Source organism: Lepisma saccharinum, chromosome 11 (assembly GCF_977018435.1).
Source record: "Lepisma saccharinum chromosome 11, izLepSacc3.1, whole genome shotgun sequence".
NCBI lineage: Eukaryota > Metazoa > Arthropoda > Insecta > Zygentoma > Lepismatidae > Lepisma > Lepisma saccharinum.
The window spans coordinates 31,797,134-31,869,222 of NC_139239.1; the positions used below are offsets into that span (position 1 = coordinate 31,797,134).

The 72,089-nt window shown below is 37.0% G+C and overlaps 2 protein-coding genes and 1 pseudogene across 3 annotated transcripts; 1 reads left to right on the forward strand and 2 right to left on the reverse strand.

Moving 5' to 3' along the window:
• The first annotated feature begins 507 nt into the window (after positions 1–507).
• LOC145994988 (long-chain-fatty-acid--CoA ligase ACSBG2-like) lies at positions 508–36,637 on the forward strand. The gene is made up of 14 exons (XM_083131522.1): positions 508–631; positions 791–1,002; positions 1,574–1,910; positions 3,953–4,145; positions 4,652–4,753; positions 8,311–8,457; positions 9,912–9,968; positions 16,002–16,186; positions 18,497–18,662; positions 19,402–19,530; positions 22,595–22,744; positions 27,377–27,517; positions 35,477–35,602; positions 36,464–36,637. Exons 2-14 carry the CDS (start codon positions 852–854, stop codon positions 36,635–36,637), a joined length of 2,058 nt encoding a protein of 685 aa, XP_082987648.1. The 5' UTR covers positions 508–631; positions 791–851.
• A 185-nt stretch (positions 36,638–36,822) lies between these two features.
• On the reverse strand, positions 36,823–40,340 carry LOC145994990 (T-complex protein 1 subunit beta pseudogene; annotated as a pseudogene).
• An 11,688-nt stretch (positions 40,341–52,028) lies between these two features.
• endos (endosulfine alpha) lies at positions 52,029–67,988 on the reverse strand. 2 transcript variants are annotated; one of them, XM_083130872.1, is made up of 3 exons: positions 67,652–67,988; positions 56,607–56,723; positions 52,029–54,230 (listed from the first exon to the last, which is right to left on the reverse strand). In XM_083130872.1, exons 1-3 carry the CDS (start codon positions 67,760–67,762, stop codon positions 54,051–54,053), a joined length of 408 nt encoding a protein of 135 aa, XP_082986998.1. In that variant the 5' UTR covers positions 67,763–67,988; the 3' UTR covers positions 52,029–54,050. The 2 variants fall into 2 exon arrangements, with proteins under 2 accessions (XP_082986998.1, XP_082986997.1); XM_083130871.1 differs by having other exon boundaries at positions 52,029–54,233.
• Between the last annotated feature and the right edge of the window lie 4,101 nt (positions 67,989–72,089).

Below are 72,089 nucleotides of genomic sequence, written 5' to 3' on the forward strand. Positions count from 1 at the left end.
ATGCAAACTATTTGCCACTCGAGCAAAAAATGCTCTTTGCAGCACACTAGTGTGTATATTACTAATCAACACAGCTTAATCTCCCATTATTAGAGGAGAAATTCAGACTAGGCTTGCTTTAAAAAGCAGAATTGCTACTTAGTGATATCTGATATTTTGTTGGAAAATCACTAGTTAGATAAAATGAAATATTGTTAAAAAAAAATCATAATCGGAATTTCATGTTTTCTGAACTAAGAAGATTCATACAGCAAATAGATGTTATAACTTCCATTTAGCATCAAATTTTATAGTTGATTTGTCCATTTTAACATTTATCGCATTAGAAAGACTTAGCATTCTTCAAAAGTAAATATTGTCTTCATGATTCAATAGGAAACTGTAGTCAATATTTATTTTAGCCACTTTAAAGTTTGTTTAGAAGAATGGTTACAGGTCATGGATGGCCAACAATTAGTTATAAGGAAGCAGCCTTTTCTGTGTTTGAAACTGTGCTTATTTAACTTGTTTGAAATGAGTATTTAAGTTCAACTAACACTTTTAAGTGTAGTCTTATGCAATATGTATGCAAATTTTATTCAAACATATTTACTTTAATGCAAAGTTTGATAGTTTTTCAAGAATTAGATGGGTTTGTAAAATAATTTTCTTGTGCTCAAAGAACAAAATTTGGATAATTTTCATTACTAATTTAAATTTTGATCCATCAACTAGTTAATTTACTTTTATCTTTTATTTGCACTTGATTTATTTTGATATACACACATAACACTCTTGATCTCTATTGCAGATAACAAACACATTTGAAGAGTGTAGAGTGCCATAATAGAACAACAAGCAGATGTTTTGATATGGAACATAGTGAAGAACAATTACAAGAAGAGCCACTTACTGAAGACTTAGAAACTGTTGAAGAATGTCCAAGCATAGAGGAAACTGAAGATATTTCAGATGAAAGTTCAGAAATATTAAATCTTGTGAAATCTGAACCAGTAATAATAGGTAATATTAACTTTCATTTACACATCATTAATTAATTCAAGCATGTTTACATTGTGTGTAACAAAAAATAACAAATAGAAAAATAGACTAATCTGTTATAAAAAATAAGACTAGCAAAATTACATATCTTCTCTTTTAAAGCAAAGATGATTTCTATTAATTCTATGCATAACAATACATTTTTATATTCTTCAACTAAGGTACAATCTTTGCTCAAACAGTTTTCAAGTTTTACTTAGTTGTTAAGTTAGGAAGTAGCTGAAGTTAAATTATTAGATGTGGAATAATTGTAATATTATTCACTGTCCATATCTTTCTGTCTGAGACAGCCCTCTTTATATATTTTGTGAGATACATTTAAAAAGTAAGGGCAAATTGGTGATTAAAAAAATGCAACGTATATTAGTGGTTACAAACACATATATATATCTATTTCATTTTTCTACATGGGCTCACCATTATTTACCAATCTCTTTTGGTACCATGGAATTAGTTTCTGTATAACCGTAGCACAAAAATCTCCTGCCTGGAAGTCCATCCAATTCATTAGTACCGTTTTCATGAATTTCAGGTCCAGATCAAATAATTTTCACTACAGCTTCCTACAGTTTGAAACCAGAAGATCCTGTGAAACTGAGATGCGGAGGAGACAATGATGTGGATGTGGCTGTTATGTCTATACCTACACTACTTCAAAATGCAGCAAGCAATTTTTCTTCTAGTATTGCTTTGGCATGGAAGAGATGCTATGAATGGAATTTTAGTACCTATCGGGCATATTATGCTAATATTTGCACTTATGCAAAAGCTTTCATAAAACTTGGTCTTCAAAGATACCATTCAGTTTGCATTCTGGGATATAATTCTCCTGAATGGTTCATATCTTATTTTGCGGCTATTTTGGCTGGGTAAGTGCAACGTCAACAAAAAAATATCAATATGTTTTGATTGATTGAATTATGTTATTTTACATTGATTTTCTGCCACTTTTGGTTAATCACAATGAGGATGAGTGATGATTTGATGAAAGTGATGAAGGAACATTCACAAAGAATAACCATGCCTAGGCTGGGATTTGAATTTGAGATCCCTGGCATTGTAGTGCACTGTGTTAACCACTCTGGCATAGAGGTTGGCAAATATCAATATGCAGGCTTGTAGCAAGGGGCTCATCACTTATCAGCAGGTAAAAAAAATTGGGGGGTAGAACTGAAGATGAATTTCTCAATATATTACAACTTGTTATACAAGATGTTTAATCTTGCTAATGAAGTAAAATTAATTGCCACTGTACATTGTTTAAATTTGATATTTGAAGGATTTTGGGAGGGAGGGGTAAAGGTTCCAGCACCCTGAGCCCTCCCCCTGGCTACGTGGCTGTCAATATGTATGAGTTACCATAAATCTTTTTTTTTTCTCAGACATATTCTCTTTTTTCTTCTAAATTCTCTATCCATGTAAATTTTTGTTAATTTGAATAGATTTTTTTTTTAAAAAAATGCAAAATATGTCATGTCGTTTAGAACTTTTGAAAAGTCGACAGTTTTTCTTTGTCATTCCATCCCATAATGCAGATATGAACTTCTCTCTTCGGTGCACAACCAGAGGAATGAAAAGAGATGAACAGCTTAGTTGTAGAATCATTTTAAGTATACTACCAGTCCAGTAAAATGGATTACTGGTGACTGGTGCTTTCAAATTGAGTCCTAAGATTTCCAATTTTTTCAAAGTCCTTCAACTTTCTGATCAGTTTTTATGGTAATGTCCCACACATCCCACACAGCATGCAGGAGACAGATACATCACAATTATGTACACATACTATAACTGCAACTGAGACATTGTGACATTGAAGAAATATGAATGGAATTGTGTGTGCTGTATGCATACCATGCTCACCTCCATGGCAGAGTTGTTAGCAAAGCACACTATGTTGCCAGGAGTACCAGGTTTGAATCGAGCCTGGACATCGGTGTTCTTTATGAGTGTCCCTTCGTGAATTTCATCATATCACTCTTCCTCAATTTTGTGATTAGCCAAAGTTGCAGAAAAGCAAAATGAAATAAACCAAGTGAATCAAACAAATCAATGTATGGGTACCTAGAGCCGACTTTAGATTATCATATTATACTTATATATGTACAGTAAAACTTCTCAATAACGGACAGGCCTGGGGAAAAAATATATGTTTGTTATTAAGAAGTGTCCACTATTCAGAAAAAAGTGTAGGATGTTACACAATAGGATAAGCATATTACACTACGTACTTTATGAACATAATGTTGATGACTCCAACTTTTTCCTTTAAAGTCAGTGGTTTGCGTTTCTGCGACATCGTAGCAGAAGTAACACACACTTCTCAAGATAACCACAAAGAATACTGTCTACTGTCTGCACTTTTAAAAAGAAACACGTTTGGTGTAACATGAAACAATGCAGGCTAGTTCGAAATACTGGCCATTGTTGTGTCGAATTCCAGGAATTGTGACCATTTTCTTTCAGGCTGTCCGTTATTAAGAAGTTTTATTTGTGTTGGGAAGGTAGTTTCCAGTGTCCCCGTCCGTTATTAAGAATGTCCGTTATTGAGAAGTAGTATTGACATTAAACCCCATGTATTTCTGCCAAGGGAATTTAATAATGTCCATAATTTAGAGGTGTCCGCTATTCAGAGGTGTCCGTTGGAAGAAGTTTTATTGTATAAGAAGAAAAGTTTAGACAATGCAAGAACAAAGGAAATAGGGGTATTTTGAAGGAGACATTATTGCCACTAACTAGTATCAAGAAATAGATGACATATATTCATTAACTTCGTGTTGTTTGACTCTGCATACAGCTAAAAGCTACTATCACAAAAGGATAGAAAAGTTGTCTTTATGTTTATAATTATAATGCTCTGTTTATTTTATTTTAAAGTCACTATTGTAACAAATGTCTTCTCTTTTTTTATCAGGGGAATTTCTGCAGCAATACCTACAAAATATTCTACTACAGTTTGTTTGCAATGTGCTAGAAACAGTAGGGCAAATATAATTGTAGTTCACAATGAGCTTCTAGAAAAGGTGTTGCAGTTTAAGGATATGTTACCCAAGTTGAAAGCTATTGTGCAGTATGGAAGAAAATCTGAAGAACCTGGCATTTACAATGTAAGCATTATTAGTTATTTATTTTTGTATTAATTAGTGCTCAAAGGAAAATTGTTGTGAGGGTACGCTCGCATGGTACAAAAATGTGAATAGTGAAACAGGAAACGGATGCTTTATGCAAATTTGTAAGGTGGAGGATGGTATTGTGCCATATCTTCCCAGTTCAAGCAATGATATGAATATAATGCAGTGAGATGAGATGGGGGGAGGGAGGGAGGGAGAGAGAGAGAGAGAGAGAGAGAGAGAGAGAGAGAGAGAGAGAGAGAGAGAGAGAGAGAGAAAGAGTGAGTGAGTGAGTGACCACATTGGTGGTTGAGTTCTTTGAGCAGTCCACTTACAATTTCACTACTAGAAGTTCCAGGTTTGGACGTGAGTGTTCTTTTTGAGACTACTTGTTCATCAAATTCAAGTAATCATCACTTCATCCTCATTCTCACAGTTAGAGGTGAAAGAAACAATGACGTAAATAAGAAAATATATACATTCATATCTTTTTTTCATTTCAGTGGAATGAACTAAGAACAATTGTGGAGGAAGAAACAGATGATGAACTAAACAGAAGGATAGAATCAATTGCCATAAATCAGTGCTGTTCCATAGTTTTTACAGTAAGTCCATATGTATTTTGTTTGCTCTAATATTGCACATTAAATGTAATCAAATCTTTTTTGAAATTTCTTCAATCGTAAACTAGAGCATATTTAATAATATGCAAAATAGCATAAAAAAAACAATATATTGCCAAAAGTTTATTATTTACTTTTCGAATACAATTTTATGTACTGAAATAATTTGAAATCTATTCAAGAAACATTACTATTTCATTTGTATGCATATGTATCAGGGGCGGCACCCCCTTCTGCACCCCCTATTCAAATCAAAACCAGCACCCGAAAGTTAGGTATTGTAGTGAGACTGCTGTTATTGTATACAACAGCCAAGAATTGAAAGAGAAGCCGCACATATTTTCCTGTACTGTCGGCAGTCTCTACAAACATAAGAGGCCATTGCCTATTCTTTTGTCAGTATTGTTGTTAAATGGTTATATTGTCCACCTACTTGTTGTTCGTCTTTTCTCCAATTTGCACTGAAACAAAAATTTCAGGTGCTTTCAAGATATCATCAGGCCATGTTCGGGAAATTATTTAATGCGACTTGTATCATGACAGGTAATTTACCTGTTAGTACGTTCTAGATGTTCCACGTAACATGTTTAGTCAAGTACCATTTCAGACTTTGCTGAGGAGCCCAAAGTTTGCGAAGAAATGTTACAGTTCATTAGGGATAGTGTGGCAGAAGGGGATTTTAACAAAGATGAAGTTGCCGTGCACTACACGTTTTGTCCTGGCACCGCAGCATCTGTGGCAGACAAAAGTTGCGTGACCACAGGGGGGGGGGGGCATTACTCCCCCATCCTTGGTCGGAAATCAATTCTTTGGGGAGCAAGTAAACATTGACGTAAAAATAAAAGGAAGGCTAGCAGAATCTAAGAGTAGCATGACAATATGATACTCAAGATGGAATTAGTTTTCAAGTATTTCTTTAATTTTTCTTCCAGATGACCAGGGGCACCTGTAGGGGGTGGGGGAGGGGCACAGAGAGGCAATTGCCATCCTCGATTTCAAATTTTATGCAAATAAAAATACATTTCATAATTTTTTCATAACTTTGCAAAATTTCAGAGCAGTAGCTAAATTAAATCTAAATTAAAATTTTATAAAAGAGAGAATGCAGTGCCCTATTAAATTAATATTTTTTTCAGTTTGCAATAATTTGAAGCCAAACATTTTCTTACTAGCGAAGCAAGCAATATCATTGTTTTCTGTATAAAAGGTAAAAGGTAAAGTGCTCCCCTCTGCATAGCACCACGCCATGAAGGTGTATAGGGGGTGTGGGGGTAACGCCCCACACTTTCTTGATCCTGTCGTGAGTGAGGGTGATGTGATCAGCATCACACCCCTGACACCTTTACCCCCCAGGGTACCCATGTAATTCAACGCTGGGTGGGCGCCGGGGCCACTTCCATCGTTAGAAAAGTTCCCGGATTTGAACCGGCCGGGGATCGAACCCAGGACCTTTAGCATGGTAGTCAGATGCGTTACCGACTGAGCCACCGCGGAGAGAGAAGTAAGACCAACTATGTACTTCAGACTGTTACTACTAAGCAGTTTGGCCTTAAAGGCATGAACAATTGTTTGGATGAAGAGGAGCCCGCAAATTTGAGAGATTTATATCATTTTTGCTGTAGGTTTGTTATGAGGCGGATGAGAAACTGAATGTGTACACAAATTAGTGTTAACATGTTGCATATGTATTTTCTTATTTTTTTTACGTTGCTGCATGTTGCATATTGAAGATGTTACATTTGAAAAATATACGTATTTCTACATCAAAGTATGATGTCAAGGTTTTCAACTGGAGGAGGAGGCTATTCTTTAATTCAAATACATTTTTTGCAATTATATTTTGTTATTTAGTTTTGAGAATAATCTGAAAAGAATGAAGAAAATTCTGTTGTGCTACTCTATTCAATGTTGATGTTATTTTGTTTGTTATTCGTTACTATAGTGACTGTAGAAATTGGTTAATATACTAATGTGTTCATTAACATTTGAAAAGTTATTTTATTTAAAATATTGCAACTAACTGCTCCACACTGGGGACAGTTGCAATATATGTAAAACATATGTTCTACTTGAAAGTTATACATGTCATATGTACAAGAGAATTATATTCGTCATGCATTTTCTGTCTTTCAAAAATACAGCTTGTGTGCTTGTTTTCAATTATTAGCTAATGTGAAATTGAAGGTGTTGATAAAATATTTCAAATCGTTTGTCCAACACAAATGCTTTAGCACCGACTTCTACCCTTTTTACGTGATTTGCGACGATAATAACGTCTTTGATACTACTACTACTACTACTACTACTACTACTACTACTACTACTACTACTAACAATAATAAAATGTCATTATTATTATTATTGGCACGTTTATCATGGTACTTGCCCCCCACCCAGACAAAAAATTCGTGGTTGCGCCTCTGATAAAACATGTATGCATATTTCATGCTCTTTTTTAAATTTTCAACATCGCACCCTCTAAATTTTATTTCACAACCCCTCAGCACCCCCAGATGATTAATCCTGGAGTCGCCACTGATATGTATTATTGTTAAACCGGACAATGAACAATGTAGTACTTATCAGGGATGGATTTATATATGTGGTAGCTTAATGGGTCTAACATTGTAAGACTGCCATATTAGTTATAACTGTCAGGCCATGCAGTCATGTTAGATGGTTATATCATTTTGTGTTCCTTTACTAAACATTTTTACCTACTGCAGGCCTGAGGCAGTACTTCTCTGATCCTGGTTATTCTGTATTTGGCAAAAGTGAAAACTTTCTGTTCTCGGGATATTGCATGATGTAATTTCATCCCATATCTACTGTTTTTGTGTACTGAAAATCTGAAACTCTACACTGCTTAGAAAAGCTACCTTTTATATCATATATTTACGATACTACAGAAACCAGCATTTACAATAATAGGTGCTGCAATTAGCTAGTTGAGGGATAAACAGACAGTTACATTTCTTTTCAGAAAATGAAAAAGTTGAGCCAAAAAAGTGAATGGGTGGAGGGGTTATAAATCACATTATATCCTTCCCACAGCATGTAATTGATTGTGGACTCATATTTCAAATCTTATTACGTATGATCAGAACTTTATTCTGGTTCTATTCAGCTTTCTTGGGCTTTGTATCATTTGTCAAAAATGTCATGCAAGATAATTTCAATGTCTTCAACAGTTCATGATTCATAATTTTTCTTGTATGTACACATTGCTTGCATTATAGAATTATTTTCCTGTAGTTTAAGGTTATTACAAGCATAAGAAAACAATTTTTCTTTGTGACGTTGAAATGAAAATAAATGTCTGATGAAAGGAGCGTGTGTTCTCCTGAAACGTCACAAAGAAAAACTGTTTTCTTATGCTTGTAATAACCGTAAACTATAGGAAAATAGTTCATGATTCATCCTCGAATCCTTTATCATTGTTCACAACCACTAGAAATATATTTATAGGAAATTACTATGTTAAGTGTCATTATTTTTTACCACCAAACCACTTTGGTATATGTCTTTTATCTTTCCAGCCTAGTGCATTTGGTTCACCAACTGGCATAATGCTCAGCCATGACAATTTGATTTTTGCTGCTAAAATTGTTGCAGAATATTTTGAAACTAGAGAGCAAAATGAGGTTTTCATAAGTTATCTTCCTCTGAGTAGTGTTTCTGCACAGGTATTGATCTTTTTTCTTTAGTTACAATTTAAATAGCAATTATAATCAATTCCTTCACATTATATGCAGTAAAATACTTTTGGGGAATAATTGTAAATTTGAGTATTAAGGAATGTAGACTAATTCTAAGATTTTAATTTCAGGTCTTTAGCTTCAATGCAAATGTTCAATTTTTATCTAACACAGGGGTTCCCAAAGTTTTTCATTTCATGGCACCCTTAGTGTTTCAAGATTTCTATGTGGTGCCCTAGTCAGAGTGTAGGCCTTGCAACGCTCTGTTAGTGTGGTTAGGTTGCTTGCCTTAAATTAAAAAATAAACATATATATTTCAAATTCAGATACATTTTATATGTAAAAAGTAATAAATATAAGCACATATTTGGATTGATGTGATGATCCGATTCTAAAACCATGTATAGACTAACAAGTAACTAAGTAAGTGTCATTTTAGTGAAAATATTGGAACATTTCGCGGCGCCCCTGTAAGCCAGCTAATGATTATGTGTTATTTCTAAGAATGTTTTGACCAGAAATTTTGTTATGTTTTATTGTGATTTTCAGAATAAGTTTAACATGTTTCTTCAAAAAGTATAATAAATAACAACATTTACATGTTGATACAAGGAGAGGGATGGGGGAAGGGGGAAGTAAGTCAAGAAATACTTTTTGCATTTCTGTAGACATTTATATACATCCACACTTTATGTGTGTTACATTTCCTTTGATAAACAGTTACTTTTAGGAATAAAATACATAAAACTTTTTGAGTTTATCTATCTATTATTACTACCAGTTTATTTGTTTCATTAGTTTCTAATTTATTAATAATTAAAATGTGTCAAACCCTTTGTGTACACGGTGTACTTAATAGTCATTGCACTTGTTACTGCTTCATTAATCAGTATGCTAACAGTATCTACCAACATAGTACACATCTGATATATCTATAAATAGCATGTAATTTAGCACAATATTCTGACATTTAGTTATTATTTTTATGAATATAAATGTATAATTTATGTATCCTCTTTGTGTAAAGTTAATGTTCAAATACGCAGTATTTTTCAGTATGATTACAGCTATTTATTAATTCTAGGAAATTATATAAAGGTGACCTTCCCAATGGTGAAGTGGATGCTGTTACCCTGCAAATCAAGGCATGCTAGGTTTGATCCCCATTGCACAGTGGTTTGGAGCTCACTTTAAACTTTAGGTCCAGTCCTGATTAAGCTTTATGAATATAAAGTGGACTTAAATCAAACTCTGACTTTATGAAACCTTCATGTAAAGGCAGTGTAGTAAAGTTAGTGATAAAGTGAAGTGTGCTAAGAGATTTGAAAATTTCAGTTTCTTTTTCATCTAGTCAAACATATATTTGCATGAAAGAAGTTGCTGATGAAAATTATAGTATTTGATATATTTTATATTATAAGAATTTTCTTGCATTTTTCCAGATTTCAGACATTTATTTACCCACCACAATTGGGGCAACTGTTTATTTCTCCGAAGAGGTAAATTCTTCAGTTTTTCTGTTTTAGATCATAAATTTCATACATATATACAGGGTGTTTCTAAAGGTCGTTTACAACGCTTGGGAGGTGATTCCTCACACGAAAACAAGCAAAAAGTCTAAGTTCCATTTTTACGACTGAGGCTTCGTTTCCAAGATAGGAGCCTCGCAAAAGGTGACAAAGTGAACGTCACACCTGACTGGGACGAATACTATAACAGATAGAGAGGCGGTTCCAAGGGAATCATAAAGGAATCGTATGTGCACAGTCCGGAAGTCACCATGAAAAGTTCACTGCACGCATGCGCAATGGAGTCCTCAAAGGAATTGGGGATTTCCAGCAAGAACAATGCATGGAAAAGGTATGTAACGCAGAAAGAAGGACCGTGACAATGAGAAATGCGTTCAAGACAACACATCCCGACCTCAAACATCAAAACATGAGCACCGAACACAAAATCCGAAAAGTTGAGCACGGTTGCATACCCCAGTTACACGCGAGGAATGAACGAATCATGTCATGTGGCATACGAGAGACACATTACTCCACCAGGAGGAGGGAAAGAAAAATACAATATCAGATGATTGCGACAACGTGTATTTTTACACACGACAACTACGTAATATCCCCCCCCCCACACACACACAACAAACAACAAATGCTACAATATCTTACGCACAGACAATCCGTGTCACTGTACACCAACCGAAGATGTCACTTTCACCACACTAAGGGGGTGGGGAGCAATACCAAAAGTGTTCGCACGCGATCATTGTGACGCAAAAAAGACCAGTTTTGGAAGCGCTGCACAGGCAAGTCTGGCTCTCGTAGTCTACGTTTGACCTTCATGACTGCTGTACCCGCAAGAGGAGCTCGAAGGGTTGGTTCTCTCCGGCAGTCGTCCCAGTCGTGTTGCAGGTGCTGGGATATGATCAGCAGTTCGCTCTAGGTTGTCATACGCATTGAAGAGTACTAGTATGTTGTATAGAAAGAAGTTGACGTGGTGGAGTGGCCAAGTCAAGTATCGCAACAATTGGTCTGTGGTGTTCGTACGGTGATACGGCCAATTTGTGCAGTGTGCCAGTGTTAAACAAAAACGATACTTTGCAGTTCCAGCTCCCTATTACACAGATGGCTGCGTATACGACCCAGCAGCTAGCAGACATGCATCTCATGTATGGGGAGGCACGTGGTAATAGCCGCGAGGCAAGGCGTCTTTATGGAGAACGCTTTCCACATAGACGTTTACCGTCTCACACCTTCTTTCAGGTAGTGGACAGTCGACTGCGTGAAACAGGGTCAGTGTTACCACCGCGGCAAGAAGTTGGAAGACCCCGAAGTGTATGCACACATCAGTTTGCAGAAGATGTGTTAACAGCGGTCGCAGAACATCCTGGCACCAGCACGCGAGTGCTCGCTCGGGCACGAAACACGTCTCATGTGAATGTTTGGTGAGTGTTGTCAGAGGAAGGAATGCACCCTTTTAAACTGCAGAAAGTACAAGAACTGTTACCTCGTGACTTTCGCCCTCGTATGGAGTTTTGCCAATGGTTGTTGCATCAGCTGGACACAAACCCTCACTTCGGGGCAAACGTATTGTGGACAGATGAAGCCATTTTCACCAGGAAGGATGTCTTCAATAGTAGAAACAGTCATGTATGGGACTTTGACAACCCACATGCACTTTTTGTGGCCATGCTCAACCGTGCTCAACTTTTCGGATTTTGTGTTCGGTGCTCATGTTTTGATGTTTGAGGTCGGGATGTGTTGTCTTGAACGCATTTCTCATTGTCACGGTCCTTCTTGCTGCGTTACATACCCTTTCCATGCATTGTTCTTGCTGGAAATCCCCAATTCCTTTGAGGACTCCATTGCGCATGCGTGCAGTGAACTTTTCATGGTGACTTCCGGACTGTGCACATACGATTCCTTTATGATTCCCTTGGAACCGCCTCTCTATCTGTTATAGTATTCGTCCCAGTCAGGTGTGACGTTCACTTTGTCACCTTTTGCGAGGCTCCTATCTCGGAAACGAAGCCTCAGTCGTAAAAATGGAACTTAGACTTTTTGCTTGTTTTCGTGTGAGGAATCACCTCCCAAGCGTTGTAAACGACCTTTAGAAACACCCTGTATATACACACTCTTTATTGTAGAAATAAATTATTATTATTATTTAGTATTATTCTTCTACTGAGAAGGAGGACTTACTTTTTAAATTGAAAGGAATGGATTAAAATTTTGCCTGTACTTCCTAATGCCACATTGAATCGATTCTGATATCAATTGTGATACTCTTATTGATTTCCATTGACACTGATCTCCCCACAACGTTGTTGCAAAAATAAGGAAAACTATTCATTTTGCATAATTTCGAGGATATATAAACTCCATGAATATTCTGTGCAACATTTTTGCAGACTCCATGAGAGAGCTGGACTCTGGAAAAGTATCAGTGATTAAATTTAAATTGATATCCCTGACATCAGCAGATACAGTGTTGGTATCAGCTCAGTCTTACTTTTGATATATCATTCAAAATGAGAAGCCTACAAAAATAGTTGTAAGTACTTTCTGCAATGTGCTAAAATAAAATAAACTATATGCTGCACCAACTCTTTGAGGGTCAAGGCCTGCCTAGTGGCTTTTCCTTTGAGTGACAATTGGTCAACACATCTAGTTTCATTACCAGTTTTCTGGCTTTCTAGAATGGGGTTCCTGACATTTGCTTACAAATAGCTTCCCAATTATCCAACCAGGAATCGAACCCAGAACCGCTCATACCAAGCTGATAGAATTAACCATTCAACTACATGGGAATATCTTGAAATATGTTTATAATATTTCAGTCCTTGCATATGTGATTGGTGGTAATGTAAATAATGTAATCTGACCAAATATAATCCAATTTCTTTTAGTTAAATCAAATTACAGTAGGCGCCCTTTAGTTCGGCCACCTCAGGACCGAACCGTAGGCCGAATGAACCGAAGTAATGCAAAAAAGACCAATGAATCCTATAAACGGTATGGTCATACATTAAAATTAGTTATATGGTAGTTTAAACCATGTTTAAGTGTATTTTAATGTACAAAAAAACTACATCTGGCCTACTTAGTACTTACTGACAACATGATGTTTTTCTCGTTGTCAGGTGTCATCTACTTTCTTTACCTTCACTCACAAATGCAACTGCTGATATCTGCTTCATTAAGTATGAAAATGAAATGAAAAACACAAAACACAACAGTATAAACACTGTCACTAATTTATATGAGACAATAAAAAAAAGTAAATGCTGTACAGTATTCCTTTTACTGAGTAGAAAACACGTAGGCCTAAAGTAAAATCGAACTGTTAAAATATATTATTCGCCTACAAAACTAAAAAAAATCTTAAAAGAAATCAGTAATTTTTTCTGCACTTTTTCGTCAATTGACTTTTTATTAGCAAAGTCACGCCATTTCTTAACAACCATAATATCAACTGCTGTGGTCTCTGCCTACTGTTCAATGTAAGTAGCAGCCAGTTCCCTCAGCAAGGCTCATTTTTCCCTCATCGTTCTCCTCCTCTTTGGGAGATTCATCTTCTTCTTCTTAAGTCTGCACAATAGGAAGAGCTGTAGACGACTGATCTGCACAGCACAATACTTTCCAGTGCTAGACAAACAAGTGGTGACTTGTTGCCAGCAAGGTGGGGGGGGGGGGGGGCAGACTGAACCATCCGGCGGCCGAACCAACCGAAGCCGAACTAGAGGGTGCCTAAAGTACTGAAGAAAAGTATAATTAAACCAATACTCAAAAAAGGAATGGAGACAGAAATAAAAAACTATAGACCAATAACGATCACATCATCTTTCTCAAAACTGTTAGAGAAAATCATTTGTAACAAAATATACGAATTCTGTGCCAAATATAACATAGTTAGTCCACTACAACATGGTTTCCAAAAGGGTAAATCGACAAGTACAGCTACTTCTCAATTTATTGAGATAATTATAGATGCATTAGAAGATAATGAGATACCGTGTGCTATTTTCCTGGATCTGTCCAAAGCCTTTGACTGCTTAGACTACTCTATGCTCATGCAAAAAATATACAATCTTGGCATTAGAGGAAATACATACAAACTGATAAAATCTTTTCTCACGGATAGACCACAGTACACTCCGTGGTTCACAAAATTATATCTGACACTGAATATGCAAAAACAGGAGTCCCTCAAGGCTCTATACTAGGCCCGCTACTGTTCATACTATATACCAACAACTTACCCGCTCCAGACAATACAAATATTTTAACATACGCAGATGACACATCCATAACATGCAGTGCAAATACACAAGAACAATTAGAAATACAAACCTACATATCAGTAAATATAATAACTCAGCACTTAAATTCATATAACTTGAATGTAAACTATCAAAAAACAATGTATATGGCTTTCAATCCTGGAAATAAACCCAATTTTGATAATATAAACTTACAAATAGATTGTAATCAAATCAATTATGAAAATCCAGTTACATTTTTAGGTTTAGTTATTGATGACAAATTAAGATGGACATATCATATTGACCATGTATGCAAAAAAGTAGGGAAAACTTATATCTCCTAAAACTCCTAACACAATATAATGTGTCTGAAATAAACACAAATCTATACTATGGACTTGTATATCCATACCTAGAATATTGCATAATAGCATGGGGAGGAGCTGCGCAGGAATACACTCAAAGATTGCTTACTCTACAGAAAAGAGCAATAAGGTATATGTTCAAAATACCAATTAGAAACTCATGTAGAGAATTATTTAGAGAAAATAAAATTATAACCATATATTCCTTATATATTTACAAAGTAATTGAATATGTACTAAAACACCGTAAATTAGATAAGAATTCGACCGTCCATCAGCACAACCCACGTCAAAAAGAGAACTTCCACATGCAAGCACACAGACTTGTTCTCTCAGACAAATCACCTCATGTTGCAGGAATAAAATACCATAACAAACTTCCCACATACATCAAAGAAATTACAGAAACTCACAAGAAACTGAAATCAATTAAACAGTATACCTCTATATAATCTCAATGAATTTCAATAGTTAAACTGGATTAGTAAATTGAAGCATTTAAATTCTTTTGATATTGTATGTCTCCTATATTTGGATTATCTGTTTTACAAGTTTAGTATGTGACACTTATAACTGTTTATGTTTAACCCATATGATTTATTTGTATTTTTGTGTTTGCATTTTGTTCTTTTTATTGTAATCTTACTCCATTTGTAATATTTAGTATTGTATGACGTTTTCCACACCCATGGATATGGGTCTACGGAAATAAAGAATTTATTATTATTATTATTATTACTTACTTTTGCTTCTGATGAAGTCTCAAGTAAAGAACATCTCTTAGAATCCAGCATTGTGATTGATATATCTGAATTTTATAGTTGATTTGAGTTACTTTATTACATCGTCTGTGTGGCTTACTTTCATTTAAACACAGCTTACATTACAAAAGCATTTAACTAGACTGTTTTATTCAAAGCCAGAGTTTAGTCAACGGCAAACATGTGAAATATTCTGAAATAAAAATCCAACAAATGGGCTATAAATCTTTATAAACCATTTAAAATTAAAAAAAATATGTTTAATTTAAGGGATTAATTGTGTGAATCATTTATTACTTTTTGCTCACTTTGAAATTGAAAGTTCTTACTGAATAATGAAAATAGCATAATTTGTATATGTTGTTTAATTCATTAAATAACATACATGTAGGCAACTGCTACTGTCTTTATATGTACATTCCATACAGGTCCTGAATTTATTCTAATGTCTCCCAATAAAAATTATGAAATCTGTGATGAATTTCTTTACAAAGCTTTTCTCAAAAAAATAATTTCCAACATTGATTAAGGGTAATACGAATTTGTTATAAACAACTCTGCTGTAGTATATTAAAACAATTGTAGACATTATTGTTAAAATGTACTTTGTTTCCAACAATTCATTGTACTTTCCAGAATTCAGTTCTGCAAACACTGGCAGAAGTACACCCAACTAGATTTGTAGGAATAGCATCAGTATGGGAAAAGCTTCAAGAGAAGATAATAAATCTTAAGAAACAGAATTCACAAATAAAAAAAAGTATTGTACATTGGGCTCAACCTTTCGAAGTTCAGTGCCCAGATTATAATGATAAACAGAGGTTCGTATTGTTATCTTCAAACAGTTTAAGGTATTCCTTGCTTTGGTAATGTTTGGCATAAAAATGCTGTGAATTTGCTACTTCAATAACAGTATTGTAAATGTTTCTCGCATTACAGAAATGGTTGGTTCACTTGATCATCACTTAGCGTTTATTTCTTTCTAATGCTGACCTCCGCGGCGGATTGGTTATAATAGCGGCTACGACAAGGGCCTCAGGTTCGAATCCCCACCTAGACATAGGTGTTCTTTGTGAGTGTCCCTTTGTCAATGTCATCATATCATCGCTCATCTTCATCTTCCCAATTAGCCAAAAATGGCAGAAAGCCAAGTAAAAGAAACTAAATCTATCAATCAATTATTTCTTTTTAACTGTTTTATGCATATAATTCTTCTTCAACAGGTGACTTTTTTTAAAAAAATATAATATGATTTAGAAAATGATGAAATGCTAAATGAGAACACGGGACACCTTTCTGTGTAACACACTGACCAGAAAATTTCAGTAACATGGATTTTCTCTATACGTTTGCATTGTACGTATTTTGCCCCATTTAAAAAGTAGCGCGTTCGAGATTGGTGTGGGACACATCCAGCAGCTAACACTTCGCGAAAAGCTGTTCCTCAAAAGAACTGAAAGCACCAAACTTAACACTGGTAACCAACTTGCATGCATTATTTGCAGTTAGAATTCTAATGCCTACTTTGATAGGTTAGGAGGCCAGGCTTAGAGGTCTTAGCAACACATTTTCGCTACATGTTAGCAGCTGGGTGTGCTCCGCTCCCGGCACAGCTCTTGAATCTTCCATGGAGATGCTGGTTCTCAACAAGCTCTGTAAGTCCACTGCCTGCTTCGTTGCACTCGTACACGATCGGCATTCTTCAGAAGTCAGGGAGAGAGAAAGAGGCCGGCCTCTCAGTTTACATTACAGGCGAACGCGCCCCTGAAATTATGCTTTCCCGCACGAATCACATAGGTTGTTATGGGACCAGCTGAGGCACTCTCAGGCAGGCCTCGCTGAATGCGCAGATACGGTTGCAAACTTGCAGGCAGGGTTGCAAACTTGCGGTAATTATCGGAAAACCTAGAATTTCAGTTTTCTTTTATTAAGCGTCGTTTAATGAAATTTATAAGTAATAAAATAATCCGTAATAGACAAATACGGCCTGGCCTCCGGGCCTCATAGGACACTTCGCCACTGGCAGCATTCTCAGGTAGCGCCATTCATGGTGTCATGCAGGACCTACAACCATATCGGCTATCATGTTGTGAAATTTGTAGGCACATACTAACTCTCTAGCCTTCTTAAACCCGAAGGTTTATGGCTGCAGCAACACAAGCCTTCCATTTGTCCCTCTCCTGGGCAAGATCAATCCAATCTTTTCCATCCTTACCAATTTCCTTTAGGTCCATCACAACATTATCTCTCCATTTTTGTCTTGGCCTTCCTACAGGTTTCTTACCATCAGGTTTTCCAGCAAGAACCCTGTAAACTCTTCTTTCCTCTCCCATTTGTGCCACATGCCCTGTCCACCTAAGTCTTTTTGATTTAATCATTCTAATAATATCTGTAGATGAATACAAATTATGTACTTCTGAATTATGTAACCTTCTCCACTCACCTGTCTCCTCATTCCTTTTAGGTCCAATTCCATAATGTATATGTACAGAAAGCTATCATTGAGATTGCTTAAATATTACAAAAACTACAGTAAATTTTCAATGCCTAGTTACTTCTCACCCACATTTGGTCCCATAAAACACTTGCTTGTATAGTAACAGGTGCGGCAGTGAAACGGGCGATTTGGCAACACTGGAAATAGCAAGTTACATAAGGAATCAGAAAACGGGAGTGGGGCCATCTGGACAACAAACCTTTGCCATTGACACTGATATCGGTGTTCAGTCGAGATGGCATCATGGACCGGTGAACAACGTGCTTTTGCCATAAAGGCATTTTACAAAAAACAACGACAGCTACGTGGCCGCACAGAATTTTTGTAAAACGCCTTCACTGCAAAAGCGCGTTGTTCACCGGTCCATGACGCCATCTCGACTGAACACCGATATCAGTGTCAATGGCAAAGGTTTGTTGTCCAGATGGCACCACTCCCGTTTTCTGATTCCTTACGTAACTTGCTATTTCCAGTGTTGCCAAATCGCCTGTTTCACTGCTGCACCTGTTACATAGTGACCATATATAATACTGTTATATAAGTTTTTTTGTCTGCAGTCATGATTTACAAATAGTTAGTATTTTTTTATGAAGGACAGATTGTAAGGAAATAATTATGTATGTATTTTTTTCAGGCATTTCAGGTTAATGGCACAACATAAAGCTGCAATGCAAGTTCATTTCAGAAGAATTAAAGCTTTATTTGGTCTTGACAAGTGCAAAACCTTTATGTCAATTGCAAAGCCTTTGCCACTGAAAACTTTGTCATTTTTTCTACGTCGTGATATAGCTATTATGGAGGTAAGATTTAATTTATGTATTTGTAATAAAATAAATATATAAAATACACTATATAGCTAAAAGTCACTGGACACCCAAGTGAACGTGGTGGTAGTGTCATGGTCTGGGGCTGTTTTTTTCCTGGTTTGGGCTCGGGCTGTTAGTTTTGGCCAATGGCAACATGAACAGTGGTGTTTATGAGGACATTTTAGACAATAGCATTGGTGCCCACACTGTGGCAACAGTTAAAAAAATCCACCAGCAATATACCAGCACTTAGTGGAAAGCCTGCTTCGAAGAGTAAATGCTGTAATAATAGTGAAGGGAAGTCCGACATGTTATTAGTTACCTGTTTGGTGTCTTTGGAATGAACAGCACTGGGTGTCTGGTGACTTTTGGCTATATACTGTATGTATAATAGTAAATTTACTACTACTAATAAACAATATTCACATTGTTTATAGCCGGTTTTGTTTCCAACAATAGAAACAATATGTTCTCACATTTCACAAAAGTTTGTGTGTGCATTATCAGAGACTGAAGAATGATGGCTGCTTCCACTGACTGTATTTGATTATGTACGAAACATCTGCTCAACAGTACCTCCAATTTCATAGATATTCAACCTTTTATAAGGATTTAAAGCAATATTACAGTTTCATTACTAAGTGAATAAAATGTAAAATTTACTCTTTATGAATTTCACATAGAAAATTTATATTTATTTAACTTGCTCATTACAATGTAATTAATTTTATAGGCTTTTGGACTGCCTGATACAACTGGTGTGTATGCATCTGGGAGAAATGTAGACTTTAAATTAGAAACATGTGGACAACCACTACCTGGAACATATACTAAGTTTATTCAAATCAAAGGCGAAGATACTGTAAGTGTCTATGTTAATCATATTTCTTTCTGTACTTTCATATATTACTGTAGAGATCAATGTGAATGAGTTTCGTCTGATCACACTTCATGTTTTCTATGTTGCCAGAATGATACCACACAGTACAGTGTCGTTATACTGACATTTCCTAGTTCCATGTTTTTACATATGATATGATCTGACAAGACTTTTCATTGCACAATCTTGTATTTTCTTGCTGTTGTACACACCGTTTTCTATTATTGTGTTACTATGTTGTAGATCTTTTGTCTCCAGAAAATTTATCTTGTAGATGCTTATGAGTCATTCCATGCCAAATCAACACAGATATGTGCAATTTCCAACCTGACCATCTCCGATTTTCATGAAATTTGGGGAGTTGAAACTATGCATGGAACTTAGTAATGAAAATTTTGAGTGTCGTGCATCTTGTAATTGTTAAATTACTCAAGGTCAAAATTAGCATAAATGGCCCTTTTTGAGCCCGCTTAGCTATACTAAATGTGCTGTAACTCCGGCCCTATTTTGCGTAGGCAGCTCAAATAAAGCTTATTGTACAGGGAATTGAACAATATAACAAGACTACCTTTGGATAAAATTATAATTTTGTCACATGACCTTGACTTTTGACCTTTAATATCTCAAAACATGTCATCACCGAAAATCGTGAAAAAAATATATTTGGTCCCTCATTCCATACTCTAAAACATATCAAAAATCATTCTGGGACTGTAATGGGATCAGAAGATACAAAATAATATGTGTAACTATGTGACTGATAGAAGCTTCATTACATGAGCTACGACGAGTCAAATGTCCCTTAACAACCCCTACAAAATGTAAAGGAGTTATCCTGGGTATAATTGGTCATGAAAGAAATAGGTTAGGCACAGGGAGATATCTAGCTGTGTGTGTCAAGCGTAGATCCAGTATATTGTTGACCGCCATATTGAATTGAACGCAAAAATTTTAAAGGAAAGGGGGAGATGTGATATATCAAATCAGGCGAGAATTTCATGGGAAATGAAGCGGCGAAGGTTCTTCCAACGTATCTTTATCCAGCAAAATGTTATTACTGCATGCTTGTATAACCATTTCCTCCTTTTCGAGGTGTTAAAAGCAAAGCATTAGAATGCTCCTAACGTGTTAGTAACTCGTCGAGATCACGCTGACATCTTGGGAGAGAGAGAAGTATATGCACCATTGCATATGATTTTAATCAGCAACATTCACCAAATAGTTGATTAGTGAAGAATATTGGGAAAAGTATCTCAAACAATTACGTGACACTTCCTTTGGAATGAAAAATTCTTCAGTGACGAGGTTAATTTTTATGTCCACGGTGAAGTTAATAAAAATAATATGCAATACCTGTGAAATGATAATCTACAGTAGACAGATTCCAGGCGAATGGTTGTTGCTGGTAAGCTAATGATGTGCTATAGTGTATGGAGCACATGAATGGTTTGTCCATATTCAACAACTGAACCTTAAATGGTGAGGTCTCCTTGGATTTGTTAAGTGAACAGGTTTTTCAACCTTGCTTACGGGATGTGGCACTTTTCCAGAGTTTGTGGACAGGACAGGACAGATTGTAACCACGCTATGTGGACATTATGACAATTTCTTCATGGGAAATTTGTAGGTAGATTGATGGGCAGACAAGGAATCTATTAAAAGGCCTGCACATTCCCCAGATCTAACATCTTAGGAGGACTTTTACCTTCAGAAACATTTGAAGAGAATGGTGCATGCACTAAAATTCCGTGATATTGACCATCTGAGAGAAGGCATAGTTGCTGCTTGCAATGTTGTTGCACTTGCAACATTGCCAAATGTTCTATATGAGTGTGAGAAACGTCAACGAGTGTGCTCACAGAAACATTGACAACATTATAATGTGCATATATCGTAAGTGAAAGATATGCGCATAACTTTTACTGACTAAAGATACGTTGGAAAAACCTTCGCCTTTTCACTTCTCGTGGAATTCTTGCCTGATTTGATATATCACATCACCCCCTTTCCTTTAAAATTTTTGCATTCAATTCAATATGGCGGTCAACAATATGCTGGACCTGCGCTTGACACACACAGCTAGTGATCTCCATGTGCCTAACCTATTTCTTTCATGACCAGGATAAGTCCTTAACATATTGTAGGGGGTGTTAAGGGACTTTTGACTCATCATAGTTCATGTAATGAAGCTTCTATCAGTCACGTAGTTAATAATAATAATAATATATGTATCTTCTGCTCCAATTACAGTCCCAGAATGATTTTTTGATATGTTTTAGAGTATGGAATGAGGGACCAAATATATTTTTTCCACGATTTTCGGTGATGACATGTTTTGAGATATTCAAGGTCAAAAGTCAAGGTCATGTGACAAAATTATAATTTTATCCAAAGGTAGTCTTGTTATATATCAATGTAAAGCTTGTTCAATTCCTGTACAATGCTTTATTTGAGCTTCCTACGCAAAATAGGGGCGGAGTTACAGCATATTTAGTATAGCTAAGTGGGCTCAAAAAGGGCCATTTATGCTAACTTTGACCTTGAATAATTTAACAATTACAAGACGCACGACACTCAAAATTTTCATAGTTACCAGGTTCTATGCATAGTTTCAACTCCCCAAATTTCATGAAAATCTGAGATGGTCAGGTTGTGGGCTGTGTTGATTTCATATGGAATGACTCTTATGCTAGATTTTCAGTGAAGAGGGATGGAACAAAGTGGATGTGCGAAGAGGATGCCAGACAATACAGTATCAGAATCAATTAGATACGCTCATTTCATTTATGATTTCAAGTGATCTAAAGTTGCAATATCATTACAACAAAAACATAAAGAAACAATATATTGCATATTAGTATGAAAAGGATTGCATGCAAACACTATGCTAGAAATGCATGTAGAAGGATTATTAACAACAATTTAAATCCTTCTTTCAGTAATAATAATTACATTTATTATTATTATTACTACTTTAAATAAGATATTTACTTAAATCTTGTTTGTGCCATGGATAGTACTGTATAAACAAAAAAATATTTTCCAGATTTACGTGCACGGCAGAACTGTGTGTATGGGATATTTGCTAGATAAAGAAAAGAATGAAAAAACCTTTGATGAGGAGAATTGGTTGATTACTGAAGACAAAGGATATCTCTATATGAATCATTATCTTCTGATGAAAGGAAGATGGAAGGTACTGTGCACATATATATTACATTGCAAGTTATATACAGTATGCCTGATTCCATTAGTTTTTAATATAATTTTTATTTCTTCATTTTCTATTAAGCTTCTGTTATCCACAATATTTCCGAGCAGTTTTCATAAAAACAGCAGGATTGTAACAAGCAATTACAGTAATATTAATAGTAAAAAAGCATGTCTGAAGTACAGGGTGTCTGGAATGAGACTGACCGTTTTTAAAAGTTTGTGTTTTTAATATGGATAGAAGTAGATAAAAAGAAAAGCAAGCATTTTGAAGATAAACTCGCCAAGTTTTATTGATAGCAGTTACAACTCAGTTTAGCTCCACATGAGCTCCTTTTGTGATACGGAGGATGTCCAACCTGAATTCAATTTCTCTCCATGTATTCTGTAGCATCAGAGACGTGACAGAAGCAATCACATTCCTAATTCGGTCCTGCTGTTCTTGTAGGTTTTGTACCTTTGGGCCAGAATACACAATGTCTTTCACATAACCCCAGAGAAAAAAAGTCCAGAAGGATAACATCAGGCGAGCGTGGTGGCCAGGAAATCGGCCCATCATTGCCTATCCAACGATCAGGAAATTTCCTATCAAGATACTCCCTCACTTGTAGGCTCCAATGTGGTGGTGCACCATCTAGTTGGAATATCACTGTAGGTTGTAAATTATGTAATTGTGGAACTGCAAAGTTTTCGAGCATATCTAGGAACACATTTCCTGTTATTATTTGCTCCACGAAAATGAATGGACCTTTGAGTTCATTATGCGTTGAAGCACACCAAACATTCAATTTGGGACTGTCTTGGACATGTTCCACATACACATGACGATTCTCATAACACCATATTCTAACATTGTGTCTGTTAACACAACCAGACAAGTGAAAAGTGCTTCATTTGAGAAAACAATGGTCGATAGAAAAGTCGGGTCATTATCAATCTTGAGCAGAATGTAAATTGCAAAATTTTGTCTTTGTGGCTTAATGGCTTGTCATTTTGATTTCAGTGATACCAGCGCCGACAGCGCTAGTTGTACAAGTATGAACAATTATGAAACGAAACTCACAAATGCATATTCCCTTGCAGTCCATTGTTAAAAACAAACTCGGTTTGCAAAAAAAGTTATAACTGTTTAAAAACTGTCAGTCCCATTCCAGACACCCTGTATTAGTATATCAACCTAATTGGACCTAATTGGAAGTGTCATTACTACCTATTCACTCAAATCTAACAATTTTCAAAAACATTTAAACCAAAAAGAATGTGCTGGTGAATGTAATGCACATCTCCAAAAAATGGAAAACAGTAATTTGCAACTGTAATGCATGTCCATGCTACGAAAATTCATGACCATGTTTATTCACTGCTATACAAATAATAGAACACACACACAAAACAATACAATCCGCGATGCGAGCTAACAGTAAACTACTGTCAGCTAGAACGTTCTCTACAACAATGATACATTTTGATTATTATGAAGTGTTTGAAACCCACTTCAGCTGTTTTACTATGACGCTAGTTTAAAATTTGCATCAACATTTTTTTAACATGAACATCTTTCAAATTTAGACTCGATTTTCAAGTGGTGAAATGTATGGTGAACAGATCATGAGTGCCTCAATGGTATGGAGATGGGTGCGGCAGTTTAGCAAAGGATGGAACAATGTGCATGATGAGAAACTCAGTGGGTGACCAGCTCTGGTGACAGACGAATTGGTCCATGCTGTGAAACAGAAGATTAAAGAGAACTGACGATTCACCCTGACAACACTGTCTGTGCATTTTTCACAAATTTCGCAGTTGTTACTTCATGAAATTGTGTCGGACAGACTGAACTTCCGCAAATTGTGTGCCCGCTGAGTCCCACGCTCGCTTACAGAAGACCACAAAAAGAAACAAATGGGGAGTACATTACTGTTTTTGACATGGTACTGTGAGGAGGGTGATGACTTTTTGAATTGCATCATGACTGGGGATGAGACATGGGTGTTGCGTGAGACTCCGGAAACAAAACAACAGTCCATGGAGTGGAGGCACACGTCCTCGCCACAAAATACCAAAGCCAGACCGGTTGTGACCACTCGGAAGGTCATGTGCACGATGTTTTGGGACAGACATGGTGTATTGCTTGTGGACTTTTTGGAGTGTGATGAAATCATCAATGCCAACCTATTGCGAAACTCTACAAAAATTGTGTTGCGCAATCCAAAACAAGAGACGTGGCATGTTGAGCCATGGTGCTGTTTTCATTCACGACAATGCTCATCTCCATACGGCAACTGCAACGTAACGACTCCTTACAGACTTTGACTGGGAAACATTTCCTCAACCACAGTATAGCCTAGACCTCGTCCCATCTGATTTTCATCTCTTTTGCACCTGAAAGCTTTCCTTCCTGGCCAGAGCTTTGAGGATGGCAATGCGGTCAAACAAGCTGCTACTACTTGGTTATCAACAAAGGCAGCATCGTTCTTCGATATGGGAATACAAAATATGGTGTCTCGTAATGATAAGTGTCTCAACAGGGATGGCAATTATGTTGAAACATAGTCCAAGGCCTGTACTTCAGTGTACAATAAAGTGTTTTGTTCCATTACATTTTGTGCTTTTTTAATTGGCCAAAAGTAAATGGATGACCCTTGTATAAAATGATATAAATAGGTTTTTTTTAATAACATGAACAGGATGACTGGGACACACCTCTGAAACCGGACTGTCCTGGTTAAAACTAGACATATGGTCACCCTATACATAAAGGAAGCACATACCTGCAGCCCCTGCTACATGGTCACCTCCTCTGCTTCCACACTAGCTTGCACTAAAGTAGAGGTTTGCTACTTGGAACTGATCACCTACTACCTAAGTATTCACAACTGAGAACTAACTATTCACTCCCAACTCCTATTTCATTCACCATCCTCATGGAAGTCAGAGCCATTCACCTTCTTACTTGCTGACTTGATATGAGGCCAGGGCCGGCGCTAGCCATTTCGCCACCCTGGGCAACCTCCTTTCGAACCCCCCCCCCCCTCTACCACATCAAATCTTTAAAAAAATGCGACACTAAATTACAATTTAATGATACGTATCTTAAATGTAACAAGTATTAGGAAAGAAATGCCTTGAAGACTTGGGCTCATATATTTACCTTTGAGGGCCTATGATATGATTGGATTTTTTAAAAAAATACATGTAATGTTATTTTTCGTATGGTCTCCTTTGGTGCACTGTTCTGTTTTATGACAACCTAAAGTACTTTCAGTTCATCTTTTAAATCAGTAGGGTAAATATATATGGAGCCTTCATGTGTTAATATACAGGCAATTTTTGTACACTTTTGAGACAAAAGATCAGATGCATAGGCATCTGCTTCATGACAGTGCTCCAAGTCACAAGACTGTGATTGCAAAGAACTTTTTGACCCTAAAACGACTCTGTGTGTTGTCACACCCTGCCTACTCACAAAACCAAAATCTGCACTGAAAGGTTCCTACTTTTATGATGTACCAACAATCAAGAGGGCTACGACATGGATTTTAAAAAGCGTTACACAAAATGAATTCCAGCAATACTTCTATGCACCGCTAGACATTGCACTACAATGTGTGGATGCAGGAGGGTCCTACTTTGAATGTTCCAAGGTAAGTAACTTTCTATGAAGACTTTTTTATTTTTTACAGCACCAGTCTCGATTTCAAATTGCCGCACTGTGTATATAGCCAAGAACTTCAGAGACTTCAAGCTTTCAAAAGTTAATGTCATTTCAAGTACTTTCAGTCCCTGAAAATAAGAATGAAGTTAGCTCCCCAAAACTTGGAGACCACTCCAGACTCATCTGCTTGTTAACCCAACAGGATTGTTTCATACTGAATCAAATTATGTGCTTGGTAACGTCCTTGCCTTGTAATCAAGGGGTCCCATGTTCGATACCCAGTGGAGACATATAGGACATTGGTTTGGATCCCACTTTAAACGGTAGGTCCAGTCCCGATTAGCCTTTCCATGCATTTAAGGACTTAAAACAATAAATAAATCAATCAAGTAATCAAATTATGTGCCATATGTTGTAATTATAAAATGTGACATGCTCTTGCATTGTAGTGACCACCCCTCACAGAAAATAATCTTGCCTCCCTTCACTTTTATCTGCCACTGTATGGCATCCTATCTAATGGAATTCGGTACACAAACCTGATATGTACAAGAGCATTTGCAAAGATCAATAACAATTTTATAAGCAATTAATCCCACGTTTGCATGGATATGAAAAAATCTAAAATTGTGTTCATGCATGTGGAATATCGGAAATTCCAAGGATTTTGGTTTCAACTTTGCATGCACAGCTTTCAATGCATGTAAATATACCTCACAAGAAATTATACCTTTCACAGTGTATGTGCAGAAGCTGCTTACCTCATACTGCACCACAATTTTCCATTGGCTACCATAATTAACAGGAAGATGAAATACAAACAATAATGTGATTAACTTAAACTGAACTATTTTAATTTGAAACACATTCTTCTCAAGTTCCTTCAATGTATTGAATAATTTTCTAATAAATATACAGGTTATAAAGATTAATAAAAACTTACTTTAAAAACATTTTTTTTTGCAGCCATTTCTTTACACTGCTCATGGAGAGCACGTTCCATACATCTACATTGAAAACTTAGTGAAGTGTGAATTACTATGTGTAAGCAATGCTTTTCTGATTGGAGAGGGAAGACCATTTTTATCAATCCTAATAACACTAAAGGTAAAGTTAGTTTAAGCATTTATGTTACAGATAAATCCAATTTATTGGCTATTATTAGTTGTGATACTTCAGCATATCTATAAATTTAGTATTAACTTTAGCGAACTGACATTTCTATAAGCAGCTTGTAACTTCTCTTATTATTTGGCACACAGGAGATGTACTATGTGGAAATTTCAGCAAATATTGCAAACTCGACCAGGGCTCAAAACCAGTCTCTGGTTCACCACGCCATTGCTCTACCAACTGAGCTACTTAGCCACCACCCCGTGTTTTTCCATATTCCCTGCTGTTGGTGTTTTCCTTGTGTGGAATTGTCTCTATCAGTGCTACTGCAACGGGAGCTGTTGCCTTTAACGAGAACTGGGTTTGAGTCCTTGTCGGGCTTGCATTTTTTGCTGAAATTTCTACATAGTTCATTTGTGTTTAGGCACCATCAATGTCATTGAAGATATTGTGTAAAAAATATATAAAATATGTTCATTTATTCATAAAATATGTAGATCTCATCTTTTAAGGATAATTTTTGCAATATGAATGTTCAATTTTGTTGTGTGTCATTCTGTGTATGCTACTAATGCAGGAAAGCATATTCAAATATAGATACATAAGATACATATATGCATTTTAATATAAATTGCATTTTTTCTAAAACGGTAAAAAAATTTCCAGAGACTTTACCATTGGATGATTTGTAATAGGAAGTACAAACAACAAGCTCTAATATTAATATAAACATGACTTAATTTTGACACAATATAATGTCTTATGGTTTCTGTGGAAAATACAGTTTATTCACTATTGATTACACAAGTATGCGACTAATTTGCTTCAGCGAAAGTAATTACATTATCAGAAAGCTTACCATCAGTGATGACAGAAATTACATTTCGTTCCTTCTCATCACGTCAGGATTTTTTTTACGCTTTTTCAATTTCTAATGAAACCGCCTTTTTGCTAGTATAAGACAATTAGTTAGGATATATCGTCTTAAGTAATTTGAAGTTAATTTCAATTTTGTTTTAAGAAGCTTGGCGTCCAACAATGGCCTGATATTGACTTTTCAATAATGCCCTGATATTGGCTTCCAACAATGCCCGAGTATTGCTGATACAACAATGTCTACCTATTGTTTCAAAATGCACGTGAAGAAAATACTCATTTCCTCACTGGAGTTTGTTAGTTTCATTTGGGGAATGCTGCTCACTTGTTGGACTGTTTATCTGTCTTGGATTTAACTGCTTCAGGTCGTCTATATGTGTTTGTGTGTGAGCTTATCGAGGAAACCTAGTTTTGAGATTGTAGTGTGAAGTGGTGCTGAAAAATGTCTCACCGAGCATGTAGAAATCATCCCGATAGTTTCTGTTACACTTGTGGAAGTTATATGTTGCCAACACAGAGGAGAAATATACTTCTTTCTACAAAAAGGCCTACTTGGCATATTTTGGTGTTCGTCTAGGCGATCAAGACAAAGCCTGGGCACCTCATTACATATGAAGTACGTGTTCAGTGAACATGAATCAGTGGGTGAAAGGAAAACGTGCTTCACTGCAGTTTGGTTGTCCAATGGTGTGGTTGGAACCTCGAGATCACACAAGTGATTGTTACTTCTGTTTATGTAACGTGCAAGGCATAAACAAGAAGAACAAGAAATCCGTGAAATATCCCAGTCTTAGATCAGCCATCCGCCCCTTCCACACAGTGATGAACTGACAATCCCTGCACCTACGCATACATATTTTACAGCTCTATTTTAATTGCCATATGAGTGATCTTTAGGTAAATAATTGTAGTTACTGATTAATTCTGTTTGTTTATAATAATAACATCTACAAACTGCGCACATCTTGACTTTAGAATTTGGACCAGGCTTTTTTCTTTCCCATCTGAAAATTGCTCTAAAGGTGCAAGCATTCATCAGGTGGGTCACTTGTAAATATCTATTTATGTATAAAACAAGGAGAGTGACACGTGAATGACAGAACATCTTAAAATACATCTCCTGATGTTCCTCACAACTTACTCATTTAATTTCAGTGGTTTTCTTCTTGAGAATACACATATTAATGGTGTGTTTTATCACACAACAATTTTCAATTTTAGCACTTGTTGTACATATTGAGGCTTAGCAGCAACTAAAAAATCTCAATTACAAGTAGTCTCGAGTAACAGTCACGTTCTCTGAACGAGTAATAGTTTCAATACATATTTTCTTATTGGCACGCAAACAATAACCAAGTTTCAGGCTGCAATTGGTGACAAGAATAAAATACGTTATGTAGCACCCATTTGGTAAGAAAAAATATTTTGGAGACACAGGGATTCAAACCTAGGATTTCAGCTTACAAAGCTGGCCTTTAACCGACATGACCACAAGCCACGGTGAAGAAAGCAATACACTTCATCAGATAGTGTTTGTGTGCTGTGCACATTGCTGACAGAATACAAGTCAAGCTTGTGCATGAAAATGAAGGAAAACATTGTGAAGTCGTGCTTTTGTGGAAGGTGTGTGTTTCGAACCCTAAATGATAATTGTGTTCTAGCTTCCATGAACATAGTGGATTCTGCTATGTGACGAGGAATCTTATTAACCAACAACACATATATTATATTATTTTTAAACTATTTATTTAAAAAAGAAGTGTCATTATTCTGGAATCTATGGAGAAATTCATTCAGCCGGTAGTGATTTTACGAGTCACAATTCTATTTTTTTGCTCCATTACAAAACCAACGTGCACGTGTAAAAAAGGAAAGCCCGACAATTTTCATTTTACAAAAATTCCATTTACCGTTAAAGTTAAATGAGAGGACAACCGTTGACTTATTGTTAATAGCCTGGATGGCTGATGAGTGTGTGTTTGTGGGGGAGGGATACCTCCTCTCATGTGCCTCCCTGGCTGTGACATAAACTCTTCTTGCTTCGGATTTCTATTATTTTTCCCATCACATATTCAGTGTCGACTTTACGATTATGTTTGACAAAGTGGATGGGGAAGGAGTTTATATATTCTTCAAGCTTTGTCCCAGGCTAGGATAACACTTTTTCCAAAAGAAAAAATAAGTTGTTTTTTTTTGCATCATTTTCAGGAATTACAAGAACAATATTTCCACCTCGTTTATTCAAATTGCATTTTTTTTTGTTATTTGGTGTTGCTTTTCTTCCATTTTCGGCTACTCGCAATGATTAAGAGAGACTCAAAGAGAACGCCCATGCTTCGGCCAAATTCAAACCCGGGGCCCTCGCATTCTAACGCATTGTGATAACCACTTCTTCATGAACATCAAAAATGCGTTTTTTTAAATATATTTATCACAAATTTTTCGCATTTACATTACTTTCAATGTAGACAAGGACAGTCCAGAAAATTAATATTTACGCTACAATATTTCCGTTAACCCTTTTCTTTGAGTCTGAGAGACACAAAATTCCCTGCATGTGGTTAAAATGTTTGATAGTAAGCAACACTGTTGGTTTCCGAACACTTACTTCGGCTGTACTGCCAGACCCGAAGCTGGACTTCAACTCAAACGAGTGTGCCACTTTCTGTGAACAGAAGTGTACAGTACCGCTCCTTGTCTGCAGTGTCACGAGAGCACTTTTCCACTAATACTGCAGGATGACCAGCCTTATTTATATTTCAAATTAGTATCATCAGATACTAGAAAAAATAAAACACAACATATCAGTTTACAATCTTGTTGCTCTAATATGTGGAAAATAAATGATTTGGTATGCTCATTACATGGTTCCGGCCCACATAGACCAACTTTGGCCATGATTATACATTTTGCACGTGACGTAATATTGTTATATTGGTTGCGTCGCCGCATCTCCTCTTATATCCCCAGCTACTTTTTTTATAGCGCCGTGTTGACGTGAAATTGACATAATATTGTTATCAGGGAATCCTTTATTTTCTATTTCGTACGACCATGAGATGGATGATGCCGCCGGATCTAGATGGTGATAACTAAGAATAAATTGTCATTAATTTAGAATTAACGGTAATAGCAGCACCCCACCTCTTTGACAACTAACATTACTCTAGGAAGCACTTCGTAAATCTAGCTCCTTGAAAGTCAGTTTCAACTCCATTTAAGGAGAAATTTAGCTCTTTTATGCACACCAGGTTTGGCAAAGCTGCCAGGAGGCAAGGAGAAATGTGTTGGGCATATGGGAGTATTTTTTGATTTGTTACCTTAGGAATATCAAATAAAAAATAGTATAAAATTGACATAAACATAATCAAAATAGGTTTTCCACTGTGCTAAAATTAATAAAAATAATAGGCCTCGTACCAAGTACTGATTTGAACGTAACTGATTACACTACTGCCAATAACACACACACACACTTTGAAATACATTCATAATACATACGACGATGTTTCAAAGTCAGGATTAATTTCAATGAGACAAACTTGAACAAATTAGAATCGGTAATACTTACAAATATTTAAATAATACTGTAAATAGTAATTTTCTTAAAAGTAAGCATTTCTTTTTAATGATACTCCGCAAGAAGAAGAGTGGCTGTGAGTCAATGTATCTTTTACCCTTTCGGTGTTCATTTTTAATGACAACAATAAATTATTGTACTTTATGTTCAAATTTGTGTTTGTGTGTGTTTTGTGTAGTAGTTATGCTGTCTAATGTGTTTGTGTTCGTCTTGTGTAGTAATTGTGTTGTCTAATGTGTTTGTGTTTGTCTTGTGTATTAGTTCCTCCATTCATATTGGGGGTTAGGCGTAGAGCTGACAACTCTGCACTGTAAAAAGACATGTCAAGGAACAGCAATATAAGGCCATGGATGCTCCCAAGGTAAAATATTCCGGAGGTAAAATAGTCCCCCGTTCGGATCTCCGGGTGGGGACTACTTTCGGAGGTCCCTGGACTAAGGATAAGATCTACATTAGGAATAAAGATATTAAATTAGGCACCTGGAATGTTCTGAGCCTTTACCGGCCCCAGGCCGGTACAGTTAATGAGATAGTTAAGTATAAATTAGATGTAGTAGCTGTCCAGGAAGTTAGGTGGCCAGGAGAAGGGAATTGTAAAACTAAAAATTATACTTTTTTCTATGGTGGTACTGAAAATCATAATTTTGGAACAGGCTTTTTCATAAATAATAGAATTATCTCTGCTCTTAAAACAGTAGAATTTATTAATGATAGGATATCATATGCAGTTTTACAGGGTAGGTGGTGTAAAATTATTTTAATAAACATACATGCACCAACGGAAGATAAAGATGGTAATACTAAAGATGATTTTTATACAGAGTTAGAACAGGTCTTTGATAAATTTTCTCAGTATGATATGAAAATTCTGTTAGGTGACTGTGTAATGCACAGATTAGCAAAGAAGAGACATTTAAACCCACGATTGGTAAAGAAAGTCTTCATGAATTAAGTAATGATAATGGTATAAGTTTGATTACTTTTGCAACCTCAAAGAATTTAATTGTGAAAAGTACAACTTTTAAACATAAAGATATCCATAAATATACCTGGTCTTCTCCAGATGGTAAAACTCATAATCAGATAGATCATATTCTCATTGATAAGAGAAGACATACTAGTATAATTGACGTTCGTACACATAGAGGTGCTGACTGTGCCAGTGACCATTATTTAGTAATTGCTAAATTAAGAGAAAGACTCTCAGTGATAAATCATAAGCAACAAAATCTAAAAGCTATAAAATTCGATACAGGAAAGTTTACTGATGAAAGAATTAAGAAAGATTACCAAATTAAACTGTCAAATAGATTTGATGTTTTGCAGGATTTAAATGATGATGAAAATATAAATGAAACAGACGTAAATAAGAATTGGGAGCACATACGTAATGCAATAGAATCAGCAGCTAAAGAAAGTATAGGATACCATAAACCGAGAAAGAGTAAGCCATGGTTTGATAATGAATGTCATAATCTAATAGAAATAAGAAATCACGCGAGACTTAGGTGGTTAAATATAACTGATGATACAAATCTAAACAATTACAATAGAATAAAGCGAGAAGTTAACCGCACGTTTAGAGTTAAAAAAGAGATTACTTGAAAAGCAAAATTAACGAAATTGAAACAAACAGCAAAAATAAAAATATCAGAGATTTATATAAAGGTGTAAATGAGTTTAGAAAGGGGTGGCAACCTAAAGTAAACTTGATAAAAGATAAAGACGGTGATTTTCTAGCTGATCCAAGCGATATTCTAAATAGATGGAAGAACTACTTTAATGACCTTTTAAATGTTCATGTAGGAGATAAATCAGAAGTAAATGAAGTGCACACAGAAGAACCTCTAGTTCCAGAACCTAACTTGACTGAAGTTAAAGATGCTATTAAAAGGCTAAAGAATAACAAAGCACCTGGCATTGATTTAATACCAGCTGAGTTAATTAAATATGGTGGAAATTCATTAATATGTCAAATTCATAAATTAATTTGTTTAATATGGAATAAAGAAGAAATCCCTCAACAGTGGAAAGAATCCATAATTGTTCCTGTGTTTAAAAAAGGTGATAAAATTAACTGCAATAATTACCGTGGAATTTCTCTACTCTCAACAACATATAAAATATTGTCTAACATTCTTTTAACAAGACTAACCCAATATGCTAATGAAATTATAGGTGATTATCAATGTGGATTTAAACGTAACAGATCAACTACAGATCAAATTTTTCACATCAGACAGACACTTGAAAAAAAGTGTGAATATAATCAAAATGTCCATCAGCTATTCATTGATTTCAAAAAAGCATATGATTCGGTCAAAAGAGATAAATTATATAATATATTAGTAGAGTTTGGAATACCTAAGAAGCTTGATAGTATGATAAAGATATGCACCAGTGGAACAGAAAGTAAAATTCGTGTGGGTATTAATATGTCTGACAAATTTACAATTCATGATGGGTTAAAACAAGGAGATGCATTATCTCCATTGCTCTTTAATTTTGCCTTAGAATATGCTGTTAGGAAGGTAAAAGAAACTAAAGAAGGACTAAAATTAAATGGTGTGACTCAGTTGTTAGCATATGCAGATGATGTAGACTTACTGGGGGATGATGTGAATACAATTAAGAATAATGCTAAAATATTTTTCAAAACTGCTAAAGAGATAGGTTTGGAAGTTAACAAAGAGAAAACTAAATATATGCTTACAGGCCAAAACCAAGTGTTAGGTAATCTAATTATTGATAACTACTCCTTTGAACCAGTTTCCAAATTCAAATACTTAGGAGTAATATTAACAAATGAAAATTATATTAAAGAGGAAATAAAAAGTAGGCTTAATTCAGGAAAAACATGTTACTTCTCTCTTCATAAACTTTTGTCTTCTCGTTTAATATCTAAGAAACTAAAAGTTAAAATATACAAAACCGTAATTTTGCCTGTAGTATTATATGGATGTGAAACTTGGTCCGTTACATGAAAGAACATAAATTGAGAGTATTTGAAAATAAGATCCTTAGGAAAATATTTGGACCTAAAAGGGATGAGGAGACAGGTGAGTGGAGAAGGTTACATAATGTAGAACTACATAATTTGTATTCATGTCCAGATATTATTAGAATCATTAAATCAAGAAGACTTAGGTGGGCAGGCCATGTGGCACGAATGGGAGAGGAAAGAGGAGTTTACAGGATTCTTGTTGGGAAACCTGATGGTAAGAGACCTGTAGGAAGGCCAAGACGAAGATGGAGGGACAACGTTGAGATGGACCTAAGGGAAATCGGTAGGGATGGAAAAGAGTATATAGATCTTGCTCAAGATAGGGAAAGATGGAAGGCCTGTGTTGCTGCAGCCATGAACCTTCGGGTTTAAGAAGGCTAGAGAGTTAGTTAGTTAGTTAGTGCTCATTACATTCAAATGAGAGATTTAAAAATTGGGAAACAACTTAACCTTATGTATCTGGTTCATATTAAATCTTTTCAATGTTTTACAGGTTAAAAACGACCCTCACACCAACTTGCCAACAGACGAACTTACTGAAGATGTTAAAGAGTGGTGTAGAGATCTTGGAAGCTTGGCACGAACAGTAAACGATGTACTCTTTGGTCCAGATCGAATGGTATGCCTGTTTTGTGCCGTGCCTTTATTTACACAAACACACAACATATACATATGTGAATGTTTACAAGAAGTAAGCAATTCACTTACTTTTACAAAATAAAGACCAAGAAACATTATAATTTGTTAGACATCTTAAGATTTGATTCCCAAAATCTGTTTTCCACATATTTTCATAAAAGATGGTTTGGTTTTCTTGTTAAGTAACCACATAACTATTAGAAAAAAAAATGTCATGTGCTTTTCCTATTAATATTGAAATAATGTATGACAAATCAACATACAGGGTGAATCTTTCACTCAAAAGACCCTCGAAAAAGTAAATATCTCAGCTCTACAGTGCAAAGTGGGATCTGAATCACTGTCACTGTGCCATGTGCCTCCACTAGAAACTGAACTGAGAACCCTTGGTTACAACAACATTAGCTACCACACTTTTGAGAACCACTGATCACAAGCAAATGCAGCAATGTAAACTTCCTTTCAACATAAGGACTCTGAAAAAGTATCTACTTTGTCTACTTATTTCACGACATGCCATTGTCTGTCTCCTGTGCTGTTCCATCGTGTAACGTCTATGAAATGAAGAGATGCATACATTTTTTTTGTTATTTATTTCTCACTCTCAGTTTTAAAAAAAAATAATGTGAATTGAGAGTGGATATTTCAGCGGGGGCAGCATAAAGGTATTCTTCGAGGTAATTGAAGATTGAGCAGAAAGTTGCTTCACCTCTTTCCTCAAAGTTGGCGGCTCCGCAGTATGTCATGAACAACACATTGATCTAGGTCATGTGTTCTTATAATTAAGTAATAATTTATGTACTTCGACGATTTCTATTCTTCATTATTTTCTACTTTTCAGATAATAAGAGCAATCCAGGAAGGAATGATGAGGGTTAACCAAAAAGCCTTTTCCAGTACACAGATTTTACAAAAATTTGTTATTCTTCCAAGAGAATTTTCAACTGAATTTGGAGAATTAACAAGTTCAAATTATTGTCAACATGAAGAGCCAGACACAGAAGAGGGTGAGTAGAGATTCCTATATTATAATAATTAAATAAATTAAGTAATTTTAATCAGGGCTGAGTCAATACTGATATATTGGTATTGGAAAGTATTGGTTGGAGTTTATTTACTGACACCAGTCGATACTTTTCCAGCATTTTCATCTTTCACGGGCTCTGCAAATATGTTGCATGACACTTTTGCAGTGTCCAATTATCCTGGAAATTATTCAAAATCCAAAGTTTCTTTATATTTTGCACCTGTTTTGTGTGAAAAAAAAAAATGGAATTTTGTGATAATTTAATATTCTGCTGTAAGTCTTGAATTCTTTAAAGCAAAAATCTTGGTAAATGGACATTTCCACTCAATTTTTTTTACAACAATTTTAAAAACTACACCCTGGAAAAATGACCCCTGCAAGTTCTCGCGTTTCTCTGCGTCCAGTTTAAGGCAGAAACGAGACTTTCAAAGTTGCGAGGCTAGCGCTGCGCTGAAAACACGCCGCCGCCATGTTACTATGTCACTCCTTAGGGAGAGCTCATTTGTCGTCTGCTTCGAGCGTCCAGTTCCGGATGGGTAGCCCACGGTGAGCGAACACGTGCAGCAGTTTTACAAATCTGTACCGATTTAAATAATGGAAGAAGGAGCGATAGGAGAAAGGAAAGCTATGCTTTGTAATGATCATTCTTCTATGAAATATCCGTGCTGCTCACGTGCAAGATAAATTAAAGGGTTCAGCTGCGTGTGTGTTCTCAGGCCATGCGAAAAATATTGCTTATAAAATTGGCTGCTGACCAGACACTCAAAAATATTTTTTAAACTTATATTTATCGATATTTACCGTAACCTATGTAGTGCCAAATAGGAATTTTCACATTCTTCACTTTATTTATAAAGCCTATTTAACTTTCTTTTCCATAAAGCAATTTCAGTTTGTGTTCCATTTCTGTTGCGCAAATTATGATCAAATATTTTTGTGCAGATAAGAGAAAATACACTGAGAAGATTACATTAGTTGCACAGTACATATCTATACTTAGTTTATGTATAATTATTACAAGGAAATAATGTGTCTAACCATGGGCATATTAAGGGGGATTCAACGGGTCCAACCCCTCTCTTTTTTTGGTTCACTAAAATTACCAGTTTCCTTGTTCTATCCGCTTGTTCATAAAAAATTGCTTCGGACTTATTTCATTCTCTTAAATTAGAGACGTATAGGACGGGATACGGATGGGAAGGAAATTTCGTAATTCCACACACCAGATGGGACCGCAGACCAATATCTGCAATTTCCTGATAGTTTCGGAATTTCTGCAATAAGAAACTGCATTGAGACTATCAAATCAGTTATTTTCTCCCCCTCGAATCATATTAAAGAAATTTGGTTCTTAAAAATGTAGTGGCACAAGATGAACAGAAAAGTATCAATACTTCGTGACTACAAACACACAACTTTGTCGGGTCCAACATCCCCTCCCCCCATGCTCCCCAACAAGCTTCCGGCCAGCAGTGTCCTGGATTTTCACTTACGAAATAAAGCAACCCTAATCATACCAAAAGTTGATCCATCCCTCCCCCCTGCCCCCGTGAACTATATATACGCCCATGTGTATAACAATATTCTATACTGAAATGGTACGATATAATTATTTTGAATTTTGTACTGCGAAAAAAGCCACCTCATCTCGTTACCCCGAACGCATTAATTGGTTGGACAACTTCACCACTAAGGATCCTATCAAGACGAGACATGGCAGCCTTGGTCTTGTTCTCATTGAGAGTTGTAAATGTCTCATTGACAGTCTCGTCTCAATTTATAAACATCCGTCTCGGTTTGAGAGGGCAATTCTCGTTCTCGTCTCAAGTCTAGAAAAATATAGAATTAACGACGTATGCAGAGGCTTATCATTATAAATACAAAAAAAAAAAAAAACTTTCTTAATTTTTTTTTTTTGACTCCTTGTTTTGACCGTACAGCCCTCGAAAACTATATATTATCCTGCTTATATATGCAAACCAAACTGCAGATTCAGAATTACCAGGAAGGAACTGGCATTGTAATTATTATAAACAAAATTCATGATTTATCTGAGGAAATCGCATGTTCCAGGTTTGACTCTCGACCTGGCATGACTGTTTCCTTGTGAGTGACATTTCATTGAACTGGAAATTGTTAGATGGGAGGATGTTTGCTCGAGACTTTGGGGACAGCTAGGGGGATGCTTCTATTGTTAATGTTAGTGTTGCTCACGAGACAAGGCATGTTCCGTCTCGTCTCATAAAAGGAGATGGGACAAGTGAATGTTTTCGAAATGAGATGGGACAGAAGAAAAAGTTAGTCTCTTATCATGGCAGGTGTTACTAGCCTGGGCCCCCACACTTTACCTCCGCACTCGAGGGTCGATGCACTTCGTACTCGGCTCAGATTTGTCTAGGGGTATCTTTCTTTGTACGACAATGCACGTGGGTTGCTACAAGTCAACATAATTATATAATTAACTACAAGAGACAACGGATAACCTTTGCGAAACCTTTATGATCGGGGGGATAAATTTACCTTGTCCAGCTTTGTGAAATTAAAAAACGGAAATTTTGGATAATTTCTATAGTTTAATTAACGTAAAATTTAAAGTATATACAAGTCGTATCCGAACGTTCATTTCTCTAATTATTTATCGGGCCAAAACTCTAATTTTGATGTTGGAATCTCTATTGTTTGTACCTGGATGCTTTACATTGCATGAATTACATCGGGAGTAACGCGAGAGCTGCTCAGGATAGTTGTAAATCAATTGTCTGTTGATAAACACATTAATATTATGCTTGATAATCTTGTTTACTTTGTCGTGCATCTTTTCCTTCTCTGCTCCCTCTAATTCAGCTATCTTGGCCATCGAATCTACCCGCACTCGTGACCCAAACACTTTAATTTTGTCCGTGTCCATCGAGGTGTTGGCAATCAGTATTCGTGCCTTTTCTATTCTCTTTGGCTGATGCACACCGATCTTCTTATCAAGCAGAAATCCATCATCCAGGGTTCCTCCTTGCTTCTTCAACACCTGGATGGCAGAAAGATTTCCGGAACCCTTCAAACGGAGAACAGCATCCACAGCCAACTTTGCAAAATACTCCTTATGCTGGGACAGGATCTTCGAGCTCAAGGTTGTGCGAGCTATGTTCATCAGGTCTTCACAGAATTTAGCATCATCAGCACTATTATCAATTGAGGCACTGGTAAGGGCATCACGTGCAATCTGAGCAGCTCTTCGCCAGCAGGCTACTATAATTTGAGGATGGATCTTCATATCAATCAGCTTCTCAGCTTCACGCAACAATTCAGCAGCTAACACAGTTACAGAAGTAGTCCCATCCCCAACTTCGTCATCTTGGACACGAGACATATCGACCAAAATTTTTGATGCAGGATTATCAACACCAATTGCTTTGAGGATTGTAGCACCGTCATTGGTTATTTCCACCTGACCCTCATTTCTTCCTTGAGCAACTAATATTTTATCCATTCCTTTTGGCCCCAGTGTGCTCTTCACGAGGTCACCAATGGCAATACCCCCAACAAAGCTCGACAGGCGAGCAGTTTCTGCCTTCTCCTGTTCGGCTTCATGCTTCAGGATTCGGACTGGGTTTAACGAAACCATAGTTTTATTCTTCCTTGAATTCGGTAATTATTCTAGAAGAATCTTAACACACATTTGTTAACAACGGCAAAATATACTGAGAAGGCATATTGACGTTTTTCAAGATAAACCGGGATTAGCAAAGGATTACGAGGTTCGTTTAGATGTGAATAACGAGAAGCCGTTCCGAGCGAAACCTAGGCCACTTTCTGAGCAAAAGAGGAAATTAATGAATCAGGCTGTTGAGCAGATGCTTGAAGACGGGATCATTGAAAGGGGTGATACAGATTACCTTTCGCCGCCTATTCTTCATGTGAAGAGAGATAACACATTTGCGACAAAAATAACTCTGCTTCTCTCTGATAATCCAATCCGTGAAAAGTCTGCAAGAATTTATGCCTGAAGTGTGAAAAATCACCGAATGGTTCCGTGAACAAAAACCAAGTTTTCAGCCCACGACGAGTGTTCCTTGCAGAACTTTCCAAGTGCTTGCTTGATTATCTTAATAACTGCTTCTGATTTGTTTCCTTTCGGTCTATATGGCGTAATATAGACAGGCTTGCAATTCACAGAACGCAACGTTTGTGAATACAGTTTGCTTCGAAATACACTCTGGTTGTCACTGACAACGTATTTCGGAAAACCTGACTGAAAACAGTACTTCAAGAATGCTTGCGAGATCGTCCTCGCCGTTGTAGTTCTAAGCGGTGTCAAACTAATGTGCCTTGAGAACTCATCTTGAATGACTAAACAGTACTTGTATCTCCCTTTCGTACTTGTATGCAGTGGTCCAAAAATGTCCAGAAACACTTTGTATCCAGGCGCAGTAGCTTTTCTCGAGTTCATAAATCCCATCTTTCTGCTGTTGTCAGGATTATACTGAAGACAAGTGATACAACTTTTGCAATAGTTACTGACATCTTTAACTACTCCGTCCCAAGTATAATTCTCTAGGACTTTAAACAATGTCTTTCCATGTCCTAAGTGCGCAGATAATAAATCATCATGCGAAGATTTAAGTACTTCATTCTTCAACTTTTCTGGTACCCACAGCTTCAATCTGGAGCTAAACGGTGGATAAAGTCCAGTGTTTTCGTCAACGAAACGGTAAAGCAGTCCATCATCGTCGAGACAGGAATGTTGCAGATAAAAGTCAAATTTTCTCTTCTCTCGAGCATCCTTTATTTCAACTTCTTCCCCATTTAAACATCCAATTAATTTCGACAAATAAGGATCACTCTGCTGTTCTCCTTTCCACATTTCTTTATCGTTAAGATCTACGGGCGGCGAAGTTTCCTTCTGTCCGTCCGTCTGTCTTCCGTTTACAGTGTTGCCAGCTGCATCTGTAAACATCGCTTCCGTTTTCCTTTTCTGCTTCCGGTCGAATTTCTGACACACTTTGCCTTCGACTTTAGGAATATCATGATGTTCCATTATCGTCCCATCAGGCATCTCTAATCTGAAATATCCATCAGGCTTGATATCTTCTATCGGATAATTCTCTTCTGCATCCGAAGATCCAATGTAATTCTCCCTCTCAGAGAATCCCGCTTCGATCCTCGACAAGTAGTCAACCGCTGTGTTATTCCTACCGGCAATGTATTTTACGGTAACTGGAAACCTGGTCACCCTGTTTATCATTCTGTTTATGTGGCTCGGAATCTGAGAAGATTTCAAGATGTTCACGAGCGCAGAATCGTCAGTGTAAGCTATCACTTCCGGTGCTTGCAGAAAGTAATATTCAAATTTCTCCAGACCCATGGTCAACGCAATAAATCTTTCGCTGTGACAGAATAAGAATGCTGAGTGTCAGACAGCTTCTTACTCCCAAATGCAACAGTCTGCAATTTTCTGGTTTTATCGTCCTCCTGAGCGACGATATAGCCAAGCGCTATGTCAGAGCAGTCTACAAACAAGTGAAACGGTTTCGAAACGTCAGGAATCTTGAGATCAGGACTATTTACAATTGCATCCTTCAACTTCTGCAAACTCTCTTCTTCTTCTTTTCCCCAAGAAAATTTCCTATTTCCTTGTAACAAGTCCGTGATTGGTTTGGATATCTTTGCTTGGTCCTTTATGAAATCCGACAGAAAATTTAAGAAACCTACTAGTCTCCTAACCTGCTTGATATTTCTCGGGCGCTGCAATTGCTCTGCTTGTTTCCTCTTACTTTCTGCGCAAGATATCGTATTTTCTGACATTGTAAACCCAAGAAAATCAATTTTCTTTCTGAAGAGACGCGACTTTCGATAACTAATCGTCAGTCCTTTGTCTTTCATCTTTCCCAGAACAGAATCCAACACTCTCAGTTGTTCTTCCTCAGTAGCGTTTGCAATCACTACGTCATCATAATAACATATTGCATCAGTTTGATAATGCTCTCCTAGCGTCTTCTGCATCAGTTCCGCAAGGTGAAAAGGTCCACTACGACAGCCATAAAATAACCTTTTGTATCTAAACGTTCCCATTTCTGTCAAGAAACCTGCATATTTTCTTGTATCTTCAGAAATCTGCATATTTGCAAATGCAAACGGAATATCAAGAACTGTAAATATAGTTCCCCCAGAAAGCTTACATATTGTCGACCTAATATCAGGTATTTCTCTACGTCTAGCCTCCAATCTCTTATTCAAGCCTTTGCTGTCGATGATCACTTTACATGTGTTATCTCTCTTCACATGAAGAATAGGCGGCGAAAGGTAATCTGTATCACCCCTTTCAATGATCCCGTCTTCAAGCATCTGCTCAATCGCCTGATTCATTAATTTCCTCTTTTGCTCAGAAAGTGGCCTAGGTTTCGCTCGGAACGGCTTCTCGTTATTCACATCCAAACGAACCTCGTAATCCTTTGCTAATCCCGGTTTATCTTGAAAAAACATCAATATACCTCCTCAGTATGGCAATCAATTTCGGCTTGTTTTCCTCTGAGATATCGGTACCCTCCATCAGCATGGCAATCCTTCTCTCTTCGTCAACCCCCTCCCCTTTGATGTCGCTGCTACGTGTCTCCGCTCCGCAAGCAGAGACGTTCTCTCGGACTCCTTCGACTCCATCCGTGGTCGAACCCAGTCCCCTAGAACCAACAGCATCAACGCTGTCACGTGTCGGCGGCGAATCAAAAGGCACGTTTTTCGAAAGATCAGGCTCAATTGCCCACCCGTTACGATGAATCATGGGTACAATTCCCAGCTTAGCCATTAATGTCCTTCCCATTAACATTTCATGAATAGCATTAGATAACACAAATATCTGATCCCGAGCCTTGTGTCCGTGAAACTTAATATTCACGTAAGCGCTCCCCAAAGATTCCACATTTCCTTCCGCAAGTATTACTTTTGTTTTACAACCCTTCAATTTTACTCTATTTGTCTTCATCTTCTCGAAAACCTCCAAAGACACAAAGTTATTGGACGACGCCGTATCAATACATGCGTGTACTTCCACATTAGCTACGTTGCATAAAACGATAGGTTCCCTTACATCTTTTGCATTTACATTGTGAGGTGAAAATTTTTCCTTCTGTGTAAAATTTGCAGTTTCCACGCCACGAACTTGACAAATTCGTGGCGACTCTACGCGTTTTTTGTTATTATTTCCTTCCCACGTTCATTAATCTTGTTTTCCCTACGGTGATTTGAAGCTCTGCAACCTTTCTGTCCACAAGTGTAGCATAATTTATTTCTCTGGCAATCTTCCTTCGAAAAGCGGTTCTGTTTGTTTTCATCCCTCACCGCAAGCCGCGAGGGTGGAGGGCGTGAAACCACATGTTCAGCCCTCAAGCGCTCGACTTTCGGGCGGTCAAAACCAATGCTCACAGGGTCCAAGAAAATATCAGATTTCTTTCTCCCCCTCTCCTCTTCGAATTCCTGGTTAACGGACTTTCTCAGAGCCAAGTTGCGAATTTCGTCTTCAGAAACGAAAGACTTGAATCTCTGCCTTTCCAAAAACTCCGCTTGTAATTCTAGCGAGTACTCGCTCATTTCTCTCATAGAAGTGAATGTCTTGTTGTACAAATAATCCCTAAATACCGGATTGCAGTGTGATTTCACAAAGTCAATTCTCTCCTGTGCAGAAGCCGAATTCCTTATCCTACTAAAATGCCTGTCAACCTTGCGAACGTATTCCGCCAATCCCTCGTTAGCAAGTTGAAACCTCTGAGACAAAAATAACTCTGCTTCTCTCTGATAATCCAATCCGTGAAAAGCCTGCAAGAATTTATGCCTGAATTGTGAAAAATCACCGAACGGCTCCGTGAACAAAAACCACTCCCTCGCTTCATTTCGCAACGAAAGAGGAATAAACTGCTTCAGAAGATCATCTTCAGAAATTTTCAGAGTTCTCGCGTAATCTTGAATCCTATCCAGATACGAAAAAGCATCTTCCTTCCCTACATTTCCCTCAAATGTCGGAAGTGGCAAACGAATTTCCTCCATTGTCACTCTTGGAACGCACCTCTGTTCCTCAACAACAGAAAGTTCTGACGTGGTCGGGCTGGACCTACTCGAGTTACCAAGCGACATTCTTGTAACTTCCCCTTTTCTGTTTCGCAAGATAATCTGTTCGATCCTCGTCCGTTTGTCTCCTTAACTTTCAAAGCAAAAATCTCGTTCAATATCCTGCGACAACACCTCAAATAACTAAGTTCAATCGCGGACAGAGTCCCCAAATAAATATGTTACTAGCCTGGGCCCCCACACTTTACCTCCGCACTCGAGGGTCGATGCACTTCGTACTCGGCTCAGATTTGTCTAGGGGTATCTTTCTTTGTACGACAATGCACGTGGGTTGCTACAAGTCAACATAATTATATAATTAACTACAAGAGACAACGGATAACCTTTGCGAAACCTTTATGATCGGGGGGATAAATTTACCTTGTCCAGCTTTGTGAAATTAAAAAACGGAAATTTTGGATAATTTCTATAGTTTAATTAACGTAAAATTTAAAGTATATACAAGTCGTATCCGAACGTTCATTTCTCTAATTATTTATCGGGCCAAAACTCTAATTTTGATGTTGGAATCTCTATTGTTTGTACCTGGATGCTTTACATTGCATGAATTACATCGGGAGTACGCTTGTCACAAGGTAGACTCGCGTTACTCCAAGAAACGTCTTAACAGGCGCTAGGCCGCCCGACGTGTACATTTCTCAACCTCCACGGTGACAAGGCACTAGGCTGCCCGGCGCACCGTAATTACTTCAAAATAACATCCAGTACAAACTACCTTTTTACCTGTAAACTGGACACCAAGGCACTAGCTTGCCTGGCAATCCAATCTCTTACAGCATCCGTTTCGGGAGACCTGTCCTCCGGTCCTAGCTAACCGAAGCAAAAACAGCCTCTCCCTTCCAAGTCTCAGTTCCAACAGCCGACCACCCCTACTCTCATCTGGGAGTTTATATACGTTTGGTTGGCGTCTGTTGCCAACCGCCCTTCTTTAAAAATTTTTTAATCTTTAACAGCTAAACTGCCCGCCTTTTCCTCGAACGTTCGAAACACGAAGAAAGAACAGAGAGCTACATGGTATTTATACATGGAATAATATGAACCTAAAAATGCATAATAAATTGATTTACGCTAAACGCACATATATATGTTTATACACTTGATTACCCAATTAATTAACATATTAATAAATATTTCAATAAGGAAAAAAAACACTGTTGCCCTGACACGGGGGCAGGGTAACACAGGTTGGGTGATACTTAGATTGTGTAGTTGGTGGTAGTGTGTGTGTGTGGGGCGGTGTACTCCTGCACCCCGACTTCGAATACAGCGTGTAGTTATTCATCTTCATTGTAGCGATTAACCAAAAGTGGGAAGAGATGTGATGTTAGAGATGATACTTAATAAATTAACCATGCGTTCTCATCGTTGCGGGGGCCTCTCCCATGGCGTAGTGGTAGCGTCGTTGCCTTGTAATCAAGGGGTCCCGGGTTTGATACCCGGTGGAGGTACAAGTGGTTCGGATCCCACTTTAAACTGTAGGTCCAGTCCCGATTAGCCATACTGAGCATAAAGTGGACTTAAAACACCAACTCAACAACCAACCAACTCATCATTGCGGTTAAACAAAGTGAACGGAAAAGCGACGTAAAAGTAGGCTAAATACAAAAATTTGCAATACATATATTAACTGAAGAAAACTGTCATTTACTGCAGGAAATTTAAAAACTCACTGTACCTTTTTATACCGTATCACCTCTTATATTGCAGAAATTGGCGTGTAAACCAGTGTGTTCTAAAAATATTATCTTAAAATTTGTGAAGAAAATAACTGTAATTCCAGAAAAGGCATGCCTATAACATTAAGTTCTTGCCAGTCAGAACTAACCTATGTATTCGCAATGAACAAGGCTGTTCACGTGTTCAGCCATGGACTGTTACAAGGTTTGCTTTGTCACCCTAAAGGGAAAACCCTCTACCGAGTGGCTGAATTATAGTAAATACTACTATACTGCTAGGGCATAATTCATCTCCAAGAAATGGAGCATAGATTTTTGCACTGGAAGTTGTAAGATACTTGTTTTACACAGTAACAAGTGAATTTTCCGTCGCTTCCGCGGCTCATGCTAAGTTGACGGGACAAGCAGAAGCCCCGCCTGCACACATTTCTAAGTGATGACATCAGAGGACCTCCTGTCTGTGGAGAGGACGTTTTCAAAACCGTGACGTAGGAGGTGAATTTCAGCGGTGTTTGAAGGCGTGTTTCTCGAGAACCGAAACAACTATCGCCGAGATATTTTGCACATCTCATGTTTGTGTCATTATCTGTAAAATGAATGGATTTAAAACGTTTTTCATGTCAAAGTGGAAATGTCCATTGTTGCATTTAATTAGAGTGGAATATTTGCACAGTAACATTAATTAATATTTTGTACAACTTCTAATTATTACAATTTTCAACCATCGGTATCAGTATCGGCATTGGCTCAAACTGTTATCAGCTTTGCTCTGATCTTAATGTAATCTTTTATTGGAATCGGTGATGTCTAAAATAATTTAGTCACATATCCAGGTGCAACAAGGGTAGCATTACTTGTTGACACCAGACCTTTGTAAATCTGGGCGTGTCTGTATCTCCATGGTACTTGAAAAGAAGTGGTTATACGAGTATATCTCTCTATACTATAACCTACTGTACCCCACCTGGAAATATTTCAAATAGTGCATTGCTGTATTTGCTAGTTAGAAACTTGTAGTACAGGAGCAAAGAGCACACTAATTCAACAGTGACTAGAATGCTTTCATGGATTTACCACTGATGTGGACAACTGCGTTATTTAATGCCAAGTCTACTCTTCAGTATTCAGTTTCATCTTTAGGTATTTAGAGTACCGTATTTATGCGTGTATAATGCGCGTGCGGTATAATACGCATCCTCGTTTTTGATGGGGAAAAGCAACAAAAAAATATATCTCGTATATAATGCGCAGTACAATTCATGTTCCAGAAATGGCTTTCTTAGCGTCGGACTAACATTTACGTATTACATTTAAAATTAATCAGTAGATCATAAAAACGATCTTTTCCTTGCTTTTGTAGCTGATGCATTCACCACGCGACCTTGAACTTCCAGATGTTGGGCTTTTCATAGGAGAGGCGGGAGCAAAGTTATCAACCACCCGTTCAAGGTCGCAGTGCGTGATGCTTACAATAGATGGATGACATCAAGGCAGCATGAACTCGCAACAAGCGGGAGGGTGAAACGTGCGTCGCTGCCGATTGTTTGTGAATGGGTTCGTGAGGCATGGAACTCCATCTCCCTTGAAATGATGATCAAAAGTTTTAAGGTAACGGGAATATCGAACAAGATGGATGGAAGTGAGGACATTTCAGACTACTTGTATTAGTAACTGGGAGTGAATGACAAAATTAAGTGTAAACGTTATTTATTTATTTACGTGAGTCAAGCCGCAATAGCGCAGTAAATATACAGCAATTATTTCTATTTGGTAAGTGTTGACGTAATTATTTTAACTTCATATTTGTTACAGTCAACACTCGATACAACGACCTTTCATAGTTCCCAGGAAAAAGGTAGTTATTTCGAAGGGGTTGTTATTGGAATTTGCACCAAAAACGATTATTAGGAGATAATCGGGCAGAATGAATGTTGGATTTAATACGGGTCTACTAGAGCATTGTCTGTTACAAGATGAACCGGTAAAATAAGATCTCACCTTTCTAGGCACAAAAAAAAGGGGCTGTAAATTTCGTTTTGGTTCGGCTGTGTAAAATACGTCGTAAAAATGTCATTTTCCTTCCTTCGACCAACTTCTAATTCACCCCCTCCCCCATTCCAGGGAGCAGTCCTTCCTCTTCCTCGACTTGCATTGTAAGCCAGCCTGAAAAAGGAAACGGGCAACTTGCGATCTATTTGCACCCAATGCGTATTCTAAGACACATTGAACAGTGTCGCACTCGATAATCATTTTGGTTTGGAATTAGATTTCACTAAAGTGAAACTGTATATTTAGTCCCGATTAGCCCAAAAGCATAAAATGAACTCAAAACAAGCTTTATGAAACCTGCGCATTTTCAGATATCAAAATGTGAGATCTTTATTTACTCTCACATTAATCGACGGTAATCGGTGTCAGCTTATACATTGAGCATTTTTTAAATCGTTCGCAGCTTACACATTGAGGTTCTGAAGATAAAGGTGCAGAACATGAAGTTGTTTTAACTCTACTTTTTCTTTCTGAAGATCGAATTTCGTTATCGTCAAATCAAAACAGCTTTGCGAGATACAAAACAATGACTTGCCTTCGCGCTGGATGAGTCATTGCTGTTATCCACAAGCGACAACTTCGCAGACGCTAGACAAAACACTGGCGCCAGTTGCAGCGTAAAAACAATACGACCGGCTGGAAGTTCGAGCAACAGGTGGTCAGGGAAAATTTTCCGTATTTCAAAGAAGGCTGAACTTTTATCAGCTGTGTGAAGAAAGAATAAACCCTTTCTTTACGTTTTACCTTGCAACAGACAATAATACGGGCAATATTTCAATACAATAGCATTAAAAAAAGAAAAAAAATAGGACCTGAATTCTGCAATTATTACATTGCTGTGCAGACCAGTGGCGGAGAAGGCTGGGTAGGGAGGCATTTTTTTTTATACTTGTCCTATGGTTTTTGTTCGTTTTCAAGAATGCATCCAGAACTGGTTGACCATTTTAGAAGTCAAAGGAAAGAAAGAGCGGTCCACTTCCACCCTTGCCTGTAATCAGCTTGTGCGTGCACACACGAGCAAGAAGACAATCGGCATTACCCCCCCCCCCTAAACGTTTGCTGAGAAGAAAAGAGGGAGAAGTCACTCTGCCAACGGAACACTTTTGGCAAATATTAGGACATCGGCACAGTCATGAAAATGTAGAAAGTGGTAAACGGGAGTTATGATGCAAGTAAGATCGAAGTGAACTTTTGCGGAAACCTGGATGAAAATGCATTAAGAGTGTTGACGATCTTTAGTTGGTCTATGTGGCTTTGATTATCTATAACAGTTTCACTTCTTTATGAAGTGTTACAGGGAACAAAGAATACGTTTTCAATGAAAGCGATTACCGGAAGTTGTACGCTACAAAGTCAATTTAAAATAACATCCAAGCATATTCGATCTCTTCTCATGTATAAAAGAGCAAACGAAATCACAAAGGCAAAACAAGCCTGGCATGTTGCGTGGCAGCCGTCGGCTGCGGGTAACATTGGTACGCTTGGGGGAGGGGAGGGCAGAGGTCAAGTGCTATTGGATATAACTGAAGCGTGGTCTGGTGTTTATTTTTAGATCAGACCCACTTGCGAGCGGTAGAGTGCTTCTGAAGGGAATGAGTGCAAAAAACGTATTTTTCGCCCGATCTCTGATCATGGCCATGTCTAAGGCGAAAACAATTTTTGTGGAAGTTTTTTCTCCCGCGAAAAATACTGCTTGATACGTCTCCCATGTGACGGTAGGCGCGTGCTTGAATGCTGCCAGAATGGGTGCTGCTTTTCTCGATGTCGCAAAACTTTCCATTACTAAGTGACAACTCATGGAAAACGGCCATTTCGCATTTAAAAGTTATTTTTTAAAATCATTATTGCTAAAGAAAGGCAATCTGTAGATATATACATGTTATACGCAGTGACATAGTGGAAAAAAAAATGCGTGATTTCATTTTGGCTGTCCGAATTATTCCGTGCATAATACGCACCACAGTTTTGAAGGGCAAAAATTTTGGAAAAAAGTGCGCATTATACACACGTAAATACGGTACTTTGTGGTGATTCACATGAGAATCAATCTAAAATCGATTTCAGACTGTTTCACATTTTATTTCCTTCACTATTTCAGAAGCAGCTCTGGAAATCAATTGTAATGCAATTCAAGCTAATTTTACATACATTATAGAGGACCTATATAAGAGTATAACTGAAGCTGAACACCAAATATTTGAAATACCATTTGTGAAAGACTCAAAAGGTCCAGAACTCATGTTTGATAATAGTGATTATGATGAAGATGAACTTAGTAGCATTGTACAAGATGAAAATATCTCGACAGATTTAGATGTTAATGAAGATACGCGAGGAGAAATTGATAGCCACAAGAACAACGGAATAAGTTAATATTCAATCATAAAGCACAAAAGATATAGCTAACTCGGGATAAATTGTTTGACAGTAATTCAATGTGTATTGCAGTAGAATATGAAACCCATCACATTATAATTCATATATCATTTCATGCACGTTTTTAATCTTTACAAACTGGAGATTGTATTACTTTAAGCTAAATTCAGTGATAAATTGTGATACACATCTCATTCATTAAAATGTAATGTGTCATAACATAACTTATTATTATTTTCTTTTTTGTATTTTGAAATAAACAATTTAATGAGAAGTTCATAATTTTCAATGGCCAAGATTGATGCAAAATAAGTTACTAATCTTTTCAAACTTACACTATGTTGAATTTTATACAATCAACAGTTCTTTTTGTTTTAATTTGTGCAGAATAATTGATGTATATATAATTTGTTAACACAAAATGTTTATCATTTCAAGAAAAGAAAAATGTGAAAACTAGTTAACTTAGGTTTCTTTGCCAGTCAGGCAATGGCAGAACCACAAGTGGTTTCAAAATGTTCTGCTTACCACAGCCTCATCTCAGGCTCTCAACTCAATTTTCCTGGAGTTCTTACTATGCACAGAGTGCAACCTAGGATGAAATGCCATATTTCAGGTCACCACTGTCTTCAAGGGGAGCAATTTAACTTTACAGAAAGTAATGTTTTATGTTGCAGGGAATTTACTACATTCAGGTTTGATGTAATGAACTAGTATACTTGATATCATGGAAGATAGCACATTATCCATAGACAGAAGTCACGAGTTGCCTAACAAATGAAATTTTATTTTTTAACTTTTCAAACTCTTTGTTGACAACTTAATTTCCATTTGCCAAGATGAATACTCAAATATCAATGAAACTAAGAAAGTTCAAAGGCTTTAAAGTTTGGGAGCTTTCAGACCAAAGCAAAATGTGACAGGCAACAACACCTCGGTAATCAATGGCATGCATCATACTGCCTCGCTCTCTTGTTGGTGCATTCATGGTGAATGTTTGCTTGTAGAATGAAGGGGCCTGTGTCACTTCGGTGTGAATCGCCATTGTCAGTTTATGCATGTCGCATGTCACGCATCGCCTTGGTCCGAAATCTCTAAATATTCCACACTCAAGCTGGAGAGGAAAAAATATTCTAAAGATGGAACAGATAAGTACAACAAACTATAAGATGTTACATTTATTAAATATCCACTCACTTGCATATGTACATGGATTACAAAATACTTGTTTACATCATAGTAACAAATTTTGCATTAGCACACACGTGTTCCTTGTTGAGGCTTGATATATAGTAGCCTGGCGAGTGAGATCAACTTACAGTGTGTGTTTTGCTACAGCAATGGAAGAACATTATCTGTTAGCTGCCGTTTACTGTGGACTCCTTTTAACTTGCTGCAATTTATTTCCTTATAAATCCAATCTTGCAGTTATTCTCTCAGGAAAACAAGACTTAAGGGGGGTGAGAGAGAGAGAAAGAGAGAGCAACAGCTTTATCTCTTCTTACATTTCACCACTTGAGGAACGATAGTTCTTTAGTTGTCATTACATCACCATCCACTATGAATCATATGAGAAGACTCAACACAGCAGTTATAATTGAACAATGAAAAAATAGTGTTTCTGCTGTAACTTTAAACATGTGTGCCAAGCTTCTCAATATCAAGAGGGAAGAATGGGTGGGGCTTAATTGGGATATACTCCAACAATAATAGGTACTGAATGTGCCTGATCTATTAAATATCACATTCCTATACATACAAGCAACCAAAAGAAAACTGTATATGTAACTTCAATTAATTAATGTTTTGTCAACATAATCTGCAGAAAGGAGGAAAATTGCATAATACGTGTCAGGAAACATTTTACTAAGTATTACATGGCTGATGATTCCAATTTCCTGTTGACACTGCTACTGCCTGAAATACCTTGACCCTTGACTTACTGACCCTAAAACGTACGGTACTGAAGGCATTTAATGCAATTTCTGCAGCTATGATCATATTATGCTTGTCGTTACCAACAGTTTTATAAAATAGCCTATCAAGCATAGAATGAACACAGTGTAACACAAGAGCAAACAATTCTCAGACAAATATACTGAACTACTGTTAGAATATACTTATTGTAAAGAGTTGGAAAGTCTTCTGCAAGTGAGTGGTTGCACTATCACATCATAAATGAACCATCTTCCAAAGTTCAGATGTCTAATTGCGCAAGGAGACTGAACTACAGCAACAAGAAATTATTATGCTATTACGCATGACCAAAGAAAAAAAAAAGCAAGGAACTTCTACAAACTTTGTCACCAATGAAGTTTTTGGGGAATCTTGCAGAATACTTATTACTCAAAACTATTCTTGCTCATGACAACACAAAATTTGTCTAGATACTTTCTAAAAAAATTTAAAACAGTATGGCAAGTTCTGTAACAATCTTTGAAAAATATATAAAAAAGTGGAGTTAAGTTGCACGACAAAGCAAGCTCTGCCAACTGTTCATAAAGAGAATAACGATTTTCTTAAATACAATCACATTTTTTTAAACGATGACAAGCATATCATGCTTTAACAATGAAAGGAAAGGACAACAGAAAGACCTCACAATACCACAGCACGGCTGAGAACATAATGATGGCACTTTCAATAGTCAAAAATTGTACATTACGCTCAGTCGATGTTGCATGGAATCCTACACATCTCTATCTCTTTCACATATAACTTGCTCACAATACTTGCGCTTCACATGAACATCTGTTTAGATGTGTGCGAGCAGTGTGCTGCCTAACACACAAAGCAGCAACGAGTTTCTATGTATTCTCCTGCCCTTTCCTCAATTAAGTAGTCGCTAATACCTTGTTCCTCTGTAGCTACGATGCTCCTTGCAAACATTTATTAGCTATTCACAGCATTCGCAATTAACCTGCATGAATCACATTAAACAGCTTTTTAAAGATCTTACAAAACTTTCTATGCAAGGAAAAACACTCCAGCTTCATGCAGCAAGAAATGAAAAATAGTGTTCTTTTTTTTCTCAAGGCCTATGAAACACTGTTTGATCTCAACACATCCTTAAATTAATATACTTTTTTTTTATCAATTTACATGGCTCCTGATGTAATCATATTCCAACCAACTGATATGGGACATCTTATGTCCAATAGCACCTGAGGGTTTGCAGTTCATTTTTTTTATGTAGTGCTGCTTGAAGCCAACTTGGACTGCTGGATAATTGAAGTTTTGCGGACGGGGACAGATTCTGGCGTTGGGATGGCATCTCCTGTCGCGTACGACATGGAAGGTTGTATACGAGTCTTAGCAGCTGGATTCTTCTGCTTGGCCATTTGGTAATCACCAGAATCAAAGTATTTCTGCTGAAAATAAAAAATACAGAAACATGAGTCATGCTTTGTGACAATTATGTTGGAACTCTTACAAAGTACTGTTAATTACCATATTTATGCATGTATGATGCATGTGTGTATATAATGCACAATACAATTCACATTCAAGAAATGGCTTTGATAGTTGTAGGTTGTAAAGTTGTTGCTACGCCAATCAAGAGTGAATGGCATCATACCTATTCAATGAGGCACCTGTTGCAATGTGGACCATCTTGTGTATGCAGTGAGTTACCAACCCACACCACCTCCCCCCTCTCCCGCCACTGTGTTTAGCATCCGAAAGCTTCCACTTCTGTAACCACCTTGTTTATTCTGTAGAAGAAGAAAGCAAGATCAAAATTACGTTATGGATTTGCAGCAGTTATTTTCTAATACACAGGCCTGCGGAGATTTTGCAGCATGGAATATTTAATGTGATATAAATCAAATCAAATGCCCTGATGTCAGACATATTATTAGTTTCGGCATATCATGTGCAGTTTTTGTACAATTCCATATTTTATTAATCGTGATGACGAAGCGGTAATAGTATTAGAAGCACTGCTTGTAACATTAGTAGAATGACATTTTAAATCCGTAAACATTGCAAAATGTGGTGTCTTATAATGCATTTGTTTATGTATTGATTAAATGACACCAGTAATAGAGACACGTGCTCCTGAAGCCTTTACCGGGGATCAAACTGGCGAGCTTCATGCCACTCGACAAAAAGGAATTCTAGGCATAGTTTATTCTGCTTTCATAATGAACGAAATAGTGGTTCAGTTATTGCTACAATGAGGTTTGGCTCACCCCATGACCATGTCATTTGCTCGCATAAGTTTGAAATTAGCATATTTTTAAAATAAAATTAGATCAGGACAAAATGTGGACTCCACATATCTTGTGTAAAACATGTGTAGAAAATCTCGGACAGTGGTATCTTAACGTTGTTCATCCATGCCTTTTTTCACTTTGTAAAGAAAAAATAGCATCCATCAGATTGGATTATATAGGGAGTCGCAAGGGCTCTTCAAACAAGATTAAAAAAAACAAACATATATATTTAATTTTTTAGGGGAGGGACAGGATACCATGATTTATTTCTCTTCCCACAAGAGCAGTATACTTTGACAAACTAACAGCAGCACAACTAGGGATGACAAAAAAAAGAGGACTTTTTAGATGCAGCACTTTGAACCCAAGTTTTGTGTTTACTACTGTTTTGATGAGCTTACAGATCACACACTCCTGTAAAATAATTTTACACCATTTCATTATAACTAAAAATAGGCCTCATTATAGGCAAATGTCTGAATATTGTAATATTTATTTACTATGCTGGTAGTATTATACGGTTGTAAAACTGGGTCTCTTACTTTAAAAGAATTTAACATAAATTGAGAGTTCTTGAAAATAAAGTACTTAGGAGAATATTTGGACCTAAAAGAGATTAAGAAACTGAGTGTGTTGTATTTCCTCACTTTGAAGTTGAACAATGAAACAATATTAACAATTAATATAATTTTTTTTACAAATCTTGAACACCCCATAAAACACGACATTTTCCTAAATACCTGCCTGGACCATTTTTAGGGATCGGAAAAGAGGACATGTCCGGGTAAAAGCTAAGCACAACTGTCTATGGCAGGGGTTCCCAAACTTTTTCGTTTTACAGTGCCCTTATGTTTGAAGATTTTCCTGTGGTGCCCAAGTCAGAATGTACGCCTATTTAACACTTGCAACGCTCAATTGGTTAGTTTGCTTGCTTGAAGTTAAAAAATAAACACATATTTCAAATTCAGAAACATTTTATGTGTAAAAAGTACTAAATAAGCACATATTTGGAACAACCATATCATTTCAGTGAAAATCTTGGAACATTTCATGGTGCCCCTCTAAGCTAGACACTGTGCACACTTTGGGAACCACTGGTCTATGGTAAATAGTATTCCTTCTATGATATATTTTTTTGTGCAGCACTGCACAATTGAAAAATACATGCCTTGAAGACTCCCCCGGTGTTTGACTCAACAGATTAAAAGATTAAAAAAGATGGATAAAATTAGACAAAAACAACAATTGATAAAATGCACCACTTGAAGAATGTAATGTTTAAGAGTATTCTTTTAAGTTGGTTCTTTTTGTGAGCCCCATTTTTTTTTTAAATTCCACTCTTGACAAGTTTTTATCCCAGATATTAATTCCAGCTGACACAATGGTACTGCAATTAAAAAAAAGTTACAAATGCCATTATAAAAATTAAAAATAAGCTTTTTTATTTTCATTTACACTACCTTATGATCTTGAAATTTAACAAAATCTAGTAAAATTAAAGACAATAATACTTGTCACAGAACTTACCCCTTTTGCTAACCGTTTCTGCAAAAATGCTGAATGCCCACTCATCGGTCGAAGTGTATTGGGAAATTTTGCTTTTAACTTTGCTTCTTCCATTTTTTCTATCTCCTGAGTTGATAACTGAAATAAAATCAAACATAAATAATAATAGCTGTTACAACAATTTAGCTCAAAACATTTTGCAATAAATAATTACAAATATTCCTTATGCATATATGTGAATCAGGGGTGGTTGGCCCTATAGTGCACAAGAGCAGTGAATCACCAGTATGTACAGTATACACTTTGAGAGAGCAATAAACAATGTCTAGATTTTCCTGCAAGGCTCAAAGGGAGGTTTCATGCAGACGGGGGCAGCAGCGATTGGGTTCCAAAACTGGGAAGGGGTATTTGTATATTTGCCTTTGTAGGTAAGATTAGTATGGTAAGAAGGCAAAAGTGGGAGGAGGCAATTGCCCCCCCCCCCTAATCGCCACCACTGCATGCAGATATCACATGATAAAGTATTTAAGACATTCAGGAATATTATTTTTAATGCAGAGTCCATAACTTGACCCATTTAACCTAACAATGAAAGGATTTGACACATGTGAACATAGCAGCAACAGCAGTTCATATATAGGGTGGCACGGAGCTGACTGACTCATTTCAAATTAGAATACTGCACCGGCATGATAGTTTGTCATTGTTAGGGAATGGGAGAGGACACCATTTCATGCAATCAGTTGCAATGGAGCGTTGGAAAATGCAACAACATGTTACCCGTGTTCCTAGTTACTACGAAACAAAGTCTGTGACAGGAGTGCAGCAGACGACAGTTCAATGTTGGTTAACATGGACACGTACGGTCTTGGAATATCATACTGGCTTGGGTGGAGAAATGTATCATGATTATTAAAAACTAAAACACTGCTATTGATGAGGACGTATGGAGGCGCAGGTACGGCAACTTCCAGACACGCTTGCAACAGTACTGATGTAAACTGAGGCCATCTTCCTGACGTAGATTTCAAGAAATAAGCTTGTAGTCTGTAAATAATACATAGCATACTTGGACGTATTTATAGATGGTTTCACTAATTTTCCCCCTTGCCATATATTATCTATGACCATTTGAAATGTGTCAGTCGGCTTCCCACCACCCTTTATAAGATTAGAGCAAAGGAATGGCTGCTTGCAAACAAAAAATCACATACGGAAGGGGGAACAAAAATAGTTGTCCAACATACATGCAGTAAGTAATCACATAACAGTTGGCCCCCGTGGCGGAGCACTTAGCACATCGTGCTACGATGCCAGGGGTCTCGGTTCAAAACCCGGCCTGGGCATCGATATTTGTAAGTGTCCATTTATCTCATCACTCATCGTCATCTTGGCAAATTAGCCAAAAGTGGCACACAAAGCAAATCAATCAAGTAAGAAATCACTACATCTCTGAACTGTGCGTTAACAGATATAGTTAGAAGTTGAACCACTAAAAAATACCTCTGCACCATGATAAATTTGGAATTAAACAATCGGAACTTTGGCCGTTTCGTCTTAAAAAAAAACAACAAAAAAAAAACAGACATGCACAGTTCATGCTCTCACAGAAGCTGCAGCAGAACACATTGTCCTCACTGCTTTAGTTTAGGGATTTAGTTTAACCTTACTTTGCAACGTCAGAAATTAGGTGACATATGTTACCTCATATTGACCAAAACGAGTTGAATCTAAAAGTTGAGATTTTTACTGTGAGTTAGGTTCATGCAGGGCTTCCTTTGTGCCAAATTACAGATTTTTTCAAGAAGACCCATCTGAGGTATTTGACCCCGAAAACTGTGAAAATTCAATGAACGGCCATGTTTGAGCTCATGCTGTAAAAAAGGGGTGCACTTCTAAGCACTTATATTTTATTTACAGACACCCTGCAGGTACGTCTACACATAACACAAAAATCAAGCCTTAGACAAAACCCCTTCATTTAAAAAATCAAGGTTAAAAATCCAAATTTTTAACTATTGTTACCCAAATTTCCACCATAATTTTCATACTTAGGATGCAATTTTGAGTAAAACATACTTGAATATCATAGAAAGTATACTTCATTAGCTACAACATAAATTTTGTTTCAGGTCTCTAGCTCTAATGGTTTTTCAGATATTAAGGTTTCCGTATACTGCTACATGAGCAAAAAATGCCATGTGCCATGTTGGAAAAAAGGGGTGCATTTCTAAGCACTTATATTTTATTTACAGACACCCTGCAGGTACGTCATGTTGGAAAAATGGCTGCCGCAGGAGAACTAAAGACAATATTTTTTTTTGGAAGATTGGTTTCGATATCTAGAAACATGTACAAACATATGTACTAAAAATGGTCATGCAACCAATTATTTAAAAATTGGTTCATTTGACATGGAATGATCCCACTAGAAATTGTTAAAATGAACATAAAAAAACTTCATTGTTCCTTGAAAGGAAACTAAGAGATAAAGCATGCGCTGGGCGACAGACACGAACATCGTACAAAGCTCTAGCGTTCTATCAAGAGGTTTTAGGTTCCATTTCTAGTGTGTGCACATGTCATGATTCCTCTTTATGAACTGTAGGTCGAGTTCTGATTAGCAATTCTTTTCTAATTGTAGATATAGTTTACAATTGTTATTTTATTCAAGTCATTTGACAATGGGAATGGCATCCTGCTAAATGCTAATCTCACATTTATACTTTATATCATATGAATTTGCTACATATTGTAAAAAGACATACCGAGTATTTTCTGTGTATCTACTGGTGGATGAATTTTGTGTCCTATATATATATATATATATATATATATATATATATATATATATATATATATATATGTTTCACTTCCAGCAACTGCTTGCTGACTGTTGATTAGTTATACCAACTACATATTTAGCATTAGGTGTAATTTGCAGAAATACATTCTGCGTTTTTATTATATGTGTGAAAATGGCATTCCAATTTGATTGGTTTATTTCACTTCACATTGCTACTACTTTTGGCTAATTGTAAACATGAGGATGAGTGAAAATGATGAAGGGACACTCACAAAGAACACCCATGCCCAGGCTGGAATTTGAACCTGGGACCCCTGGTGTCATAGTGCACTGTGTTAACCACTCCTCCATGGAGGCTGGCATAAATACCATTCGCTACCAAAATGATGCAGCTGCAAAATATACGTAACCATTACCAAGTTTAGGTTTGAGATTACGAATTTCATGCTTGCAGTGCCAATGCACACATCATAATTGTTAGCAAATAAACAGTTATCACATTCCTGGTGTTCTTTCTAATATAAAATCTTTCATATTAGCTATTTCAATTTTCTTTTATCATATTACTTACCAATACGTCCAGTTCATGTAAGCATAGATTGCTATCCGACATAGAGATGTTACAGCTCCATGTTAAAATTAACTAATAACATGGCTAGTGTGTTGTGGACTGCTCAACCTTTAAAGCTAATCTCATAATTACTCTAGTGGGCAGAATTTGTTTTTATGAAATGGTTACTTTATAAGAGGTATTGGCCAAGGTTCAAAGTGTGTAACGATTTTTTGCAAGTTTTACAGGATGAGGAATGCATTTAAACACTGGAAATTCCTATGCAAATAGGTTTAACCTTTTGGTGCCCAAGCATCTCGAACGAGATACCCAAAAGTAACCCTCGGGATGCCAAGCATCTCGATCGAGACGCTGTGTCAAGGTCGTAGTTTTTACGTTATAACTTTTCTATTTTTGGCTAGAATTTCGATTTTATTTTTTTATATTGTTCCTAACACATGTATTTAACACAAATGGTTTTTTGCATTTTTTTTGTCTTCATGAAAATGGAGGGGGGACGGCAGGAAAAGGGACTTCTCTTTTGCGTCTCTTTTCAAGGTCAATTTTTTGCCGACAAAGGAAGACCGGCTTTGTTGTTCTAAAGCAATGCTTTTCACTCCCTCTTGCTATTTCGAAGCGCACTGAAGGAAACCTTTGTTTTTTTTAGCACAAGTGGCAACAGGCGTTACCCAGCATTGTCTAAAAATAGAATTCCAAGCAACTGCAAGAATTGGCGCTCAGTTGTCACTACGTTCTAGCTTTTTGTCCGTGAATGTTGTGCGTAGGTGTCGTTTTGTGCCCAAGTGCGAGGACATTTTTTGGGTGAAGTGACAATTTTTTAAAATAATTTTTGGGGGTTTTCTCCCTTCCCCCTCCATATATACACCAAATTTGCATAAATTTTGCATTTTGACATTTTTTCGGGGCGGGGGGGGGGGAACACCATTTTTTTAAGAAAAGTATTTTTGAGGGGATTTCCCCCCTTTCCCCCTCTATATGTACGCCGAATGTGCATAAATTATATATCGTCTGAATCTGTGATTCATTCTGCGTACAACGGTATATCTTTCATATCTCTAGGGCATTTAGTTTCTGAGCTATAGTCATTTCAAGGTACCGCTGCATTTTGAAGCTTGAATCAGTGGCCATTCCTTTCGGGGGTACAACTCAAGTTACATTGGTCATACGACAATGAAGCAAATATTTTTCTGTTTCTTACATGCCAGCGATAATTTCTATGTGCATTTTGAACTTTTCATATCCTTTTTTTCGGAGGGCGGGGCGAAACCCCATTTTTTTAAAAAAAAAAGTATTTTCAGGGGATTTCCCCCCTTTCCCCCTCCATATATACGCCGAATGTGAATAAATTATATATCGTCTAAATCTGTGATTCATTCTGCGTACAACGGTATATCTTTCATATCTCTAGGGCATTTAGTTTCTGACCTATAGTCATTTCAAGGTACCGCTGCATTTTGAAGCTTGAATCAGTGGTGTGCCGACCATTCCTTTTGGGGGTACAACTCAAGTTACATTGGTCATATGATAATAATGCAAATATTTTTGTGTTCCTTACATGTCAGCGATCACTTCCATGTGCATGTCGACACTGTCATGTACTTTTTTCTTGGGGGGAGGGTGGGGGAACCAAATTTTTTCCCCGAAATTTTGAGAGTTAGCCCCCTCCCCCCCCACCACATATACGCCGAATTTTCAAAAATTTCATATAGTCTGAATCTCTGGTTCATTCCGTGTACAACGGTATATCACTCATCTCTCTAGGGCAATTAGCCTCCGATCTACACTCACTTAATTGAAACTCTGCATTTTACTCAAAATCGGCTCGGGCAATAGAGGCTTACTTGTGAAAAAGGCCTTGGGCGGCAAAAGGTTAAGTTCCGAGAAACAATTATGTGAACATTTTAAAGACACAAAAAGTATTAATTTGAGCAATTCTGCTATGTAAGTGATTGTGCTTGCAAATTATAGCTGTCTGAAGTGTTATTCTTGTATGGAAAATGTTGCATACACATCCAGTAGATGAAGGAAAGTACGGAAATACTAAAGCACCAAAACTAACATACTTAAGATACAAAATAATAACATGGTAAGAATGTAGTCTATTATAATGCTCAGAGCACCAAACCTGACTCGCATCAATACTCCTAACCTACCAGAAACATAAAATTAAACCTTGAAAATATACATTAATTCGTATTTTCAATAAATTAAAATCAAAACGTTGTTACTTACGTGAAATGAGTATCAATTTTGTGCAACGACGTTTCGGAAACAAATGTTTCCTTCTTCAGGTTCTTTTCTCGGCTATCCGAAATATACCATAGCCTCGTCAAATCGCGTCATTCATCAGGGAAAAAGAAATGGTACAAATTTGGAAAACACTTCTAAAACCGTTGCTTCCCTCATGTTCTCTATCATTTGTTAAAACCATCACACTAAAAGTCTTATGTACAACTAAAACATTAAAAAAGAAGGGACGTCCTCTTATTACACTGTTCCCATTCGGGCTACATAAGTAACAAAGTCTTGTATTTTAATTTATTGAAAATATGAATTGATATATATAAAGTGAGTAAGTCACATATATCGTGAATTATGAATCTTGAAAATATACATTTTAGCTATGTGGATACAAGGGTAAAATATGCCAAGTAACACACAAATCAATTTCTCCAGCTCCAGGTTCACACTGAAAATTTTATATACCTCAAAATTCCATATACTTGGACAGTTTCCTTTTCACCACAAGGCAGAAGCAAGTACCACTATCATCAAAGCAGTACTCCCATCTGTGAATCACCAAAACTACCGATAGTGCCCAAGCATGTTAACCCTGCACTAGGCACATAATTTTCTGTAACATGCAAAGGCACATGGGGTACACCTGTCTGCCAACCCTTTAACTATCTTTAAGGTATGAAATACATCATGAATTATACTGCACATGAATGCTGAATGTTCTTTCTCAGAAGATCAGCTGCAACTTCTAAAATACATATTATAAAGTTAACGCCAGTTGCATGCTTGGGAGATGGTCGAGGTAACGGTTCTAATTGTTTTATGATTTCTTTCAAATTCTCCTAGCAGAAAGATTAATTATCGTAGAACTTTGGAAATCAATGTCGCTCAAAATTTGATCTTTCCTTAAAGCAATGAGCACTGTTTGGATTCGGAAAAAAAAGGTAAAACTTCGATAGCGTCCCAACGGGTTTCTTCATTTTTACACAAGAAACTACTTACCGAAATGAGTTTCTGTAGCATTTAGAAGTTCTTGTTGGTATTTTCTTTCATCGAGAAAAACCCATGTTGTCCGTATATGCTAAATTGAACGAAATCAGTGCTAATGGAACCTAACCTAACCTCATAGGCATACCTCGTCCCCATGATGGTTCGTGGGGCTATCGTGAATTTTTGGGTCTAACGTCAATCGTTTTTGGGGCTACCCGTGGATGGTTTTTGGGGCTTACGTCAATGGTTTGTGGGGCTAACGTCAATGGTTCAATAATTACTCTTTATGTCAAAAATTGAACTTTTTTCGTGAAAAAAGCAAAATAGCACCTTGAAGAATCTTTCGCAATGCAGAATAGGTAAGTACGAATGTTAAAAATCACAAAATAAACTAGTATGAGGTGTTGGGACGCTATCTAAGTTTTACCAAAAGAAAGTTATTTATGTTGAAAAAAAAACAACTTAAAAATTACCTTACGCAAGCATGCACGCTTCCCATGGACAAGGGTATTCTCTCTTGACAATCGAATGTAAGTATCGTAAACTAGTGGGAATGAATGTAGAAGTAAATCGGAAAATTAGTAGAATGCATTTAATTTTATTTTAATGCTGCTGCCATTTGCTTTCTGCACGAGAGTACAATGTTCTGTGTGTTAAGATGACGCAACCCCATAGTCAGTATTTCAGCGTCGCCGTATTTTCACTAGAACATGACGTGTAGAGTATTTCTTTTTTTAAAACTATGCTTGCCTAACCTAACCTAACGGAAAATGGTTTTTGGGGGTAACGTCAATGGTTTGCGACATATTAGCATAATTTCAAATCCGGGCACGAAAGTAGGTATTTTCCGGTGAACGAGGTTGCAGCACTGCATTGCATGGTAAATGTTTACTATCCTTCGGACACCTATAACTTCTGAGTTTCGTCAATTATTGACATTTCTACTTACCTATCTGCTTCGCGGATCATTTTTTAACGTGTATTCCCCTTCTTTTTTTTTTTTAAAAAAAGTGTTTTTGTAACTGAAGAACGTACGTTTCCGCAAATGGTTTGTGGGACTATGTGTCAATGGTTCGTGGGGCTATGCAAGACTGGTGTGTGGGGCTATGCGAGAATGGTGTGTGGGGCTACGCATATTTTTTTCGAAACCACTTTTTGGTAAATTTCTCGTATCGGACAAACAGCTGAAATTTCCTACTTCTTTTCATTTCAATATTCGTACTTACGTATTCTGCATTGACAAACATTGCTGAAGGTGACATTTCGCTAATTTCACCGAAAATTGCTATATTTGCGACATATCGAGTAACTTTTCTTGGTTGCTTCTTCCCTTCCATAACACGGGAAATGGCCGTCACAGTTTCACCACCGTAGTCCATATGCAATGTTTCAACCCCACCACGCGTAGAAAGTGCAAGATAAGCAAAATTGAGTGATCCGCGATCGGCACAATTGCTCATTATTTACCGGTGAGGAGGAATGTCGGAAATATGTTCGGGAATGTAGTGTTGATCCATTTAATGCGAATGCATGTGGTTTTCTACGAAAATCTATTTCCGACGAGCTATTGCTGCTGCCGCTATTTGCTTTCTGCACGAGAGCACAATACACGCTATTGCTGCTGCTGCTAGAAGCCGATGTTGTCCGAATGTCGGAAACGTGTTCGGGAATGAAGTTTTGATCCATTTTAATGCGAATGCATGTGGTTTTCTACGAAAATCTATTTCCGACGAGCTATTGCTGCTGCCGCCATTTGCTTTCTGCACAAGACCACAATACACGCTATTGCTGCTGCTAGAAGCCGACGTTGTCCGTATATGCTAAATTGGACGAAAGGAGTGCTAATGGAACCTAACTTAACAGGCCTAACCTAACCTAGTAGGCATACCTCGTCCCCGTGATGGTCCGTGGGGCTATCGTGAATTTTTAGGTTAACGTCAATGGTTTTTGGGGCTACCCGTGGATGGTTTGAGGGAAATAAAGAACAACTGTAAGTACTCGTTAATGTAAGAAATATACATTATTTTCGTTACAAATTCATTATTTCACCTAAAGAAATGTTCCGCAATGCAGAATGTTACGTTAACTACATTAATGAGTACTTACTGTTGTTCCTTATTTTACACAAACCATGCATGGGTAGCCCGAAAAACCATTGACGTTAGCCCAAAAACTCACGATAGCCCCACAGACCATCACGGGGACGAGGTATGCCTACTAGGTTAGGCCTGTTAGGTTCGGTTCCATTAGCACTCCTTTCGTTCAATTTAGCATCCGCGCATTCTGCACACGTCATTTTCAAAACGTTGATCACGTTCAACTGATCATACGTATTTAAACGTGTGACCTGTTACATAAACGTATGTTTGGAAACACTGGCCCGGATTACGTCATCACGCACAGGCTACATCCAGCTGGAAGTAAATGGATGCAAGAGCTCTCGTGCAACAGTCACACATTTATATCGAAAAAAAGATGATTAACCGGCAAAATTGAATGAACGATGCGAGAAAACACTTCCCCAAACTTCCACAACTATAAAGAAACTGCATTCGGTAAGTAATTTCTCCTGTAAATTTGACGAAATCAGTTTGTCCGATACGAGAAATTTATCCAATTTTTAACTACTGCAACCTATTGTGACCCTACCTAACCTAACCTTACCGGAAATGGTTCGTGGGGCTATGCGTCAATGGTTGAATTTCCGCTATGAAACATTCCCACATCACACAAAACACCTTCCAGATGTTAGACAATACTACAGGAACTTATTACGGTAAGTAGTTTCTTCTGTAGAAATGAAGAAATCTGTCCGAAGGATAGTAAACAAGTACCCATTGCATAAATCGACAAAACACTCGCACAAAGTGCCCTGAACCAGTACGCTTTCGCCTGCCACAATGTGTTACAGAATCGAAATAACAAGTAACAGTAAGTACTCGCAAATGTAAGAAATGCATTATTTCACCTTGGGAAATGTTCCGCATTCCAATATAGTACGTTAGCAATGTAAGAAAGTGCGAAATATATGATTTATAGGTGTCACCCCCATATTATAATAGTACCGAAAAATATCTCATAGTAAAAATAATATATAAATGGGTGGCATACCTCAAGTTTCTGGTGTACGCTGTTGGGAGGGAACTAATGGGACTAGAGCCGGTAAATTTCTCGTATCGGACAAACGGCTGAAATTTGCTAGTTCATTTAATTTGAATATTAGTACTTACGTATTCTTCATTGAGAAACATTGCTGAAAGTGGCATTTGGCTTATTTCACGGAAATAAGCTCTATTTGCGACATATCGAGTAAGTTTTCTTCATTTCTTTTTGCCTTCGGTAACACGCAAAATGGCGGTCACAGTTTCACTACCGTACTCGGCATGCAGTGTTTCCACCCCACTGCACCCAGAAATACCTACGTAGCCCCACAAACCATTGACGCATAGCCCCATGAACCATTTCCGGTAAGGTTAGGTTAGGTAGGGTCACTATAGGTTACAATAGTTAAAAATTGGTTTCGAAAAAAATATGCATAGCCCCACACACCATTCTCGCATAGCCCCACGAACCATTGACGCATAGCCCCACGAACCATTGACACATAGCCCCATGAACCATTGACACACAGCCCAACAAACCATTTGCGGAAACGTACCTTCTTCAGTTACAAAAACACATGTTTGGAAACACTGACCGGGATTACGTCATCAGACACAGGCTACATCCACCTGGAAGTAAATGGATGCAAGAGCTTTCGTGCATCGGTCACACACTTATATCGAAAAATAGATGATTTACCGGCAAAATTCAATGAACGATGCGAGAAAACACTTCCCCGAACTTCCACAAGTCTAAAGAAACTGCATTCGGTAAGTAATTTCTCCTGTAAATTTTAAGAAATCCGTTTGTCCGATACAAGAAATTTACCTCACAAACATTAATTCACGCCAGTCTCTAATGTTTAACATTATTTCCCTGTACATCTTGCGAAAATTCATCCACCACACGAAAGTGGAACCATTACCCAAATATTTCATCCTACACATCGCAATAAATACTCTCCACATGTACATAATACTTAATATAGTTCAGCATAAATTATTATGTTCGTAAAGATGTCATTATTATACAGCATCACCTAAGATAAAACAGTATTTTTTTTTCCCTTGGTGGCATATTTCCTTACAGGTGAAACCAACTATACCTGGACACCAGCGTGTTTATTACAATTAATTACAATGTTGCTTTCCATGCTCCCAATTAGTAAGTTTTTTAACTTGACAGTTGGTGGATGTTGGGAATACTTCAAGCGTCATTGTAGGCTAAATTGAAAAATTTCTGGGAAAAACAGTTTCATTATTTACAAACATTACGAACACACCAACGTACGGAGTGGTTTTAAAACGTTTGTATCTTCTATACAAATTAATCTCGATATGCTAACTACACGATACCGACCTGTTCTGATCCTGCTTCGTTTTCCTGAATATTCCCCTCCATCTTCTCCTTGTTTTCTTCATTGGGAGATTCTTTTTCAGTTCCTGGAGCAATATTTTCTTGTTCCGACATGTTTAACGTTCGTTATGAAAACTTTTTTTATCCTATATCACGTGTCTAAATTAGTGAAAGCAAAGTCAGGGACAGACACACTTTTTTACGCTAATTATCAAGGCTAATTATATCCCTCGGGTCTGAAGGCACAATTTAACCGAACATGATTTTCAAATTTCAGGTGCCAAGACAATTACGTCAACTTCTTTACCTTATTTCAAAATGGCGGATTTGCAAGTTGTGTGTTGCCAGTCCCATATAAATTGCACGTCTGAACACGATTTGTGGAAACACTACACTTAGGAAGCGGAATAGATGGCAAAAGGGGTGCAGGACTGCAGGTCCTCGTTAATAATCTAGGGAAAATATATCATGTATATGCACAATATTCAATTATCATTCATCTTCATCTCGACAGCGTCGGCTTTTAGAGGTTTGGACCAGGGGCGTATCCTGGGGAAATACGTATCTAAGGGGAAAATATGTAAGAAAGATTAAATCAAAGCCTTTTGAATGGATGATATTCAGCGAACAACTTCCTCGATAATTCATTGCACGAAATCACATGCATTGGTTACGTATGGTCTTTGCCGATGATGATCGTGATCATAGGACAGGAGCAATCATGGCGATTTTGCATTGTTGTTGAAGTTTCGGCAACAGTGTTAATGTGATCATTGTCTTTATTTGATTTTCTCTAGACCCTATTTATTCCATCTGACCCTTATATATTAATCTTGGACTCGTCTGACCATATGACACTATCCCAAAATTCCTGGTCCTTGTAGATGTGCTCTTTCGCGAATGAAGGTCTATTCCTGCGCTTCACCTTATTTACATACGGCCTCTTTCGTGGTATTCTGCCATGATATCCATGGTTCCACAAGGTACGTCTGAAGTTTGATCTGGCATTATCTTGCCGGCAACATTTTCTACTATAGGTCGTAACTGAGGAACACTTAGTCGGGGGTTTTCTCGCACTCTTTTTAAAATAAAGCGTTCATCACGTTTATTCAACAGTCTCTCTTTTGGTTTTCTCGGCACATTCTATGTTGAACCATCCTCTCTAAATTTGTTTACTATGTATTGAACTGTGGAGTGTGATTTATTGATTGTTTGTCCAATTTTTCTTAACGAATAACCTCTAAGGGCCAAATTTATAATAACATCCTTCAGATCGGAACTAAGTTCCTTCACCTTGCCCATTTCGAACACGCTGATAGATAGACGATAGGCCTACAACAATACCTACGCCAGCATTCAGCTTGAGGGAGCGCGCCTGCATGTTCAAGTTCAAACTTATTACGAAGTTGCAAACTGCAAGAAATCGCCCGAATAGCGATGGCGCTGTATGCAAGGAAGATTGAAACTCTTGACTGTACGAATAACAATGTTGCATGAAACAGCGTGTTTTTATCTTTTCACGCAAATTATATGCTCTGTTTATACACTTTGAACATACATTTATATTGACATTTGTTGGTGAAACCTTCATTAACATTAATTTCTGGGTACATATGAAAATTATTATGTTTACTAGTAGATATGACATTTTTTCCTCGGAAATTCTATGTGTACGAATAACAATGTTACATACTGTATAAAGAAATGTATACTTTTTACCTTTACCGAATCAACAATCGCGAAAAGTGTGTAAAGTGGTTAAATGCGTATTGACTTACAGGCAGATAGAATTTTATACGGGTGACAATGGACCTACACCTGCAGATCCTGATCGTATAACAGTTTGGTATTCAAGTGAACAGGTAAGTGATTTTTATTAATTTTAGGTAATATTATTTCATTTTACTGTTATAATATTATATCATTCGGACTTCGGAGTGTTGTTTTAGGTCTCGGAACCTATTCGTTTCGCAGATGCAGGAAAACGATAAGCGTCTAGTGTTGGAATTTGATAAGCGATTTCTGCTTATTCTAATGATACCAAGTAGGGAGAACGCTATGTTTTAGATCACCCCAAAAATTTTGGTTTACTTTTATTGTGTATACCTATACAGTAATATACTCAAAATCGAACTTTGACTGTTACAAAAGTGACATAATACAAGCGCAAAAAAAAAAAAAAGTCAAAGCTCAAATTCCAATTTTCATAGTGCAAAATTGCTAATTTTCGAAAATCCCTCTATAACTTTTGCTAAAATTTTATTTTTCAAATAATTAAAGCGAAGTGCTGAGGCTGTGTCCAAAAGGTACAAAGTACATACTTGAAGTACAGTCTTGACGGAAGTGACGTCACCTAGTGCAGTTCGAAAGCGCCAAGCAAACGAGTGTACAAGACCAAGCACGCAGCACACGAGCAGTGCACACTTGCGATCTGTGCTTGCTTTTCATTTGTTAAAAAAATGGACGTCGGAAGTCAATCAGCTGGTAGTTGTAGTTCTTCCATTGTGTGGAAATGTAAGTAAACAAGTTTTTAAAATACTATGTAATTTTATTTATTGGTTTTATTCATATATGCGTGGTTTCTCTCTTCTATAGTGAGAAGTGTTTAAAAGTGAGAAAACAATTTCTTTTTCCGCGATCGTAAACCATGTTGCGGAATGTGTGAAAATTAATTTGAAAGAGCAATTTCTTTCATATTTCTATAATTAATAACGTGCTGTGTTATATAAACTGCACGCCGAGTCATGTGTGTGTTGTTCACGGAAAACAAGAGTGGCACATACAGTCGATGTTTGATAATTTTAGATTTTAGTTTCGAAGCAACTTTTGTTGCAATCCTCACTTGTGTTGGCGCTGCAGTCGAAGTGCAGTTCGAAAGCTTTCCGCTTCCAGGCATCAAGACCGCACTGCGAGTATGCTCTCGAAGTATGCTCGCTTCAAGTATGGTCTTGCAGCTTTCGGACACAGCCTAAGTTAAAAGTAAGTGCTAAGTTACTTCCGGTCCACTTCCGGTTTACTTCCGGTCTACTTCCGGTCCACTTATAAATTATTACAAATTTTAGCAAAATACCCCAGCACCTATTCGGTTGAGATCTGAACCGAAGATTCTGTATTTGTATATCTCTATATCACCATATGTGTACTAATTTTTATTTCTTATACTGTTAGGTTTGTTAAAATAATTAATTATCTAAAATTTTATAGTTTTGAGAAGAATCCTAAACCTCAACATATTTTATGCAAATATATTAATAAAATAACCATATAAATATTTTCTAATTATGCCAATGAATGTGTTTGGGTTTAAGAAACAACATATTCAACAAATAGAGAAAATTCCAGTCAACATGGATATTATAAAAAATATTCTTAGTAAACTGAGAAGTTTGGTCATCATTCATCTAAATAGTATCTGGTACCAAATTGATGAAGACACAGGGAAACAATTACATGTATTCAATAATAACAAACCATCATATAAAATTCCTGTCAGTGGGAAAATGCAAATAAGTATCTCTCTATCCAATGCAGCACTTGTACACATAGGTCGGAATTTGTATAGAATTAAGCATAATGCAATTAGTCCCGACACAACATACGAAGTGCAAGCAGGTGAATTCCTGTATGCTGAAACAATTGGGGAGTATAATAAATTAATTCCTCTCTTCATCGAAATAAGAATAATCTATGAATCTATGAATTTATGAAATATATAAAATACCGAAAACAAAATAATAATAAATAAATAAATAAAATAACAAATATATTATGGACATATTTGGGAACAGGAGAAGACAGGAAATACCGGATAATTCCAATGATATTGCTAGATTAGATGAACGTCTAAAAAAACTTAAATCAGATTTATTAATTTTACAAAATTCATTAAATGTGAATATACAAGCAGAAATCACAAATCTTCAAACTCAACTGATTGACCCCATAGTAAAAATTGATGGAGAACTCAAATCTCTACTGGAAAAATATACGAATTTAGCCTCAATAGACAATCTTCAAAACTTGGAGGAAAGTGTAGCAAAATTAAAAAATGAACTCGATAAATTTCGACAAATGCAGATAACCAATACCGAACAATTGAAACAGCAATTAAACAAGCAAGCGAATAGTATTCGCACCGAACTGCAAACCATTGTTCAGGGTATCAAAACTCAAGAGGAATTTGAACAAGTAAATGCGAGTATTACCAAATTACGAGAACAGTTTCAATCTTTCGAGATTCCTACACTGGAAAATATTAAAATAGAACTGCAGACAGATGAACTGCATTCAGCCATAACCGAAGTTCAAACCAAACTTCAAACATTGGAAGATTTTATTCATAATTTGCCTTCATCTACTGAACTCAATGCCATTGCTCGTAGTGTAACAAACATTAAATTGCAGCTGGAAACTTTTGAGGATTTTGGTAAGATACAAGCAA

What these genes read in the sequence shown, in the direction of transcription:
- LOC145994988 (XM_083131522.1), top strand. Translation starts at nt 852, where the DNA reads ATGGAACATAGTGAAGAACAATTACAAGAAGAGCCACTTACTGAAGAC. An exon ending in GATTATAATGATAAACAGAG is followed by an intron (nt 16,187 to 18,496) that starts GTTCGTATTGTT and finishes TATTTTTTTCAG; the next exon opens with GCATTTCAGGTTAATGGCAC. An exon ending in GTGATATAGCTATTATGGAG is followed by an intron (nt 18,663 to 19,401) that starts GTAAGATTTAAT and finishes TTAATTTTATAG; the next exon opens with GCTTTTGGACTGCCTGATAC.
- endos (XM_083130871.1), bottom strand. Translation starts at nt 67,762, where the DNA reads ATGTCGGAACAAGAAAATATTGCTCCAGGAACTGAAAAAGAATCTCCC. An exon ending in ACGAAGCAGGATCAGAACAG is followed by an intron (nt 56,724 to 67,651) that starts GTCGGTATCGTG and finishes ATTTTATTTCAG; the next exon opens with TTATCAACTCAGGAGATAGA. An exon ending in AGAAACGGTTAGCAAAAGGG is followed by an intron (nt 54,234 to 56,606) that starts GTAAGTTCTGTG and finishes TTTTATTTTCAG; the next exon opens with CAGAAATACTTTGATTCTGG.